Below are 72,089 nucleotides of genomic sequence, written 5' to 3'. Positions count from 1 at the left end.
TAAAGGGCTAGCAAATATCTTCAACAAAATTATAGAAGAAAACTTCCCAAACCTAAAGAATGACATGCCAATGAACATACAAGAAGCCTACAGAACTCCAAATAGACTGGACCAGAAAAGAAATTTCTCTCGACACATCATAATCAGAACAACAAATGCACTAAATAAAGATAGAGCATTAAAAGTAGTAAGGGAAAAAAGTCAAGTAACATATAAAGGCAGGCCTATCAGAATTACACCAGACTTTTCAGCAGAGACTATGAAAGCCAGAAGATCCTGGACAGATGTTATACAGACACTAAGAGATCACAAATGCCAGTCCAGGCTACTATACCCAGCCAAACTCTCAATTACCATAGATGGAGAAACCAAAGTATTCCACGACAAAACCAAATTCACACATTATCTTAACACGAATCCAGCCCTTCAAAGGATAATAACAGAAAAAACAATACACGGACGGAAACCATGCGCTAGAAAAAGCAAGAAATCAATCCTTCAACAAACCAAAAAGAAGACAGCCACAAGAACAGAATGCCAACTCTAACAACAAAAATAATAGGAAGCAACAATTACCCTTCCTTAATATCTTGTAATATCAATGGACTCAATTCCCCAATAAAAAGACATAGACTAACAGAATGGCTATGTAAACAGGACCCAACATTTTGTTGCTTACAGGAAACCCATCTCAGGGAAAAAGACAGACACTACCTTAGAGGGAAAGGCCGGAAAACAATTTTCCAAGAAAATGGTCTGAAGAAACAAGCTGGAGTATTCATTCTAATATCGAATAAAATCAACTTCCAACCCAAAGTTATTATAAAAGACAAGGAGGGACACTTCATACTCATCAAAATTAAAACCTTCCAAGAGGAACTCTCAATTCTGAATATCTATGCTCCAAATGCAAGGGCAGCCACATTCATTAAAGACACTTTAGTAAAGCTCAAAGGACACATTGCACCTCACACAATAATAGTGGGAGACTACACCATACCACTTTCATCAATGGACAGATCGTGGAAACAGAAACTAAACAGGGACACAATGAAACTAACAGAAGTTATGATTCAAATGGACTTAACAGATACCTACAGAACATTTTATCCTAAAACAAAAGGATATACATTCTTCACAGCACCTCATGGTACCTTCTCCAAAATTGACCATATAATTTGTCACAAAAGAGGCCTCAACAGATGCAAAAATATTGAAATTGTCCCAGGCATCCTATCAGATCACCATGGACTAAGGCTGATCTTCGATAACAACATATGTAATGGAAAGCCAACATTCAAGAGGAAACTGAACAACACTCTTCTCAATGATACCTTGGTTAAGGAAGGAATAAAGAAAGAAATTAAAGACTTTCAGAGATTAATGAAAATGAAGCCACAGCATATCCAAACTTATGGGACACAATAAAAGGATTTCTAAGAGGGAAACTCATAGCTCTGAGTACCTCCAAAAAGAAAGTAGACATAGCACACTTTAGCAGCTTGACAACACACCTAAAGGCTCAAAAAAAAAAGGAAGCAAATTCACCCAAGAGGAGTAGATGGCAGGAAATAATCAAACTCAGGTGCGAAATCAACCAAGTGGAAACAAGAAGAACTATTCAAAGAATCAACCAAACGAGGAGCTGGTTCTTTGAGAAAATAAACAAGATAGATAAACCCTTTGCAAGACTCACTAGAGGGCACAGGGACAGTATCCTAATTAACAAAATCAGAAATGAAAAGGGAGACATAACAACAAATCCTGAAAAAATCTAAAACACCATAGGATCCTTCTACAAAAGCTATACTCAACAAAACTGGAGAACCTGGATGAAATGGACAAATTTCTAGATAGATACCAGGTACCAAAGTTAAATCAGGATCAAGTTAACGATCTAAAAAGTCCAATATCCCCTAAAGAAATAGAAGCAGTCATTAATAGTCTCCCAACCAAAAAATCCCAGGACCAGATGGGTTTAGTGCAGAGTTCTATCAGACCTTCAAAGAAGATCTAATTCCAGTTCTGCACAAGCTATTCCACAAAATAGAAGTAGAAGGTACTCTACCCAACTCATCCTATGAAGCCACAATTACTCTAATACCTAAACCACAGAAAGATCCAATAATGACAGAGAACTTCAGACCAATTTCCCTTTTGAATATCGATGCAAAAATACTCAATAAAATTCTCGCTAACTGAATTCAAGAACACATTAAAACAATCATTCATCCTGACCAAGTAGGTTTCATTCTAGGATGCAGGAATGGTTTAATATACAAAAATCCATCAACGTAATCCATTATATAAACAAACTCAAAGACAAAAACCACATGATCATCTCCTTAGACCCAGAGAAAGCATTTGACAAAATCCAACACCCATTCATGTTAAAAGTCTTGGAAAGATCAGGAATTCAAGGCCCATACCCAAACATGATAAAAGCAATCTACAGCAAACCAGTAGCCAAAATCAAAGTAAATGGTGATAAGCTGGAAGCAATCCCACTAAAATCAGGGACTAGACAAGGCTATGAAAGTCACTTACTTTCTCCCTACCTATTCAACATTGTACTTGAAGTCCTCGCCAGAGCAATTCGACAACAAAGCAAGATCAAGGGGATACAAATTGGAAAAGAAGAAGTCAAAATATCACATTTTGCAGGTGATATGATAGTACATATAAGTGACCTTAAAAATTCCACCAGAGAACTCCTAAATCTGATAAACAGCTTCAGTGAATTAGCTGGATATAAAATTAACTCAAACAAGTCAATGGCCTTTCTCTACACAAAGAATAAACAGGCTGAGAAAGAAATTAGGGAAACAACACCCTTCCCAATAGTCACAAATAATATAAAATATCTTGATGTGACTCTAACTAAGGAAGTGAAAGATCTGTATGATAAGAACTTCAAGTCTCTGAAGAAAGAAATTAAAGAAGATCTCAGAAGATGGAAAGATCTCCCATCTCATGGATTGGCAAGATCAATATAATAAAAATGGCTATCTTACCAAAAGCAATCTATAGATTCAATGCAATCCCCATCAAAAATTCAAACTCAATTCTTCAACGAATTAGAAAGAGCGATCTGCAAATTCATCTGGAATGCCAAAAACCTAGCATAGCAAAAACTCTTCTCAAGGATAAAAGAACCTCTGGTGGAATCACCATGCCTGACCTAAAGCTGTACTACAGAGCAATTGTGATAAAAACTGCATGGTACTGGCTTAGTGACAGACAAGTAGACCAATGGAATAGAATTGAAGACCCAGAAATGAACCCACATATCTATGTTCAGTATGATCTTTGACAAGGGAGCAAAAACCATACAGTGGAAAAAAGACAGCATTTTCAACAAATGGTGCTGGCACAACTGGTGGTTATCATGTAGAAGAATGCAAATTGATCCATTCCTATCTCCTTGTACTAAGGTCAAATTTAAGTGGATTAAGGAACTCCACATAAAACCAGAGATACTGAAAATTATAGAGGAGAAAGTGGGGAAAAGCCTTGAAGATAAGGGCACAGGGGAAAAATTCCTGAATAGAACAGCAATGGCTTGTGCTTTAAGATGGAGAATTGACAAATGGGATCTCATAAAATTGCAAAGCTTTTGCAAGGCAAAAGACACCATCAATAAGACAAAAAGGCCACCAGCAGATTGGGAAAGTATCTTTACCTATCCTAAATTAGATAGGGACTAATATCCAATATATATAAAGAACTCAAGAACGTGGACTCCAGAAAATCAAATAACCTTATTAAAAAATGGGACTCAGCCAATACAGGGGAACGCCAGGGCCAAAGAGTGGGAGTGGGTGGGTAGGGGAGTGGGGGGGAGTTTATGGGGGACTTTTGGGATAGCATTGGAAATGTAATTGAGGAAAGTATGAAATAAAAAAATATTTAAATATAAAAAAATGGGGCTCAGAACTAAACAAAGAATTCTCAACTGAGGAATACCGAATGGCTGAGAAGCATCTGAAAAAATGGTCAGCATCCTTAATCATCAGGGAAATGCAAATCTAAACAACTCTGAGATTCCATCTCACACCAGTCAGAATGGCCAAGATCAAAAATTGAGGTGACAACAGATGCTGGCGAGGATGTGGGGAAAGAGGAACACTCCTCCATTGTTGGTGGGATTGCAAGCTTGTACAACCACTCTGGAAATCAGTCTGGTGGTTCCTCAGAAAATTGGACATAGTACTACCGGAGGATTCTGCAATACCTCTTTTGGGCATATATCCAGAAGATATTCCAACTGGTAAGAAGGACACATGCTCCACTATGCTCATAGCAGCCTTTTTTATAATAGCCAGAAGCTGGAGAAAACCCAGATGCCCCTCAACAGAGGAATGGATACAAAAATTTTGGTACATTTACACAATGGAGTACTACTCAGCTATTAAAAACAATGAATTTATGAAATTCCTAGCCAAATGGATGGACCTGGAGGGCATCATTCTGAGTGAGGTAACCCAATCACAAAAGAACTCAAATGGTATGTACTCACTGATAAGTGTACATTAGCCCAGAAACTTAGAATACCCAAGATACAAGATACAATTTGCAAATCACATGAAACTCAAGAAGAACGAAGACCAAAGTGTAGACACTTTGCCCCTTCTTAGAATTGGGAACAAAACACCCATGGAAGGAGTTACAGAGACAAAGTTTGGAGCTGAGACAAAAGGATGGACCATGTAGAGACTGCCATATTCAGGGATCCATCCCATAATCAGCCTCCAAATGCTGACACCATTGCATACACTAACACGATTTTGCTTAAAGGACCCTGATATACTTGTCTATTGTGAGACTATGCTGGGGCCTAGCAAACACATAAGTGGATGCTCACAATCAGCGATTGGATAGAACACAGTGCCCCAAATGGATTAGCTAGAGAAGTACCCAAGGAGCTAAAGAGGTCTGCAACTCTATAGGTGGAAGAACAATATGAACTAACCAGTACCCACGGAGCTCGTGTCTCTAGGTGCATATATATCAAAAGATGTCCTAGGCAGTCATCAGTGGAAAGAGAGGCCCATTGATCATGCAAACTTTATATGCCTCAGTACAGGGGAACACCAGGGCTAAGAAGTGGGAGTGTGCGGGAGTGTATGGGGGAACTTTTGGGATAGCATTGGAAATGTAAATGAGAAAAATACCTAATAAAAAAATAAAAAATACATATAAATAAAGATATATCTCACGCAAGGGAAAAAGACTATTTTAAAGAGACACATATTGCTTGTGGTTCTGGTTCTCAGACTAATCCAAACAGTGTATTCTTAGTACCTGTAATCCCCCCTCCCCCCCCCAAAATCTCACGCTGGGGAAATGAAAGGCTAGTGGTAGCCAGAGAGTGTAGTTTGTCTTGCAGAAGAAAATTCTATATAGTTCTTGTTTCTTTTCTATTTATTTCATAGGATAGTCTACAGTGTAGATAGCACTGACTGGTAGGGCTATGTCTTGGCCAGGACTCATTAGTTATACATAGTTATTGTTCTCTGTTTAGTGCTAAACTTCAGGGGAAGGTCCTAAGGTTGTCTGGAGGAGTCATTTGATTTCTTTGCTCCTCTTGTCCATGTAGCTCTGTTCTCTGCTTTCTACTATTTAATGGGTCTACTGAGGGTGCATGTGTGAGCCTGGTTTGTTAGGTTTGTCAAGGTTCTGATTCTAACAGCTCTGGCAACTGTTAAGTATAAAGTGGCACCAGAGCAGTTGCTCTGGAGAGGAAGCTATCACACCTTTCCCTGCAGGAAGGAGCTTTGCTGGAGTTACTATCTTAAGGCCCTGATTGGGGGAGATGAGATTGGGTCGAAGCAGTACAGTGTAGATATAAGAATGTGGGGGCCTTAAGTGGCAAGAGGAGCACAACCTTTAAAATCTTAAGAGGCACCTCATTAAGAGTCAAATGAGAAATATAGATAGCTACATGATAGACAGATTATAGGCAGATGATAGATTAGATAGGTAATAGGTGACAGATTATAGATAGAAAGATTTTGATAAATTATAGATAATTGCTAGATGATAGAGGATAGGTAGATGATAAAGTGTAGATAACTAAATTATAGGTAGATGATAGATAGATAGATAGATAGATAGATAGATAGATAGATAGATTTTTTTTATCTATCTAGGAAAGGGACAGATGAGTCTCTTTCCAGAGAAACCTTCAAAACACTTGCCCAAGCAATTCACCCCTCCCCCTGCATCCCAGTCTAGATCAAGTTTTAGATTGAAGGAAAAATCTGCCTTATATAGTATTTTAGGGATGGTGGGAAATTTCATGGCACGAGATTTAGTTCAATCTAGCTTACATGACAAAAAACTCTGTGGAGCCAGGTACCATACACCAAGAGATGTCAACTCACATTGCAGAGAGCCCCCTAACTCTCTGTCCTAGACAGAGATGCAGGGAGACTAGACCTCAGGTAAGTTGTGAGTTGTGGTCTACAGGTATGTGTTCATGTTCTAACAGTAAGAAGTTACTTAGGCTTGGTAGACCTATTTGCTTAAACTTATTTCCCATCATTGCATAGACTGTACACAGTCCAATAAAATCTTTGACATTACATTCTCATCCCATATCTCCTTGCTTCCCTGTTTACAACATTCACTCTTCTGTTTTAATTTCTATAGGGAGATCTGATGGGGGAGTCTCTTGTGTAAGAGAGGTTAAGCCTCAGTGGAGACATGGAGGAGTGATACTCTTGAGCTTCTTCCCTTGATCTCTGTCACCAAGAATCCAAGGTCAAGGCTGTTTAGCTTTCACAAAATAGAGAAATAGGTACACACAGTGATTTCAAGTTTTGCTCAGAGAGACCACTGCAGCACATGAGTGTCTGTAATTTTCCAAATCAGTTCCCTAAATCATATTTGTGAATAGGTGGCTTTGGGGCATGGACTTTAATGAGGCAGAATGACTAGGTAAGAAAGTGTAGGCTTTGCTTGTGTTATGTGTTTGTCCTTAGTTTTTTTTTTTTCTTTAAATTTCTCCTCACTGACCTCCTGCAGGGAATCTGCTGGAGACATTCTACAAGGAGCACCTCAGTGCTCAAGGATCATGATGCACAGCCAAATCATTTGCTTCTTTAGGTTTGTGTCTGATAATTTCATTTGTTTTTTGTGGGAAGCCGCCCTCACATTTGCCATTATAAGATGGCGCTGACAGCTGTGTTCTAAGTGGTAAACATAATCTGCACACGTGCAGGGGCAGTTTTCCCGCCATGTGTTCTGCCTTTCTCATGATGACAACTCGGCCGATGGGCTGCAGCCAATCAGGGAGTAATACGTCCTAGGCGGAGGATAATTCTCCTTAAAAGGGACGGGGTTTTGCCATTCTTTCTCTCTCTCTTGTTCTTGTTTTTTCTCTCTCTTGCTCTTGCTCTTGCTCTGGCTCTTGCACTCTTGCAATCTTGCTCTCTCTTGCTCTTGTTCTTTTTCTTGCTCTTGCTCTCTGGCTCTCTGGCTCCTGAAGATGTAAGCAATAAAGCTTTTGCCGCAGAAGATTCTGGTTTGTTGTGTTCTTCCTGGCCGGTCGCGAGAACGCGTGTAAGAGTTGGTGCCGAAACCCGGGACGAGAAGACCTGGGACGAGAAGACCTGGGACGAGAAATCCTGGGACGAGAAAACCCAGGACGGTTACCATCACCGGCACAAGGAAGATCCCTCATTCCGGAACCAGAACTGCGGGTCACGGTCATAAAGGTTCCCGTAAAACAGACTGTTGAGAAGGATTCAACTGCGTGAATTCAGAACTCTTCAGCTGGGGAATGGTGGTAATGAAGTGTTCCCGTAAAACAGACTGTTGAGAAGGATCCAGCCTGGATTCAGAACTCCTCAGCTGGGGAACGGTGGTAATGAAGTGTTCCCGTAAAACAGACTGTTGAGAAGGATTCAACTGCGTGAATTCAGAACTCTTCAGCTGGGGAACAGGGTACCCGTAAGTATAGCTTTACAAGGTAAGTCTGGTCTTGAACTTTCTAACGAAATTCAAGACAGTCTATCAGAAGTAAAGTGGGAAATAGCTTTACAAGGTACGTCTGGCCTTGAACTTTCTAACGAAATTCAAGACAGTCTATCAGAAGTAAAGTGGGAAATAGCTTTACAAGGTACGTCTGGCCTTGAACTTTCTAATGAAATTCAAGACAGTCTATCAGAAGTAAAGTGGGAAATAGCTTTACAAGGTATGTTTGGCCTTGAACTTTCTCTAGTGTTAGGAGCCTTTTTGTTCCTTTTCACATGTTATCAAGCGGTTAAGGCAGGGCTGAAAATTCTGGATGAAATTCAGGGCAATCTATCAGAAGTAAAGCGGGGAGAGAGAGTAGGAGCAAAGAGGAAATATGGTACACAAAATAAGTATACAGGCCTTTCCACGGGTCTTGAACCTGAGGAAAAGTTTAGGTCAGGTAAGAATACCTGGGGAGAGATTAGAAGGAAGGAGAAGGAAAAAGAAAAGAAAAAAGATCAATCAGCGGAGGTTTCTAGGAGAAGAAGCCTATACTCATCACTAGGTGAGCTCAAGGAGCCAGTTCTTAATAGTTCTGAATCAGATGAAAAGGCTATTAGGGCCTGGAAGGCGCTCTCCCAAGCAGGTGAAGCCACTGGACAACTAACAAAGATCGTCCAGGGACCTCAGGAGTCCTTCTCAGATTTTGTGGCCAGAATGACAGAGGCAGCAGAGCGTATTTTTGGAGATTCAGAGCAAGCCGCACCTCTGGTAGAATAGCTTATTTATGAGCAAGCCACGCAGGAATGCAGAGCGGCCATAGTCCCAAGAAAGAACAAAGGTTTACAAGACTGGCTCAGGGTTTGTCGGGAGCTTGGGGGACCTCTCATTATGCGTTACTTCCATTCAGTATGAGAAATTTACTAGGGCAGCTAATTTGTCAAAAAGTCTTTCTCAGTATATGTTACAGAATTGGACGGCTGAATTTGAACAGACCCTTCGGGAATTGAGAATTGCCATCATTCAGGTCAACTCCACGTGCTTGGACCTGTCCCTGACCAAAGGATTACCCAATTGGATCTCCTCAGCATTTTCCTTCTTTAAAGAATGGGTGGGATTGATATTATTTGGAGATACACTTTGCTGTGGATTAGTGTTGCTTCTTTGGTTGGTCTGTAAGCTTAAGGCCCAAACTAGGAGAGACAAGGTGGTTATTGCCCAGGCACTTGCAGCTCTAGAACATGGTGCTTCCCCTGATATATGGTTATCTATGCTTAAGCAATAGGTCGCTGGCCATTCAGCTCTTGCACCCCACGAGGCTAGTCTCATTGCACGGGATAGAGTGAGTGTGCTTCAGCAGCCCAAGAGAGTTGCACGGCTAAGCACTGCAGTAGAAGGGCTCTGCGGCATATATGAGCCTATTCTAGGGAGACATGTCATCTTTCATGAAGGTTCAGTGTCCTAGTTCCCTTCCCCCAGGAAAAACGACACGGGAGCAGGTCAGGGTTGCTCTGGGTAAAAGCCTGTGAGCCTAAGAGCTAATCCTGTACATGGCTCCTTTACCTGCACACTGGGGATTTGACCTCTATCTCCACTCTCATTAATATGGGTGGCCTATTGCTCTTATTAAAAGAAAAGGGGGATCTGTGGGAAGCCGCCCTCACATTTGCCATTATAAGATGGCGCTGACAGCTGTGTTCTAAGTGGTAAACATAATCTGCACACGTGCAGGGGCAGTTTTCCCGCCATGTGTTCTGCCTTTCTCATGATGACAACTCGGCCGATGGGCTGCAGCCAATCAGGGAGTAATACGTCCTAGGCGGAGGATAATTCTCCTTAAAAGGGACGGGGTTTTGCCATTCTTTCTCTCTCTCTTGTTCTTGTTTTTTCTCTCTCTTGCTCTTGCTCTGGCTCTTGCACTCTTGCAATCTTGCTCTCTCTTGCTCTTGTTCTTTTTCTTGCTCTTGCTCTCTGGCTCTCTGGCTCCTGAAGATGTAAGCAATAAAGCTTTTGCCGCAGAAGATTCTGGTTTGTTGTGTTCTTCCTGGCCGGTCGCGAGAACGCGGGTAAGAGTTTTTATTCAGAGAGAAGAACAAACACAATTTCAAGGATCAATAGTTTGCTGCACTTACCACAGTCTACAATTTCTTACTAAAATACTTGGGTACTGAGGCCAGTGCTCACTGTTCTCAGCTGGAGGCTGAAGGCTAATGAATGAAATACCCACCATGGCACTGTTTGTCTGAGTTGTCTAAGACAGTAGCATCGTTAGTTTTTGATAGAACAATTGCTCAATTGTCCTTTATAACTTATGGTAGTATGGTTTTTATTTTTGTTTGTTTTAAATATATATATATATGTATATATCTGAGTGCATATTCTTTCTCTATGTATATTCATACAGAAATTGCATATATTTATGAACTATAGTAGTACATTTCAATTTATTTTTAGAGTATACAATGGTCAGATCAAAACAATGACCATTTCTATTACTTGAGGTGTTCATTTCTTTATGCTCGGATATTCTAAACTCCTACTAGGTTGAAATGATCTCTAGGTTGTTGTGAGCCTTAGTGCTTCTATTGTGTTAGGAATACTGTGCCAATATGTTGTATGGACCAAGGACTCTTGTAGGCATTGTGCATATATTCAAGAAATAAATAAAAACTTTCTTTTTCATAGCTATGTTCTTAAAGATGTTTACATTTTTGTATACGGAAATACATTTTGTAATAAGAAAAGAAATGGTGAAAGTCATATTTATAGTTCTGAAGTATGCTACAGCAGCATGTGTTAAGGAGTCATGCCATCTCATGTAGCAGGCTAAGTTTTTAAAAGTCTTGGACTCAAATGTGTTTGAAACAGTACAGAGCCTAGAAAATGGGTTGCTAGTGATAATTTGATGAGTAAATAATGATTTCATAATGATTTGGAATAGGAATGGAGTGGAGAAAGTGAAGAGAGAGAACAGAGAGGAAAGAGTAGAAACTCAATTCACAGCCCTGTGATGGCCCTCATGTGGCTTTTTCTTAAGCCATCATGGTCACAGGAATGAGCACTGATGTTTACCCCTCAAAGTGTCATGTCAGGGTAAATTCTAATAGAAGTGGCTAGTTCTAATCTGGGAAGAATTTAGCAAGATTTCAGCAATTCACACAAATTGTAGGTATCACTCACCACAACCACATGTAAAATACAACCTCCTCTGTGTGTTCATAAACAAAGTAACTACTTTTAATAGCTATATTGCATTGTGCTTGTCCTACACAATGAGTAGTAAAAAATGTACCTAATATAGATATAAGTAACGTCATACAATTTGAGGTTGCATTTTTGAAACACACACACATACAAAATCTATCAATGAAAAGAGAAGCCATTAAGTAGTAAAATTTTATCTAAAATTTCACTTTTAAACTCATTACTGAATTTTTATATTTTTATGAAAAATTTTGAGTTAGGTCCATAAATATTTACCTATGTACTTTATTTTTATGATTATAGTTTTTATGTTTATCTAATATTACATAATTCAGGTGATGGCTCAAGATAGTATAGAGTTAGAATACCGTTAGAAAACATTTTTATTAACTTTAAAGCTGTGTCTAAATTTCAAACCACACAATACACAACTAGTGACAGAAAATGGACTGCATTTTATGTGTTAGGTCAGATTTCTTAGCAAGAAGTCCCCATTCCTCCACTTCTATTTCAAGGGCTCATTAATGCAAGTGGTTAGGCATCCTTCAAGTTGCTAATTGTGATGTTGCTCTCCTCCTTTTATGCTCTGTGCTGTGATCAATGCAGGCTAGAGCTATTTGACTGGAAGTTCATTTGTTGTACACTATGTCCCTGAGAAAATAAGGGACTTGCCTCCTGCAGTGATGGGACAGAATGACAGCTCTGTGGTTGAGTTCATCCTGTTGGGATTTTCTCACTTCCCTGAACTCCAAGTACACATGTTTGGAGCTTTCTTAGTTATTTATCTGGTGACTCTGACAGGAAATGCCACCATTGTTACTGTCATCTTTCTGGACCACAGCCTACATATCCCCATGTACCTGTTCTTGCAGAACTTGTCTGTGGTGGAAGCAAGCTTCAGCACAACTGTTATGCCTGAGATGCTGGTGGTCCTGACTAGTGAGAAAGCAACCATTTCCTTTGGGGGTTGTTTTGCGCAGACATATTTCATTCTTCTCTTTGGTGGGACTGAGTGTTTTCTCCTGGGGGCAATGGCTTATGATCGATTTGCTGCAATCTGCTACCCTCTAACCTACCCAATGATTATGAGCAAAAGGATCTTTGTGAAATTGGTGGTGTGCTCATGGGTCTTGGGTATCATGACAGCTACTGTGTCGGTCACATGGGTGTTTAGCTTCCCCTTCTGTGGTCCTAGTAAAATTAATCATATATCATGTGAAGTCCCAGCAGTGCTGGAGCTTGCCTGTGCAGACACCTTCCTGTTTGAAGTCTATTCCTTCACAGGCACCATTTTGCTTGTCCTGGTCCCCTTCCTGTTGATACTTTTGTCTTATACTCAAATTCTCTTCACCGTCCTGAGGATGCCATCCACTACTGGGAGACAGAAGGCTTTTTCCACATGTGCCTCTCATCTCACCTCTGTCACCCTCTTCTACAGCACAGCATGCATGACTTATCTACAGCCCAAATCCAAGTACTCACCAGACACCAAGAAACTGATGTCATTGGCTTACTCTCTGCTCACCCCTCTGCTGAATCCACTTATCTACAGCCTGAGAAACAAGGAGATGAAAAGGGCTGTGGTAAAATTATGCCAAATAAAAGTGGTTTTCTGACTTACTGGGAACCATTTGGGATTTGGAACCACTTGTAGAAACTTTACCTTTCTTTAGTAAATCATGACAAAAGGGTTTCCTCTCTCAAAACTTTAGTCATTTGTTTGGTATGTAATGTTTTTACAGTATGCTGTGACAGTCTTCATATATTTGTGAATTGTGGATATCCAGTTTATTACTACAGCATTGTTATTAAGATGATGTTTCAATAAATCTAATTTCACATATTCATATGTTGATGCTAGGTTTTCTGTGCCTCTGATGGAGTAAATGGTGTCTTTCTATGTATCACCTCTTTTTCTCTCTGTTCTGCCACTTACCATTCTGTTCAGTTTTATATTGTGTGTGTGCTTGCTTCTCTGTCCATTTCTGAGAGTTCAAGTCACTGCTATTCTCTAATTAAGCAGCTGCTCAGTCCCTATGCTTCTACCTAAGCCCATTGTTCAAAAATTTGAATAACCATTAAAGAAATAAATTTTGAAACATGATTACAAAAGCCTATTTTGATTCACTAACCTCTAGAATGTCAAGACAACAATAGATGTTTTGGTAACATTTGTTGTTTCTGGAGCAAAAATATTTGAGTTTAAAGAAATGCCCACAAATTTGTTCAGAAGTCTAAACTATTCCTTATTTTAATGATGATCTCCATCTGCTTAAACCCTCTTTGATGAGGGTTGTTGACTAAACTTTTCTGTAGGTACAAGCATAAAATTTTGAATGTAGTAAGGAATTAATGCTGGCCTAGCAAAGTGTCGGAAATTGCTTCTTTTCTAAGGTCCATGATCTCACTAGTCCCAGAGAGTTGGCTCAGTTTCCAGTTCCAGATATGATTTCTGTGCTGATGAGTGGGCCTTAAGTCCTGCTAGAGAGCTGTTGTTTGGCACCAACTCATGAGTTCCATAAAAGATTATTTTAAGAGCCCATCTAAATAGTAATTGTTGACAACTTGGTATATATTATAAAATAAGTATTATTTAAGATTTTTGGATACTCCAACCTCAAATAATAAGGCAAGGTAACAAGAATGCTAATTGTCCCATTAATAGTCATTAAAGTTTTATATATGATAAGACATATCAAACTGTACCTCATAATTAAAGGCAACTAATACATGTCAATTAAATATATTATATATAACACAATGTTACAGTAACAATAAAATGTATGCAATAAGATATATCTCAGGAGAGTATCTAAGGAGAGTTGTCTGTGGAGAGATGCCTTAGGAGTTAAGAGAAATATTTATTTTCTTAGCATACCTGGCTTTAATTCCAAGCACCCGTATGGCAGCTAACAACTTCCACGAACCGGGCTCAGTTGGCCCCCCTCAATCTATGGGAATCAGGGTTTCTGGCAGGTGGACATGGAGTTGGCGAGAATGGGGTGACAAACAGACATGACAAGGCAAGATACAATGAGGTTACCGAATGCTTAATGACTCTTTTTTTTTTTTAATTTTTTATTAGGTATTTAGCTCATTTACATTTCCAATGCTATACCAAAAGTCCCCCATACCCACCCACCCCCACTCCCCTACCCACCCACTCCCCCTTTTTGGCCCTGGCGTTCCCCTGTACTGGGGCATATAAAGTTTGCGTGTCCAATGGGCCTCTCTTTCCAGTGATGGCCGACTAGGCCATCTTTTGATACATATGCAGCTAGAGTCAAGAGCTCCGGGGTACTGGTTAGTTCATAATGTTGTTCCACCTATAGGGTTGCAGATCCCTTTAGCTCCTTGGGTACTTTCTCTAGCTCCTCCATTGAGAGCCCTGTGATCCATCCATTAGCTGACTGTGAGCATCCACTTCTGTGTTTGCTAGGCCCTGGCATACTCTCACAAGAGACAGCTACATCTGGGTCCTTTCGATAAAATCTTGCTAGTGTATGCAATGGTGTCAGCGTTTGGATGCTGATTATGGGGTGGATCCCTGGATATGGCAGTCTCTACATGGTCCATCCTTTCATCTCAGCTCCAAACTTTGTCTCTGTAACTCCTTCCAAGGGTGTTTTGTTTCCACTTCTAAGGAGGGGCATAGTGTCCACACTTCAGTCTTCATTTTTCTTGAGTTTCATGTGTTTAGGAAATTGTATCTTATATCTTGGGTATACTAGGTTTTGGGCTAATATCCACTTATCAGTGAGTACATATTGTGTGAGTTCCTTTGTGAATGTGTTACCTCACTCAGGATGATGCCCTCCAGGTCCATCCATTTGGCTAGGAATTTCATAAATTCATTCTTCTTAATAGCTGAGTAGTACTCCATTGTGTAGATGTACCACATTTTCTGTATCCATTCCTCTGTTGAGGGGCATCTGGGTTCTTTCCAGCTTCTGGCTATTATAAATAGGGCTGCTATGAACATAGTGGAGCATGTGTCCTTCTTACCAGTTGGGGCATCTTCTGGATATATGCCCAGGAGAGGTATTGCTGGATTCTCCGGTAGTACTATGCCTAATTTCCTGAGGAACCGCCAGACTGATTTCCAGAGTGGTTGTACAAGCCTGCAATCCCACCAACAATGGAGGAGTGTTCCTCTTTCTCCACATCCATGCCAGCATCTGCTGTCACCTGAATTTTTGATCTTAGCCATTCTGACTGGTGTGAGGTGGAATCTCAGGGTTGTTTTGATTTGCATTTCCCTGATGATTAAGGATGTTGAACATTTTTTCAGGTGCTTCTCTGCCATTCGGTATTCCTCAGGTGAGAATTCTTTGTTCAGTTCTGAGCCCCATTTTTTAATGGGGTTATTTGATTTTCTGAAGTCCACCTTCTTGAGTTCTTTATATATGTTGGATATTAGTCCCCTATCTGATTTAGGATAGGTAAAGATCCTTTCCCAATCTGTTGGTGGTCTTTTTGTCTTATTGACGGTGTCTTTTGCCTTGCAGAAACTTTGGAGTTTCATTAGGTCCCATTTGTCAATTCTCGATCTTACAGCACAAGCCATTGCTGTTCTGTTCAGGAATTTTTCCCCTGTGCCCATATCTTCAAGGCTTTTCCCCACTTTCTCCTCTATAAGTGTCAGTGTCTCTGGTTTTAAGTGAAGTTCCTTGATCCACTTAGATTTGACCTTAGTACAAGGAGATAAGTATGGATCGATTTGCATTCTTCTACATGATAACAACCAGTTGTGCCAGCACTAATTGTTGAAGATGCTGTCTTTCTTCCACTGGATGGTTTTAGCTCCCTTGTCGAAGATCAAGTGACCATAGGTGTGTGGGTTCATTTCTGGGTCTTCAATTCTATTCCATTGGTCTACTTGTCTGTCTCTATACCAGTACCATGCAGTTTTTATCACAATTGCTCTGTAGTAAAGCTTTAGGTCAGGCATGGTGATTCCACCAGAGGTTCTTTTATCCTTGAGAAGAGTTTTTGCTATCCTAGGTTTTTTGTTATTCCAGATGAATTTGCAAATTGCTCCTTCTAATTCGTTGAAGAATTGAGTTGGAAGCTTAATGACTCTTACACAAAACAGAGGAATGCAAACACAAAGACTGGCAGGAACTGGCCAATAAAACAACTGAGACAAAGTCAGCTCAATCTAAGGTCAGCTATATTCTTAGAAGCCAGGAGTGAGGTCTTTACACTCCTGGGGCAAGGGCTTTCATGTCCAAATCATGGTTCTAATTAGGGTGCTCTGCTCTAGCTAACCTTCTCATGAATAATGCAATACTCTAAAACCACAGCCCGATCTACTTCCTAAACCATTGTAAATTCCTGTATATGGGAGCAACTTGGCTTTTATTCTAAGTGATAGTGTGGGGGGACTTTTCTACTAGTAAGTAATGTAGTCTGCCATACATAACTATAATAAGAATTCTAAATTTACATTGCTAAGCTTGCCCTGAGATTTCTAACTCTGTGTAGTAGATAGTAATGCCTGATTTCTTTCACTATCTCTCTTACAATACTAGAGGCAATTCTGAATGTCACTGAATAGGCAACATTCTTACTGAATTCTAAGCCCAGATTCGGACTTAAGGACTACCTAGGGCATTGGTGAAAGCAAGGAAGCAAAGTTCGATTTTGTTTAGGTATTTGGCAAGTCTTTGCTTGGAGGCACCTATGACAAAACAATACTGAAAGAATGCACACAGATCCATTCGCAAGAGCAAAATTGGAGCATATGTGCTATGGGATGCCACAGTTCAAGAAGACTAAGTTTCCGTGAAACTCTTTGCCTCAGGACTGCTTCCAGGTTTCTAAACCTGTCAATCAAGTCACTACTGGAATGGATGTAGCACACAACCATCTGGAACTCCAGTTCTAGGGCATCTGGCACCCTCTTTTGGCCTCTGTGGCCACTACACATATGTGTTGCACAGACAGTGATACAGGCAAAACACCTATACACATTCTATCTGGCCACATTCATATATTTAAAAAGGAGTACATATTATTTCTTTTTCTTCTCATTAGAAGATAATTTAAATATTTGGTCCATTAGAGGGTGTGTGTATTTTTTCAACATATTTTGGGATTATTTGTCATTTAAAAAATATGTATGTAGGAGAATAGACATAGGCAAAAGGCTTGTACACATGACCATGGTCCATAGGTACAGTTCAACTTACTCTCTATTGTTTGTTAATGTTCTAAAGATGTGCGCCATGGATAATACAAAGCTACAGCTTGCTGTGTCTGTGTTTGCTTGGCTCCCTCATCTTGTCTTGCCAATCTCTCTTGCTTCTCACAACATCACACAAAGACTAGTAGGCTATATTTTAGACCTGTGACGTCAAGTGACCTACCGACTTGAGCGTGTCTATTTTCCTCCTATAACCTTTAGTGATGAAAGAGATGTTGTAGAAGAGAACACTTGAAACTTCAATGAAAATCAGTAAACTATTTGGCTTCATGCTTTTCAACTTCATGTGACAACAGAGATTTTAGAAAAAGCCCAATTCTGGAGCCATTGTTGTCACCTATAATTGTCACATATAACCTCATTCATTTTGAATGTAATTGATATTTTGAATGAAGGCATCTAAAGGTCTCAAAGCTGCATTGTAGCAGTACCCAATTAATTCATTAAAATGATTGTGGCAGTGTTAGTGATTCTATGTTCCTCACTACCCAATATTCTGAATTCCCGAATGAAAGACACACAGAGAGCCTTTATATTTTGATAAGCCTTAAACAGCTCAATGTCTAGGCCTCTTCCTAACCTCCATGTGGCCAATTCACTTCCCTCTGTCATTCCCGAGTTCCCAGTTGGGCAGCCATCCTGAGGTCGCTATTCCAAGACTTCTTTCTTTCTTTCTTTCTTTCTTTCTTTCTTTCTTTCTTTCTTTCTTTCTTTCTTTCTTTCTTTCTTTCTTTCTTTCCTTCCTTCCTTCCTTCCTTCCTTCCTTCCTTCCTTCCTTCCTTCCTTCCTTCTTTCTTCCTTTCTTTTTTTTTTTTACATCAGGATTTATTTTTTATGTTTTTTTTAAAATTGGGTATTTATTTCATTTACATTTCCAAGTCCTCCACACGCTCCCCCACCCACTCCCCCTCCCACCCACTCCCACTTCTTGGCCACGGTGTTTCCCTGTACTGAGGCATATAAAGTTTGCACGACCAATGGGCCTCTCTTTCCACCGATGGCCAACTAGGCCATCTTCTGATTCATATGCAGCTAGAGACACGAGCTCGGGGGGGGGGGGTCGGGGGGAATGGCTAGTTCATATTGTTGTTCCACCTATAGGATTGCAGATCCCTTTAGCTCCTTGGGTACTTTCTCTAGCTCCTCCATTGGGGGCTCTGTGATCTATCCAATAGCTGACTGTGAGAATCCACTTCTGTGTTTGCTAGACCCCAGCATAGTCTCACAAGAGACAGCTCTATCTGGGTCCTTTCAGCAAAATCTTGCTAGTGTCTGCAATGGTGTCAGCGTTTGGAGGCTGATTATGGGATGGATCCCCAGATATGGCAGTCTCTAGATGGTCCATCCTTTCATCTCAACTCCAAACTTTGTCTCTGTAACTCCTTCCATGGGTGTTTTGTTCCCAATTCTAAGAGGGGGCAAAGTGTCCACACTTTGGTCTTCGTTCTTCTTGAGTTTCATGCGTTTAGCAAATTCTATAAAACCACACGATCATCTCGTTAGATGCGGAGAAAGCATTTGACAAAATCCAACACCCATTCATGATAAAAGTCTTGGAAAGATCAGGAATTCAAGGCCCATACCTAAACATGATAAAAGCAATCTACAGCAAATCAGTAGCCAACATCAAAGTGAATGGTGAGAAGCTGGAAGCAATCCCACTAAAATCAGGGACTAAACAAGGCTTCGCACTCTCTCCCTACCTATTAAACATTGTACTTAAAGTCCTAGCCAGAGCAATCCGACAACAAAAGGAGATCAAGGGGATACAAATTGGAAAGGAAGATATCAAAATATCACATTTTGCAGATGATATGATAGTATATATAAGTGACCCTAAAAATTCTACCAGAGAACTCCTAAGCCTGATAAACAGCTTCAATGAAGTAGCTGGATATAAAATTAACTCAAACAAGTAAATGGCCTTTCTGTACACAAAGGAGAAACAGCCTAAGAAAGAAATTAAGGAAACAATACCCTTCTCAATAGTCACAAATAATATAAAATACCTTGGCGTGACTCTAACTAAGGAAGTGAAAGATCTGTATGATAAGAACTTCAAGTCTCTGAAGAAAGAATTTAAAGAAGATCTCAGAAGATGGAAAGATCTCCCATGCTCATGGATTGGCAGGATCAATATAGTAAAAATGGCTATCTTGCCAAAAGCAATCTAAAGATTCAATGCAATCCCCATCAAAATTCCAACTCAATTCTTCAACGAATTAGAAAGGGCAATCTGGATTCATCTGGGATAACAGAAAACCTAGGATAGCAAAAACTCTTCTCAAGGATAAAAGAACCTCTGGTGGAATCACCACGCCTGACCTAAAGCTGTACTACAGAGCAATTGTGATAAAAACTGCATGGTACTGCTATAGTGACAGACAAGTAGACCAATGGAATAGAATTGAAGACCCAGAAATGAACCCACACACCTATTCCCAGACTCTTACATTACAGCTATGTTCTTTGTCCTGCACCTTCTCAGGGGTGGTGTCTCCTCACCTTCTCCTGCCTCTTTCTGCCCTGCCCAGCCATTGGCTGTTGGCATCTTTATTTACCAATCAGAACCAACTATGTGCACACACCCTAAGTGTCTTGTGTGCAGACAATTGTGTGAGTAGTTTTGGTGACCCAAATTAACATAATAAACCCACTCTACTGCATTATCAGGCTGTTTATGTTATGGATTTGGCTTCTGTTCTGTGAGGACACAAACTCTAACAAAGTGTCTGATCTTCTGACTTGATTTTGGAATCCGTTGGAATTTCTTTTATAGAGAAAATATGTCTCTCTGCTACTTAAAGAATGGGTAGGTCCCTATCATCCACCCTAGGATACAAATGTGATTATTTAATTATTTTAATTTCCTTTATTCTTGAATCATTTTTTTGTGTTCAATCTTTTTAAGAATGAATGGACATTTTTCAACAATGTTTCAATTTCCAGGATTTAGAGATATAAATAAAAATTCTTTTGTTTAAGCCATCCACTCTGCAATGTGTCACATTATACTATCCCATGGAAACCAGTGTATCCATATTTTTAAAAGTATTTAATATCATTACTCTTCATACATAATATTTATTAAGGAAGCCCTTTTGTAAACCTATGACTTAAAGCCAACTGAACAATTACTATTTTTAATCTGTAAATGTATTTATTGACCGTATGTTTTGTCTAGGTTTTGATCCCTACTGTGTTTGCTGACAACACAAGCTCTTATAATTTGAAATTTTGATCTTTTTTATTTCTTTGAATGTATCTGTCATTATTGTTTCCGTTCTGATTATTCTGACAGAATGGAATGGCAAAATGTGGCTTCCTTGCTGCTCCAGAATGGTGACCAGGCTCCCATCTCACTAGTGACATTGTCGGGGAGGATCCCTCACACAACCATGAACTGGTTTTGTCACTTGTCTCTTTAACTTCATCCATGCCCTTACAGCCTATTAAAGTAGAGGCCCAACGCAATTACATTTTTGTTGTTGTCCCACGAATAAACACCTGTAAAGTCATTCTGCTAATGTTCCATCCTAGGTTGTGTTCTGTTCACTATTATCCCACAAGCTTAACAAATTGAGCACAATGGGTTTGTCCTGTGAAGAGACAATTTTAATGATCGTAAAATGACTTGTATGGATAGACACTGTTCTAGGCCCTAGGAAAGCAAGATAAGAAAGATAGTCTAATGAGAGGAACTTATTTAAAACAAATGAAAGATTTGTTTACATGTATTAACAATTATTATAATTGTTACGAAGGAAACAGAGGATGCTGTGATGTAGTAACAATAAGGCCTTATCTCCTTGACTCCTGGGAGAAAATGAGCTTTTAAACCTTTTGAATGAGGCTTCAAGACTGATAGAAAAGCCAGAATGGGGCACTAAACAGAGGACCTATACAGCAGGAAGAAAGGCACAGGGCTTAAGGGTCTTGATGTGAAATTTTACAGGAAAGGAAAATCTGTAGATGTCATGGAGAGGTGGAATGGAGAGGTGAGCAGAAGAGATTCTATAAAAACTCATGGACAGTGAGAATGCCAAGTTTCGCCTAGTAGCCACTGTTGAATAACAGAAGGCTTTCAGACAAGGAGAGACAGGACCATATTTCAACTTTTGGTATATTCTGTGTGCTGAGTAATTGATAGGATGAAGGAATGGAAATAAGCAAGGAAGAGTCAATGCTACCCAGGCAGGACTGATGGTGGCTCAAGCTAGGAGAGATGAGAGTGTTTCCATGCTTAAGTAAGAATTCCAACTGACTTAACCTGATTGGGGATTGTATGCAGAAGCAGATAGGAGAAAAAGAAGTGTCAGGAATAAGTCTACACTTCAGGTTGGAGGTTCTCATTACTGAGATATGAAATGGATGGGAAAGAATCCTTGTGAGGAGTTGAAATCCAGTTTGGAGTAAACAACACTTAAAATGCTTGCTTACAATCAATGAGATTTATTAGCCAGGCTAAGAATTGTGACCAGGAGCGGTACAGGGAGACAGCGTTATAGGGCAAAAACAGGGGAGGGATGCAGGCTCTAGGAAGGTGATTTTAAATATACCACAGATACTGTTTATTATGTGAATTTTACAATAAAAGGAAAAGATGGGTAGAACTAAATGCAGAATGGTGAGTGTTTTTTTTTCTCTTCAAGAAGTTATTATTCCCACTTCTAGTAAAAGAGAGAAAATGGGTACCAGTAGAAACAGGTTGACTATTAGCTTCATAATTTGCCCAGAAATGATCCACAAACACATGTTATCTCTGCTATTTACCATGAAGTGTAAAATTGGAGGTAGAAGGAAAGTTTCCTCATTAGTTCCTATCATTTGAAAGATTTTGTGTTCTACTTCAGGAAGCTGTGCATGCACATGTACACACACACACACACACACACACACACACACACACACACACACACACGAGATTATTATAAAAAGGATTTAGGTATGCTACAAATATATAGTTATTTTGTGTATAATTTTAAATAATGGAAGTGTAAAAATAGGGTCCACTATGTAAGACTGAATTAAATTACTGCATAGGTTGCAGTCTTTCCGAAAAATCTAATAAAGAAGAAAGAGTGAATGCATTTAACACAGGGCTTGTGCCGATGTTTTCTGGGTAAAAGGTGAATATGAGTGGATAGATTTGTATACAAATAATGGGGAGAAAAGAGTCCTGTGAAACTACAGTTTCTAAACATTGATCTGCTTAGATTAGAAGACCAGAGGACACAGTATTAAAACAAAGAAAATGAGTTTAGGAAAACTGTCAGAAGGGAGCTTCTAGGTTCTATGTTAGAGGCCAGACTGGTCTATATAGGGAGTTCCAGGAGAGCCAAGAGTAAAAGTGAGACTTTGTTTAATAAGACAAGCAATCCCCAAGAACAACAATATCAACAAACAAAACCAAAACAGTTCTGATCAAGTCTGGTATGGCAGTAGATGGATCGAATTCACACTGCCACCTGGTGGTTCAAGAATGTAATTGATGTACGCTGTTCTGAAAGTCCATAAAATTAAACTTGGTCATGCCTTCAACATTTATTTATTTATTTATTTATTTATTTATTTATTTATTTATTTATTCATGCATTCATTCATTCATCTATTATTAGCTATTATCTTTATTTACATTTCAAATACTATCCCAAAAGTTCCCTATACCCTCCTCCCACCCTGCTCCCCTACCCACCCACTCCCACTTCCTGGCCCTGGCATTCCCCTGTACTGGGATTTATAAAGTTTGCAAGACCAAGGGGCCTCTCTTCCCAATGATGGCCGACTAGGCCATCTTCTGCTACATATGCAGCTAGAGACACGAGCTCTGGGGTTACTGGTTTGAAATAATTGGATCAACTACACCGGTTCCAGACATAAAAAAAATTTGGCAGGTGAAAAATTCAGAGGCAAATCTTACGTTCTTAGTAGGTGTTAGGCTTAAGACCAGAATGGCTGGCACAATCTTCACTTTGCCATCTCCTTTCCAAGTCTCTTGTCTTTCATCACCATTATCTCCATCACCACCACCATTAGCATTACTAACATCATCAGCATCATCAGCATCACCATACCTATTATTACCACAGCCATCACCATCATCATAATATTATCACAAGTGCTGAATACTCCATCAATGGGTGATGACACTAATTTTGAAGATTATGGGAACCTTGGAAAGAAGGACCTAACTGGAATAAACAGGTGTGCGTGTGTTTGTGTGTGTGAAGGACATATTTTTCTCTCCTCTGTGCGTTCAGGCCTCTTTATCATGCCTTCCTTTTCATGGATTAAAATACCTGACACTGAGATGAAAGACATCCTCGAGTTGTTTCCTCAAGCAGTTCTATTGTATTTTGTCACAACAAAATAAGGTCTAAAAAAACATAGGGAATTTGGTACTGAGAGATGTAGTTAGATGTGTGACTTTCTGATCATGTGGTTCACAAGCCATTGGAACTGGTTTGTGCAAGGCATTTGGAAAAATCTGAAAGGATGGGCTAGAATTCTGTTGCTACAGAAGTGCTAGAATTCTGGGAGCATATCTTAGTGGGGGTCATACAGTATGAATATGAAATATCTCTCAGGGCAGTGTTTGGGCCCTGAGTCCTCAGTTATTATTTTGTGAAGGCATAGGTTCTAGCTGACCTAAGCCACTAGAGATGAGGTTTGAGCATATAGCCTGGCCCTGTTAGTGCAAGACTCTGATTTCTTTGTTGGTACCATATGAAAAGCCATGGACTAAGCTGCTTCAGCCTTCATGCCTTCTCTGCTGGGAAACAGTGGTACAAATAGACGACTTCTTAAAATGGCCTCTGTCAGGCATTTTATTACAGTGAGGATAGAAATAATTGAAACAGAAAATAGGTACTGGCAAGTGGGGTTGTTGCGCTGTGGTAAACCTGATCATGTTGTTAGCAAACCATTGCAGATGGTTTGTGTGAAGAATGTGGAACTATTTGGAGATGGGATCTATAGAAGCCCCAGCACATTGTAAGCCATTCTGCTGGGCATTCAGAAAGCCAGTATGCCAACAGAAGTGCCAGCAAAGGCCAGGCTCAGAATGGTTCAGAGGCAGAAACAATGCTTTTGGGAATAGCTAGAGGGCATACATATGACATTCTGGCAAAGAATCTGGCTGTATTCTGCTCATATTCTGTATATCTGAGTGAGGCTGGCCGATCACAAAAATAATGAACTAGTTTACTTAGTGGAGTAAATTTCAAGAGCAGCATAGTATTTACAGTGTGAAATGGTTATTATTTTTTGCCCTTGGCCAGATTTATAGTGAGCAAAATATAGTAGAATGATCTGACAAATATGCAGTTTGCTGAGGAAAGAAGTTTTCATCCCTTAACATTGGAGATAAAGCAGATGCAGACAAAAGTGTCACTGTGGTTAAAGAGATTAGAGCCAGTAATGAGAGACCATGCTCCTCACTTCATACTAAACAATAGGGGAGCTGTCTATTGTCTTGAGGACAAGAACCTCTAATAGAAAAGGATCCAGAATATGAAACTGAACACCTATTTGAAAGTTTACCCTTTAAAAGAGAGTGCCTAAGAAAATAAAGCCCACAAGGTGCCTGACTCTAGAAACATACTCACATTAAGTCTACTGCAGATGTGGTAAAAGAGGGCCAAGCAGAATTTTTCATGACTTATATAGTGATTGTACGTATGACATATATTATACACAAATATTTATATATAGTATATATTTAAATATATGATTTTATATGTTTACACATAACGTATAACAACATATAGCATATAATATAAAATATAAATATAAAGTATCAAATATATAAAATATAATACACAATGCATAATATATAGTATAATGCATAATGTATAAAATACTATATGATATATAGTATATAGTATATATAATATATAATAAATATGCATAACAAATATATAATTTATAATCTATAGCATAAAACATTTAACACATAATATATAGCAAAATAGATAACATATAATATATAGTACATAGTTTATAATATGTAACATGTGATATGTTATATATAGCATATAGTATATAATACATAGCATATAGTATATAATATATAACACAATGCATAACATATAACATATAGCAAACAACATATAATGTATAACTCATAATGCATAATGTATAGGTATAGCATATATAATATACAATAAATTTAAGTATTATATATTTATATATGATGATATATGATTTATATAGTGTTTTATATAGTCATGATTTATATAGCACTGTTGTACAAGAACAAAGAATGAAAGAGCGAGGAGCCATCGTGGTTCCCGGATCCCTCGGAGACTAGTCTGCTCAGGTGAGAGTGGACTGCAGAGGCTGACATCTTTTGGGACAGGCAGAGGCCACACAGCTTCTGGGGCTGACCCCATTTTGGGCTCCAGGCATCCGGACACCTTCCTTGCCAGAGGAGAGGTGTCTGCCCCGCCCAGGAGGGCTTTGCCAGAGCACCTGGGGGAGCTGTCTCTGGACAAGGATCTCTCAGAGACTAGACTGTGTAGGTGAGAGTGCCGACTACGGAAGCTGCACAGCTTCTGGGACAGGCAGAAGCCACATAGCTTCTGGGGCAGACCCCATTTCGGGCTCCAGACTTCCAGGAACCTCCCCTGCCAGAGGAGAGGTGTCCGCTCTGCCTGGGAGGGCTTTTCCAGAGCACCTGGGGGAGCCATCTTGGTTCCCAGGTCCCTCAGAGACAAGCTGGGATGGGTAGAAGTCACACAGCTTCTGGGGCAGACCCCTTTTCAGGCTTCAGACATCTGGGCACCTTTCCTGCCAGAGGAGAGGTGTCCGCCCCCTCGGGAGGGCTTTGCCAGAGCACCTGGGAGAGCAGACTCTGGTCCGCAATCTCTCAGAGACTAGACTGTGTAGGTGAGAGTGCCGACTACAGAAGCTGCACAGCTTCTGGGACAGGCAGAAGCGGCATGGCTTCTGGGACAGGCCCTGTTTTGGGTCTTCATCTTCTGCCAGGAGGCAGGTCCAAAGGCCAGATATCTGTGCACTTTCCCTGCAAGTAGAGAGCTTGCCTGCAGAGAGTACTCTGACCACTGAAACTCAGGAGAGAGCTAGTCTCCCAGGTCTGCTGATAGAGGCTAAGAGACTCACAGGAGGAACTAGCTCTAACCAGAGACAACTATAACAACTAACTCCAGAGATTAAGGGTGGCTAAGGCAAATGTAAGAATCTTACTAACAGAAACCATCATCAGAACCCAGTACTCACACCTCAGCCAGTCCTGGATACCCCAACACACCTGAAAAGCTAGACCCGGATTTAAAAGCATATCTCATGATGATGGTAGAGGACATCAAGTAGGACTTTAATAACTCACTTAAAGAAATACAGGAGAACACTGCTAAACAGGTAGAAGACCTTAAAGAGGAAGCACAAAAATCCCTTAAAGTATTGTAAAAAAAACATGACCAAACAGGTGATGGAATTGAATAAAACCATCTAAGACCTAAAAAGGGAAGTAGACACTATAAAGAAAGTCCAAAGTGAGGCAATGCTGGAGATAGAAAAACTAGGAAAGAAAACTGGAACTATAGATGCAAGCATCAGCAACAGAGATAGAAGAGAGAATCTCAGGTGCAGAAGAGTCCATAGAGAACATGGGCACAACAATCAAAGAAAATACAAAATGCAAAAAGATCCTAAGTCAAAACATCTAGGAAATCCAGGACACAATGAGAAGACCAAACCTATAGATCATAGGAGTAGATGAGAATGAAGATTTTCAACTTAAAGGACTAGCAAATATCTTCAACAAAATTATAGAAGAAAACTTCCCAAACCTAAAGAATGACATGCCCATGAACATACAAGAAGACTACAGAACTCCAAATAGACTGGACCAGGAAAGAAATTCCTCCCAACACATAATAATCAGAACAACAAATGCACTAAGTAAAGATAGAATATTAAAAGTAGTAAGGGAAAAAGGTCAAATAACATATACAGGCAGAGCAATTAGAATTACACAAGACTTTTCACTAGAGACTATGAAAGCCAGAAGATCCAGGACAGATGTTATACAGACACTAAGAGAACACAAATGCCAACCCAGGCTACTATACCCAGCCAAACTTTCAACTACAATAAATGGAGAAACCAAAGTATTACATGACAAAACCAAATTCATACAATATCTTTCCACAAATCCAGCCCTTCAAAGGATAATAACAGAAAAAAAAAAAACAAGGATGGAAACTACGCCCTAGAAAAAGCAAGAAAGTAATCCTTCAACAAACCTAAAAGAAGACAGCCACAAGAAGAGAATGCCAACTCTAACAACAAAAATAATAGGAAGCAACAATTACTTTACCTTAATATGTCTTAATATCAATGGACTCAATTCCCCACTAAAAAGACATAGACTAACAGACTGGCTACACAAACAGGACCCAACATTTTGCTACTTACAAGAAACCCATCTCAAGGAAAAAGACAGACACTACCTCAGAGTGAAAGGCTGGAAAACAGTTTTCCAAGCAAATGGTCTGAAGAAACAAGCTGGAGTAGCCATTCTAATATCGAATAAAATCAATTTCCAACCCAAAGTTATTAAAAAAGACAAGGAGGGGCATGACATACTCATCAAAAGTAAAATCTTCCAAGAGGAACTCTCAATTCTGAATATCTATGCTCCAAATGCAAGGGCAGCCACATTCATTAAAGAAACTTTAGTAAAGCTCAAAGCACACATTGTACCTCACACAATAATAGTGGGAGACTTCAACACACTACTTTCATCAATGGACAGATCTTGGAAACACAACCTAAACAGGTAAACAGTGAAACTAACAAAAGTTAGGAAACAAATGTATCTAACAGATATCTACAGAACATTTTATCCTAAAACAAAAGGATATATATTCTTCTCAGCACCTCATGGTAACTTCTCCAAAACTGACCATATAATTGGTCATAAAACAGGCCTCAACAGATACAAAAATATTGAAATTGTCCCATGCATCCTATCAGATCACCACGGACTAAAGCTGGTCTTCAATAACAACATAAAGAATAGAAAGCCAATATTCACATGGAAACTGAACAACACTCTTCTCAATGATACCTTGGTCAAGGAAGGAATAAAGAAAGAAATTAAGGACTTTTTGGAGTTTAATGAAAATGAAGCCACAGCATACTCAAACTTATGGGACACAATGAAAGCATTTCTAAGAGGAAAACTCATAGCTCTGAGTGCCTCCAAAAAGAAACTAGAGAGAGCACACACTTGCAGCTTGACAACACACCTTAAAGCTCTAGAAAAAAGGGAAGCAAATTCACCCAAGAGGAGTAGAAGGCAGGAAGTAATCAAACTCAGGGGCGAAATTAACCAAGTGGAAACAAGAAGAACTATTCAAAGAATCAACCAAACGAGGAGCTGGTTCTTTGAGAAAATCAACAAGATAGATAAACCCTTTGCCAGACTCACTAGAGGGCACAGGGACAGCATCCTAATTAACAAAATCAGAAATGAAAAAGGAGCCATAACAACAGATCCTGAAGAAATCCAAAACACCATCAAGTCCTTCTACAAAAGGCTATACTCAACAAAACTGGAGAACCTGGATGAAATGGACAAATTTCTAGACAGATACCAGGTACCAAAGTTAAATCACGATCAGGTTAATAATCTAAACAGTCCTATATCCCCTAAAGAAATAGAAGCAGTCATTAATAGTCTCCCAACCAAAAAAAGCACAGGACCAGATGGGTTTAGTGCATAGTTCTATCAGACCTTCATAGAAGATCTAATTTCAGTTCTGCACAATCTATTCCACAAAATAGAAGCAGAAGGTACTCTACCCAATTCATTCTATGAAGCCGCAATTACTCTGATACCTAAACCACAGAAAGACCCAATAAAGATAGAGAACTTAAGACCAATTTCCCTTATGAATATTAAAGCAAAAATACTCAATAAAATTCTCGGTAACCGAATCCAAGAACACATCAAAAGAGTCATCCATCCTGACCAAGTAGGTTTCATTTCAGGGATGCAGGGATAGTTTAATATACAGAAATCCATCAATGTAATCCATGATATAAACAACTGAAAGTCAAAAACCCCATGATCATCTCATTAGATTCGGAGAAAGCATTTGAGAAAATCCAATAACCATTTATGATAAAAGGCTTGGAAAGATCAGGAATTCAAGGTCCATACCTAAACATGATAAAAGCAATCTGCAGCAAACCAGTAGCCAACACCAAAGGAAATGGTGAGAAGCTGGAAGCAATCCCACTAAAATCAGGGACTAGACAAGGCTGTCCACTCTCTCCCTACCTATTCAACATTGTACTTGAAGTCCTAGCCAGAGCAATTCGACAACAAAAGAAGATCAAGGGGATACAAATTGGAAAGGAAGAAGTCAAAATATCACTTTTTGTAGATTATATGATAGTATATACAAGTGACCCCCAAAATTCTACCAGAGAACTACTAAACCTGATAAACAGCTTAGTGTAGTAGCTGGATATAAAATTAATTCAAATAAGTCAATGGCCTTTCTCTACACAAAGGATAAACATTCTGAGAAAGAAATTAGGGAAACAACACCCTTCACAATAGTCACAAATAATATAAAATATCTTGATGTGACTCTAACTAAGGAAGTGAAAGATCTGTATGATAAGAACTTCAAGTCCCTGAAGAAAGAAATTAAAGAAGATCTCAGAAGATGGAAAGATCTCCCGTGCTCATGGATTGGCAGGATGAACATTGTAAAAATGACTATCTTGCCAAAAGGAATCTACAGATTCAATGTGATCCCCATCAAAATTCCAACTCAATTCTTCAATGAATTAGAAAGAGAAATCTGCAAATTCATCTGGAATAACAACAACAAACCTAGGATAGCAAAAACTCTTTTCAAGGATAAAAAAACTTCTGGTGGAATCACCATGCCTGACCTAAAGCTTTACTATAGAGCAATTGTGATTAAAACTGCATGGTACTGGTATAGCAACAGAAAAGTAGACCAATGGAATAGAATTGAAGACCCAGAAATGAACCCACACACCTATGGCCACTTGATCTTTGACGAGGGAGCTAAAACCATCCAGTGGAAAAAAGACAGCATTTTCAACAAATGGTGCTGGCACAACTGGCAGTTATCATGTAGAAGAATGCAAATTGATCCGTTCCTATCTCCTTCTACTAAGGTCAAGTCTAAGTGGATCAAGGAACTCCACATAAAACCAGAGATAGTGAAACTTATAGAGGAGAAAGTGGGGAAAAGTCTCCAAGATATGGGCACAGGGCAAAAATACCTGAATAGAACAGCTATGGCTTGTGCTGTAAGATTAAGAATTGACAAATGGGACCTCATAAAATTGCAAAGCTTCTGTAAGGCAAAAGACACCATCAATAAGATAAAAAGGCCACCAACAGAGTGGGAAAGGATCTTTACTTATCCTAAATCAGATAGGGGACTAATATCCAATATATATAAACTCAAGAAGGTTGTGGAGAGCTGTGCCTCGAGCAATCGCATGCGTGCAGTGAGCAATCGCCATTATAAGATGGTGCTGGCTTCCACTATGCCTAACTAGTAAATAAGCCTTATGCGCAAGTGCAAGAGTGAACTCACACCTAGTCACTGCCCATCTCGCGGCGTAGTAATGGGGTGATGGGCGAGCAACGAATCAGGAGCTGTCACGCCACATCAGGTGCTGAAACGTCATGCTGCGGGCTATATAAGCAGCACCATTTTCCCGGTTCGGGGTCTTCCCTCCTGATAAGTAAGCAATAAATGCTTTGTGGCAGAAGATTCCGATTGTCCTGAGTGTGTTCTTGCTGGCGGGGACAAAAGCTTGGGATAGAAGGTGGACTCCAGAAAATCAAATATCCCCATTAAAAAAGGGGCTCAGAGCTAAATAAAGAATTCTTACCTGAGGAATACCAAATGGCTGAGAAGCACCTGAAATAATGTTCAGCATCCTTAATCATCAGGGAAATGCAAATCAAAACAACCCTGAGATTCCATCTCACACTTGGTCAGAATGACTAAGATCAAAAAATTCAGATGACAGCAGATGCTGGTGAGGATGTGGAGAAAGAGGAACACTCTTCCATTGTTGGTGGGATTTCAAGCTCGTACAACCCCTCTGGAAATCCACTGATAAGTGGATATTAGACCAGAAATTTAGAATACCGAAGACACAAGATATAATTTGCAAAACACATGAAACTCAATAAGAACGAAGACCAAATTGTGGACACTTTGCCCCTTCTTAGTATTGGGAACAAAACATCCATGGAAGTAGGTAAAGAGATAAAGTTTGGAGCTGAGACAAAAGGATGGACTGTCTAGAGACTGCTATACCCGGGGATCCATCCCATAATCAGCCTCCAAAAGCTGATACCATTGCATACACCAGCCAAATTTTGGTGAAAGGACCCTGATATAGCTGTCTCTTGTGAGGCTATGCAGGGGCCTGGCAAACACAGAAGTGGATGCTCACAGTTAGCTATTCGATGGAACATAGGGTTCCCAATGGAGGAGCTAGAGAACGTAGCCAAGGACCTAAAGGGGTCTGCATTCCTATAGGTGGAACAACAATATGAACTAACCAGTACCCCCAGAACTTGTTGTCTCTATCTGCATATGTATCTGAATATGGCCTAGTCGGCCATCATTGGGAAGAGAAGCCCCTTGGTTTTGCAAAGTTTATATGCCTCAGTACAGGGGAATGCCAGGGCCAAGAAGTGGGAGTGGGTGGGTAGGGGAGTGGTGGGGGGAGGGCTCTGGGGGACTTTTGGGATAGCATCTGAAATGTAAATGAAGAAAATACCTAATTAAAAAAAAGTCAAACAAACAAACAAACAAAAAAAGAATGAAAGAGGGTTTGAGACTTGAACCAACATTCCAACAACAACAACAACAACACCCCAGAATAGAACAAAAACACCTAATGAGGCCAGCTAATACACAGCCCAGGATCTCAGGATGTTGAAGATATGAATACTGTGGGACATCTGCATAGGGATGTTGTAGACAACATATGGACCTTACTTAATAGAGAAGCAATGCTACTGTAAGTGGTAGGGCCACAGGGGTGGAGCCACTTAAGCTCACAAGAACCCAAGCCTGGCAGTGGTGGCGAACACCTTTAATCCCAGCACTTGGGAAGCAGAGGCAGGCAGATTTCTGAGTTCTGAGGCCAGCCTGGTCTACAGAGTGAGTTCCAGGACAGCCAGGGCTATACAGAGAAACTCTGTCTCGAAAAACCAACCAACCAACCAACCAACCAACCAACCAACCAACCAAACAAACAAACAAACAAACAAACAAGAATCCAGATGATGCTAACATGAGCTCAGCTTCTGGACACAGATCTGCAGGGTTTGATTACTTTTAGATTACGTTCTTGCTTTGGTCTGGCATTTCCTTGCCATTCTCCTGTGCTTCCTTTTTGGAAAGTCATGTTTACTCTGTGTCACTGCATACTATGTCTATGTAACTTTAAAACGTTTATTTTAGTGGTATTTACAGTTAAGAGTTCACTTTTAAATCTTGGAAGAGTCTTTGGATTTTTTTTTTTCCCCGAGACAGGGTTTCTCTGTATAGCCCTGGCTGTCCTGGAACTCACTTTGTAGACCAGGCTGGCCTCGAACTCAGAAATCTGCCTGTTTCTACCTCCCAAATACTGGGATTAAAGGTGTGTGCCACCACTCCCAGCTGAGTCTTTGGATTTCTAAACAATATTGGGGATATTTAGGTTATGGGGATTTTGAAGTCTGAATGAACGAATTTGGCAGAATAAGATGGCCACGAGACTATGGGCAGCACAGACTGAATGATATGACTTGAATGCAGAATATACCACATGGGTGTAGGATGTAAAACCAATCATGAAGCTTAGGTAGAGCAGGTTGAGACCTGGAGACTCGGTGGGCACACACCTGAAGTTTAGGCAACTCCCCACACCCTGCCAGACTCCTGGACCGGAACACATGCTCCTCACATAAAAGAGATGTGGCCTGTGGTCACGTATGCTCAAAACAGAGTTCTCCATGCTAATGAGGTATTTAAAGGCCCTGAGGGCTTATCTAATAAGCATCCTTTGCAGACATTCCTCTCTGCAAAAGGCATTTAATCTTGGGTCAGACTCTGAGAAAGAGGTTATGTAGTCATTTTCTGCCATGAATAGCTAACATGGACTGTCGCTTTCATCAAGACCCACAGTGAAAACCTGGGCCTTTGTTTACAGACTTGCAGCACAACTCTCCCATGGAAGTCCCATCTGTGCCAAGCTAAGGACAGATATCACTGAGCTAAGTTGGCGCTCCCCACCCTCTACACCAATCTCCAGTTTGCTGGCTCTGACTCCATTCTCTGCTCTTCTGTAATTCCCAGTGGTGTCTGTATGTCCAAGAGTCAGAGAATCCCATGGCTCCAGCCTCATCGCAGGCCCAGGGATCCTGGAACCAGCTCCAGCTTCTCTACAACCTCAGACTGTGTTTCTCACCCCTAAGAGCAGTGTCTCAGCACTCCCCTGAAGCCCAGCACCAACCCAGCAGCTATATGGGGAAACACAGCCAAGCACTTCCTATGTCTCACCTTCCCTGTGGCCATGCCTTGCAGCAGGGGCAGACACAGACTGGCAAAGGGCACCTAATGTGGGGCTTCAGGATAATGCCATTCTGGCTGGGTGCCATGGCTGCCTCCTATACTGGAGAATGGCTGGGTTGTAGGAATGTTTGATTGTGGTTCCCCATGCCACTGCTGGGTGGGTGCTGGACTTTAGGGAAGCATTGAGACAATGCTCTGAGAAGTGGGAAACATAGTCTTGTTGTGTTAGGGAAATGTTAGTGATCACCCCAAAACACACATAGGAGCTGATCTGATGCAACTCACAGCAGGGTCTTTATTCTATTTGAGCTATCTTGGTACCCCCCACCCCCCAACCCCTGCCACTACCCAACGCACCGTCGTCATGCAGGATGGTTTTGGTGGTGGAAGAGCCACAAATGTCTATCTGGGCAAGGCTTTATAGTAAGCAACAAGAAGGGAGCACATGTGCAAGCATTTAATTTGAAAGCTACTGTGGTCTCTTACATAATTGGCTGGTGCTGGGAGTCATATCATAAACTTAACTTCTGCTCCCCTCTGCATTTGGTGGTCATTAGGCAAGGGGTGGGCTTGTAACCTGGGGTGCAGGTTTGTTTTGGGAATAACCTGGAGACACTGGTCTTGTTGAGGGTGTAACCTGGAGACACTGGTCTTGTGTATTAGCCTAGCTAGACTTGGGTTTTGTTGATGGGCAACTTGGAAACTAATGCTATGTGCCGGCCTGTTAGTTTACCTGAATTCAAACTTAGGTCAGGTTCTCTAAAATGAGGTCTGAATTTAAAAGATTTGGCATCTCAGTCTGAATTGGTGGAGAAGCTGGAGCTGACTCAGGGGTCCCTGGGCCTGAGATGAGGCTGGGGCCATGGGATTCTCTGACTCCTGGACATACAGACACCCTCTGGGAGTCTCAGATGAGCAGAGAACAGAGTCAGGGCCAGCAGGCTGGAGACTGGCATAGGGGATGGAGAACTCCAGCTTGGCTCATGCAGGTTAGTAGACAAAGGCCTTCCTCAGGTTTCTCACTGTGGGTCTTGATGAAAGCGACAGTCCATGTTTAACCATATCCCTTATTAACTGTTCATGGCAGAAAATGAAAGTATAACCTCTTTCTCAGGGTCTGACCCTGAGATTAAATACCTTTTGCAGGAAAGGATGCCTGGAAAGGAAGCTTATTGGCTAAGCCCTCAGGGCCTCTAGATATCTCATTAGCATGGAGAACTCTTTTTTGGGCCTATATGACCATAGGACACATTTCTTTTATGTGAGGAGCATGGCATGTGTTCTAGGCTGGGAGTCTGGCAGGGAGTGGGTAGTCACCTAAGCCTCAAGGGTGTGCCCACTGAGTCTCCTTGTCTCAATCTGCTCTACCTTATCAAACTTCCTGGCATGGTTTTATGTCCCACACATGGGTTCTTGTGTTTTAGCACCTGGTCTCTAGCTGGTAGCACTGTTTTCAAGGCTGTGGTAGATTTGGAACATGTGACCTTCTTGGGTAAATAACCTAAGGGTTATATCCCAGCACTACTTCTTGGCTGGAGGCACCATGTTAGAATCCATGGCAGAAAGCTCCCACAGCCATGGGACCAAGTACTGTAACCACCACATCTTCTCTCCTATAAAATTATTAGCTAAACAAACCTTTCTCTATTCCCTTGAGTTGCTTCTGTGTTTTGGCAAAGTAATAATAAAGGTAGCTAATATGTTGGGAAGTTCTTATGGGAGCTCCAAAAAGGAGACAGTAATAGAAATGTGGGCAGTGGGAAGGTTCAGATAGGAATAAGTACATTATTTGTGTTTTATTACAGCCAAGAACCTGCATACATTTTATCTATGTCCTAAGACTTTGTGGGAGGCTGATCTTAGGAATGTGGGGCTAGTTAATCTGGCATAGGAATTTAAATGTTTCTCAGTTTTCAAGATGTGGCATGGTTATTGATAGTTACTTTAAGATAGATTTATACTGAGAATAATGATCAAAAAGAAGAGAAAAGGGACTTCAAATGTATAACATATAGAAAACATACAACAAAAGTCGAGGAAAAGAAAGATGAATAAGATTAATAAAAATAAACCAAGTATTTTCCACTAAGACAATAGCAAAGTTTAAAAATTTTTTTTGATAATTTAATTAATGGTCACTACATCTACATCATAGATTATTCCTGACTCTGTCTCCTCCTGTAACTCATTTTTCTATTTCACCCCTCTCAAATTTATGATCTTGTATTTAAGTATTTTTATAGGTGTATACATATGCTTATATATGTATACTATGTGCATTTGTATACATATATTTGCATGTGAAGATTATATTAATATATGCATATAAATGCCTACTTGAGTATGTAACCTATTGAGCCTTTTTAGCTTTGTTTATATGTGCATGTGTCTAGGGCTGACCACTTGGGATTGGACAGCCTATGTGGGTATTTCTTCTTGGTGACAATCAATTATCTCTCAACAGTCATTAGCCACCACTAGCTCTTTATCTAGGGGTGGAACCGTGAAGAATTTCCTCTGCCTGCATTGAGTGTCAACTGGTGTTAGCATTTATTCCAGCTTTGATCAAACAACTAAGAGATGGAGACTGTTTCAGAGATACACAATTAGTCAAAATGCAGAAAATAATTGACTGTGGGGTACCCAACCTCAACTGATGCAGTTGCAATGCAGCTCCTACATCTAAGGGTCAGGGAAAATCATGGAAGAGTGTGTAGAAAGATTATAAGAGCCAGATACTGTGAACATCTGTTGATTTATCATGTCTGCTGGGCAAAACAGGGAAAATGCACCCATGAACATTCAACAATAAGGAAAAGTTTTCTGAATAAATCTTAGATACTGGTAGACTTCATCCATCACAGGATCAAGAATGTAAAGCCTTTAATTAATTTAAAATGCTTTGAGAAGAGATCTGTTTATACAAGGCCCTCTGGGTAGATGTTTTGCTGCAGTGACCATCTAGGCACTCAGGTTGCTATAGCTAGGGGATCAGGATATGTCTTAAGTTACTGGCAGGTCTTGATATTGTCTATATAATACTATTGAGCATGGTATTCATACAGACTTCCTTTAAGACTTAAAGGAAGGATGATGGGGAGGGGACTAGAAATGTGCCAGAACCAGGATCATTAGTTGTCATCTCTTAAAAAAAAGTGCACTAATCTATGAGGATGAAGTTTAATTTTTAATAGAGACCCCAACATGTTGGAGATGCCAGACATATGAAAGGTCTGCTAAGAACAGCTACATGCATGTTTAATGGAACTAGCTCAAAGAGAAGCCATGTTAGATCAGATGGAAAGGCCATATATATATGTTGGGCTTCGGAAGTCCTTTGGGGACTCAAGATTACATTATCATTTACCCCAATGCTGTACATGAAACTAAAGGATACAGTGTTTCCCATGCTGGGTTTTGATTTTATTTTGACTTCATGCTCTCCTTTTATGTCCCTGTCTTTCCATTTTTGAATAGGAATGCTTACTCTGTGCTATTGTTTCTTTTTAATCCTTTAAAAATGTATTTATGTTTATTTTATATGTATAGGTGTTTTTGCTGCATGTATGTCTGTGCCTGTGGAGGCCAGAAGAGGGGATTAGATCTATGAGGATTGGTCCAAGCAAGCATAGAATGAACCCCATGGAGCTGTGAGCAAGATCTTTTATTTCCTAAGTTTTTCTGTCAGCACCTGGTGACTGTGAAAAGACAAATTAGCCAACACAATCATTATTAATCACCCCACCCCTCACTACCCCCACCATCACTACCACCATCATTATCATTATTATCGCCACACTCACTGTAGTACACTTATTATCACCATCATTATCACCATCATTATCACCATCAGCATAACTACCCTCACTAACATCACTATTGCCACTATGACTATTAACATATTTGTAACCAGTGTCACCACCATCACCACCATGTCATCATCATCCCCATGGTCATCATTCATAGCTCCATAGCATGAATTTAAAATAGGAGATTACATGTGCTATCCCATTTGAATATACAACTCATAAATTCAGGACAACTTGTTTGGTACTCGTCATGTGCCATGAAGGTCAGGCATACTCATTTATTTCTATGTCTTAAAAATTGAAAAATTGAAAAAAAATAGTGTATTGGATATTATAATTATTATTAACACTTGTAAAAATTTGACTAGATCCCAGAAAGTATCATTAATGGAGGTCATTATAGTCACAGTGTGAAAGACCAATCAGAGTTCACTGTAGAAAAAGGAGAACAGTTTTACATCTAGGTAAAGTAAATGTTGGAAAATTTGAGCAATTTTTTGAGAACAATGTCATACTTGCATCCAGTACTTAAATAGCAAGAACTAAGACCAGAGCATGAAAAATACTATTATCTAAGCAGAGGAACTTACACTCTTATTCAAGGCATAGAGTCACTGAATTTTATGACAGAGGGGAGAAACAAAGCAGAACTTTTTCATTAATGAATGAATGAATGAATTACATCCTGATCGTTACCCCCTTTCAGGTTCCCCTCACACAATTCCTTCTCCTATTCCCCCCTCCCCTTCTTCTGTGAGAGTGTGAGCCCCCACTCTGTATATCCCTTGACCCTGGCACATCAAGTCTCCAAAACAGAACTTTTATGTTAACAACAGTTTCTAAGTTTTGAACCTTATATACTTTGCAAAGCTCCTTACATTGATGAAGTAATATTAATTTTCACACTAACTTACAGAGGCTCAGTTTATTCCTGTGAGTACGTCGTGTCCTTTTGCACCTCTCCTGACATCATGAGTATGTGCTGATGTGTGCAGTTTGAGCATAAGGCAGCATTGCTTCTGGAAAACCAAAAGCATAATTCTTCTAATAAAGGAAAGAGAAAACAGATGCTTAACACAAGTGAAATTCATGTGTATTTGGTATTATTGTTGTCAAGTTTGATTTGCTTTTGTTCTAATATTAAATTCTTTGCCAATAAATTCCATGGACTTTAATATTTGGCAATTTACAGAGTTCTAAATCACTGTTTAAAAATAAAACTGTAGTGAATCTTGTCTTAAGTCCTATAGTTGTGTTATTTTTGATTTTCTATTATTATTATTATTTACCCTGGCTGGCCTTGAACTTACTATATAGCTCAAGATGGCCTTGAACTGACAGAGAACCGGCTGCCTCTACCTCCTAAGCTCTGGGATTAAAGATGTGTGACACTATACTTGGCTCCTTTTTAAAACTGGTACTAGGGCAGACCATTCCTGATGTCATTAAAAGATGTTTCAGCAGAAGACAGGAGCTTTTTGTCAATTAGGATGTCTTAATGCACTTGATATTTGAAGTTCACAGGACAAAACCTCTCATTTTAATATTTGAAAGCCATTCTCTTTGTCTGTTTCTTAATTTATTCAGATTAAGTTATTTGTTATTTAATGGTTCCTCATTGTTGTGTTTTGAGTAGTTGTTCTCAAAGTTGGTTTGGGGGGTCCCATTGGAGACCCTGAGTTTCTTTTGGGGTTCCATAATATCAGTATTCCTTTCATATTATTTGCTTTATGTATTACATTCTTTCAGGAATGTATAGTAGATTTTTCCAGAAACTACATGATCCCTTATGTCAGAAGTGGAGATGAGAATTTAGTTATGTACTAAACCAGATATTAAAGAAATCTACAGAAATATAAGACAATCACACTCTTCTAAGCTTTAAAAAATATAACAAAATTTCACTAAAATGTTTATTACTTTTAACAAATAATCATGTTACAATATTAGGTACTGATTTAAATTCTTAATGTAGAAACTTAATAAATTAATAAATGTAACATTTATTAATTATTATAACCTGCATAAAAAGTTTCTCTGGGTTCCTTAGAAATGATAAGAATGTAACAGAGTTTTGAGGCTAGCATGCTTGAGAATTGTGGTTTAAGGAATTCACTGTAGACAATTTCTCAGTGAATTTAACAGGAGGGATATATGTCTTGATATGCCTGTTTTCCTGGCCATATTTTCAGAAAGAAAAAAGGGAAAAGAAAACAGGTACACTAGAAATCATGTGTGTGGGGTCCTTGGTCTCCTGTTGTTGAGTACTGCTATTGCACATCTGTTTCCATGGTAACTAAACTTAGCTGACACCTGTGGCCTATTAACAACCTTCCTTAGCTCTAGCAATTCCACAGGGCAATGAGCATCTGGGAATAATTAGGGAAGTTGGCAAGGAAGTTTTCTTGAGCAGGAAATTAGTTCCTCTGGAACTTGTTAAACATTAACTCTACAGCCAAGATCATGAAAACACTTACTGGAATTAACAATAGTTTTCAAGTCTTCTGGGGACATTTACCAAGAGCAAACAGTGTCAGGAATTAGGGACTCAGAGTTTATTCTTAAAGGTTTAGACATCATCTTTAAGTTATGGTGAGGGAGCAATTAGTTTAAAACGATGCCTGACTTTTTAACAAAGACACACTCTCAAGTTTCTCCCTGGGGCTAACATGGGTCTAGAGTAAGGGTGAGAGATGTAATTAAAGTCCATGTTAAATCCATATGTTCATGGAGTTTCTTTGGCCACAGTAATATTTACAAAGGCTTGCAAAGCCTTAGTCTCAGCCAGTTGGGAATGTCTAACACCTTGATCAGTCTCAACTCAATAAAGGCAATAGATTTTTGCTCTAAGCCTTGAGCAATATTAATATGTGAATCTAAAGTAAAACAAAACAAATCTATAAGTAAGCACAGAATATACTGTATTTTTTTTCTGAAAATAAAAGCACTGAGAACTTAGAAAGAGAGAGAGGAAAGAGTATTCAAGTCAGAAGTCTCCACCACATTGATGTACCACACAGGCCACAGGGGAACTCTCTATCCATCATGACAGTCTGGATCCCAGCTCCACAGTAGGCTAAGCCTAGCCTTGCAAACTGGTCAATCTGTCAGACAGGGTGTTGATGCTCTAATCCCCTATGCCTTTCAAATGGCAAACAGCTTCAGTTTTATCCGAAGGGTAAACAGCTTACATCCAGAAGAGCAAAGGCAGGTGCAGGAAATGCTCACATGTGAAAATTCTGTAAGATAAAGAGAAAATGCAAAGACACAAATTAAATAACAGGACAACTGAGCACCTGCTATGTGGGAGCACTTGGCTGAGCCCCTTTTGTCCCAACTCAGTGCTTGTCTTAGTGTTGTAGTCTGGACACTGTTCATACCCATGAGGAAACATGAGATGAAGTGATAAAAATTGATATAGGGCCATTTTCCTTTTAATTCCAAGCCTTCCCCCTGTTACAGCTGGTGCTCTATCTATGTATCTATGTACTACCTATTATCTCTATGCCTCTATCTATCTATCTATCTATCTATCCATCCATCTGCCTAATTTATCCAAAAATCTATTTTGGCCTTAAGCTTTGATGGGTTGAGAAAAGATTCACTAGGAAAGTGATATTTATATTAACCCTTGTAACTTGAAATAGAAGGTTCATAGAAAGTGGGTGGCAGAGTCCTGGCTAAGAGCAAAAGGTTTCATGATGAAAAGAAAGAAATCCCCCAGAGCTATGTCTCTAGTTGCATATGTAGCAGAGGATGGCCTAGTTGGCCATCAATGGGAGGAGAGGTCTTTGGTCTTGCGAAGATCATATGCCCCAGTACAGGGGAATGCCAGGGCCAGGAAGTGGGAGTGGGTGGGTTGGGAAGCAGGGTGGTGGAAGGGTATAGGGGGCTTTGGGGATAGCATTTGAAATGTAAATGCAGAAAATATCTAATAAAATTTAAAAAAAAAAGAAATCCCAGACAGAGAACTTGGTAAGAATATGGCACCAGAGAGGCATCAGATCTTAATAAGTCATTAAGGGAACCACAGAAAAAGCTTCAAGGAGAGACTAGAGAGATGGCTGAGTGAGTAAGAGTGCATTCATACTGCAGATGAATGGGGTTTAATTCTCAGCGCCCATGTCATATTGCTCAGAACCACTTCTAACTCAAGCTCCAGGGGATCCAAGGTCTAATGCCTACTTTGTTGCCCACTTACAAAAAAAATTACAAAAGGCTGTATTCTTTTGTAATTTATTTAATCATAATTTGCTATGTGTTTTGATTAAATGTTTAGTTACACAAAACATTCTCAAACATAAACAACAAGGCTACAAATTTTCAATTTATCTTCTCAAATAGGAAAAAGGACATGCTTTTATCTGATGACAGTGACTTATTTCTAATTATGCCACAAAAGGAGGTTATATTAAAAAGTCAAGATATTGGAGTTGAGAGATGGCTCAGTGGTTAAGAGCATTGACTGCTCTTCCAGAGGTCCTGAGTTCAATTCCCAGCAACCACATGGTAGTCACAACTATCTGTAATGGGATCCGAAGCCCTCTTCTGGTGTGTCTGACGACAGCTACAGTATACAGTATAAAATAAATAAATAAATCTTAAAAACATTAAAAGTAAAGATCTTTGTAAGAGACGTATTGATTTTGTATTTTTTTTAGAAATATTGATTTTCTAGTAATGTTTCTTTATAATTTTTATTATTTTAATTTATGGTTTTGTTTACTTTGGTGAAATACTACTCTATGTGATTTCTATTTTTTCATATTTATTGTGGGTAAGGGTGTATACACTGTTACCTCTTCATTTAAAAGTTTGAAAACAAGGTGTTTTTCTTTCTTTTCAAGGTCGACTATTTATTTGTTACTCTTAAAGACAGTTTTGACTGGACAAAATTTAGAAGTAGAAGTTCTCAGTGAGGACAGCCAATATCTTTAGGCAATTTGTTCCTGGTATTTTTCTTTGGCTTCCTTCATTCTCTTGGACCAAAGTTTAGCATATTCTGCAGCCTCTGCCTCATTTCCCTTAGTGTGTCATTTTCTCAGCAACAATTTCTGTGGCCATGACTTCTCATAGAAAGTAGGAAACTCATGTTCATCATCCACTTTGATGAGGTTCTGACAGTCAGTAGCTGGGAAGGAGATATTCTGCTTCATCTTGATATGGCTAACCACCTAGAGTAGTGGCTCTCTACCTGTGAGTCATGACGTGAAATAATTTTATGGTGTCAAGAGGGTCACTAAATATATATTATATATATTGAGTAGTTCTCAACCTTCCTAATGCTGTGACCCTTTAATACAGTATATATGTAGCATATATAATATACTATATTATATGTAATATAGGATATAATATATAAATCATATATACTAGTATATATGTTATATACACTATTTTATGTAATATTATAATATATATTATATATGTAACCATATTATATATAGCATATATAATATGTGATATTTAATTACTATGTACTTAATATGTACTTAATAATAGATGATATTATATAGTGTGATATATATTCTATATACATTTTAATACAGTGTGTATGCATATATATGGAAATATGTATTTTATGTATTTCTGAACTTTCCTAATGCTGCAGCCCTTTAATATAGTATATATAAACAGTATACAATATATACATATATATGTGCATATACAGTATATATATATATATGTATATATGTATATCTATCTATCTATCTATCTATCTATCTATCTATCTATCTATACACTAATGTTGTAGCATTAGGAAGATTGAGAATGCATACATGTATATATAATACACATATATATTATATATATACTATACTAATAGGTCACAGTATCAGGAATGTTGAGAACCACTCACCTAGAAGGCGCCATTTCTTTTGCTTACTCTCTATCTGGGATGATTTCTGTATTTGGTTCCTAACTGATTTCCTTTCTCAGCAAGTAAATGTTCAGTTTAGTGGGGTTTGCTCCTGTAGCTGGTAACATTTCACAGAAATACAGGATGCTTCATGAATTTTCATGTCAACCTTGTACTGTAGAGGCCAGATTGACCTCTGGTATCTCAGCAAACACTGCTTGCTGTCAATTGAAATTTAGTGTGTTCTCCTATGTGATTATTTCTGAATATGGTACCTCAAGCTGAGCACATGTGCACACAGAGGCATTCATACACTCATCTATCTTCTATTTTTTATCACAGGGTCCATCTATCAATCAATGCACTTGATTATCTGGTCAGGCAGTAACTCAGCTTCTCTTGGCTACAGACCTCTAGTCTATCTGCTCCTCTTGGCTGATTCCAGGATGTCATTCCTTGGCTGCTTCCATCACAGAAAGGTCTGGTTGTTGCTGAAACCTGGATAGTTTGGGTGATTCAAAACAAACAAATAAACAAACAAATGCCACACAGAGACATTCAAGCAATGTTAAAATAGGTAAACTTAATACTTAATAGGCCATGGAACTTTCAGAAGTGGGAGTAAAACTAATAAATGATTTACTACTATTATGAATCCTGACAGCTCTTGAAAATATTTCTTCTAAAAGTCCCTTTAAAGTTGATTTTCATGGGCATTGTTGCACCATCATTTTGTTCCTTTTCTATACTTATAGCCTCTTAAGTGGCTATAATCCCAGTAACTTTTCTCAAGGATTTAGGAATGTTCAACTGAGACCCAGGTTACAAAAACAAGCCCTACTGTGTCCCAGAGTTTCCTATGCATTGGGCCTATGAAGAAATACAATAGTTCATTATCATACAAATATGGCTGGTGCACTGCGACCACTTCTAAAGGAGGTGCAAATGGGAAGACAGACAGGATTTCTCCAAAAGATCACTTGATAGGTGGTATTTCTTATCAAGCTTCCTGAGAGGGTACAGCCTCTCCTGTTTCTTTACTCTCTTCTCAGTCAGGAAATGCAGGACATAGAAAGCACAGTTGCAAAGATTGTAGTAGCCAAAGGAATCAAGGATAATAGGAGAACACGGGCCACAGAATCAACTGAGCAGGGCTCAGGGGCTCACAAGGATTGAAGTGGCAGTCGAGGGAATCTGCATGGGTCTGATCTATGACCTCTCTATACATGCTGTGGTTGTTTAGCATGATGGTTTTTTTGGGATTCCTAACAGTGGGGGTGGGTGCTGTCTCTGACTCTTTTGCCTGCTCTTGGGAACTTTCTCTTCCTACTGAGTTGCCTAATCTATCTTCAATATGAGGATTCATGGCTAGTCTTATTGCATCTGGTTATGCCATGTTTAGTTGATATCCTTGGGAGGCATGCTCTTTTCTGAAGGAGGAGGAGTGGTTCTAGTGGGGAGGAGAGATGAGGAGAACTGGGAGGAGTGGAGGGCGGGAAGATTGTGGTTAGGATTTATTGTATGAAAGAAGGATAAATAAAGAGATTATTAAAAATGAAGGCACACTCGCAAGAATTTTGGAGGTAATATTTACAAATCCTTTTCACCAGGGCACAATTATCTCCAACATCTGTGGGGGATCCAGAGGGGAAATTGAGGCACTCAGAAGCTAGAAACAGCATTAACCAAAAGTGAATGTTAACTCATTTGATCTGAAATGGGAAAGAAAAATGAATGATACCACAGACAAAGGGTCACAGCAGAGGGCTGCCATAGAGGAGTCAGCCCCTGCAGAACTTTGGTTACAAGGACAGGGAGGGAGCCAGTGAACACTTACCTTGACCTAGTGTTTCCCTCTAATCTCCTGGTAGGTGTAGTAAGTGTGGTGGATACAACCAGCGGGGAGAGGCTGGCACTCTTTGTATACATACAAAACCTATGCATGTATGAGTGTACGTGTTTTCATTTCCCCATAAGCCACTGTGACACAGAGTAGAACTGATCAGAAGAAGGCAAAGAAGGGCAAGGAAAACTTTATTTGAGTTCAGGAGAATAAGGAGAATATGCCTAAGATCTGTTCTAAACAACTGAAGCCAGGTGTCAGGTGAGTTTTAAAATCATAGCAGAAGAATCAACCAGGAGCAGCTGGCCTGTGGGGATTGCTGGTATGACCAACACTGGCTACTGGAGACATAATCATAGTTGTACTTATATTCTGAGAGGACTCTATAGGGGCATTTACACTTTTTATTATGTAGCATACAGAATGATTTTAATTGTGCTATTAAATCTGTAATATGTATAGTTTGCTGATTCTGTCTTTGAAGCCATGATAAAAAATTTTCATGCCCTTAATGATTTCAATTTTCATGAATGATTTGGTATTACATGGCTTTCCTGAAGATAATATTTACTGTATAGAAATACCCATATATTTCTGTGTGGGTATATACACAATAAGCATTCCATTGAAATGGAAGCTCAGATTCCCCCTGGCTTCCTGATGCCCTTAAACCATCTAGCTAAGAAAAAAAATGCTAGGAAGTGTGTATGATCCAAATTATGTAGGGGAAGTTGGACTGCCTCTCCACAATGGCAGTAAGGAAGATTATATGTGGAATAGGAGATCCTTTAGGGCATCTTGTGGTACTTTCATGTCCTGTAATTAAAGTCAATAGGAAACTACAACAAGTGGATGGGTCACTTCTCCAGGAAAAGAATCAAGATCTGAGGTGCTTGCTGAGGGTAGAGGAAAAACACAATGAGTAGTAGAAGAAGGTAGTTATAAATATCAGCCAAGGCGCCATAATAAGGTGTTGGAATGGGGATTATAAATGATGTGAGTGTTTCTGTCATATTTTATTAGTATTGTGTTTGCGCAGATTTTTGTGGTTTTCTTTTCTCAATTTCTTTATCTTAAAATGTAATGTCAATATCTTGAAATGTAATGTAGGAGAATATCATTGGTTATCATATTTAAATTTGAGACACTAAAACAGAATGTCTCTTAAGAAACATTGCCACCTATTTTAAAATTTGTTTGTGGTAGTGCATGGGATAGTCATACCACGTTAGGGGTAATTGTGACCTTGTTATTGACATGGAAATTAAGCGTGACATAAGGATATACGATTGTGTGTCAAGCTGACAAGGGGTGGACTTTTGATGGCTATTCTTGGTTATCAACTTGACTATTAAAATCCAAATCCAAATGAAGGAATTTTCTTAATTAAATCATTTTAAGTGGGAAGATCCACCTTTAATACAGATATTCAGAGGTGGGGCGATCCTCCAGTAGTCTGGGCCATACCTTCTAAATAAAGGATATGGATGAAGGAAGCTTTTGCCTTTTTACTTGCTTGTCCTTACTCTCACTGAAAAATTCATTCCTTCACTGGTATTAAATCCTACTTCTCAGGAATTCTGGCATATACTGAAGACCATCTCAAATATCCAGTTTTACGGACTGAACAACTACTGGATTTTTGGGCTTTCTATTGGTAGACAGCCATTGTTGAATTAGCTGGTCTGTAACCTGAAAATCCTTTTTTACACAATCCATTTTCTACATAATACATACATACATACATACATACATACATACATACATACATATATATATAAATACATATATACAGGTGTATGTATTTACACCCCCACCTACACATATTCATTCTATTAGTTCTGTTCCTATAGATAACTCTAATACAACCAAATTTGTATATATATGTACATATGTATACATACACATAATACATATAACATATGTTTATAGTTTTTCATTTATGTAGTATCAGTGCAATATGTTATTTTAACTACTACATTGTTATTATGGTGTATCCTCAATCTAATAATGGAAATTATTCCACTGTCCATTTTTACTGCTTAAAATTGTATCTTATAAAGTTAACAGAGAACTATGTGTAAACTATTTTTAAAAGCTATGGTGTGTAAACTAGTAATAAATACATCAGGAATACTCATATTTCCTTCAACTTAGACAAGTGGCAACTATGCCCATTTTGTTTATATATTAAACCTTATGCACACAATTTTGTTTGCATAAGTTCTTTCATGTGCACTGCTAAGAATCCTTTCTTTATATTTTATTTAAAACATGGAAATCTTTTCATGTAAAAACAGAAAACATTTCAATATATGATGGCCTTGCATTTATTTACATGCCTTTCTCTTGACCAATTAGTGGTTTTTAGTTGTTTCCACTGTTTAATAAAATCATGAGATGAATATCCTTTAAGTTATATAATTCATTTCCTCAGGAAATAAAGTGCAATTTTATTTATAAGAAATAATATTTGAGACTCGAGCCCCGGGCTACCTTGCCAGCAGAGTCTTGCCCAACACCCGCCTGCAAGGGCCCACACGGGACTCCCCACGGGACCCTAAGACCTCTGGTGAGTGGAACACAGCGCCTGCCCCAATCCAATCGCGCAGAACTTGAGACTGCTGTACATAGGGAAGCAGGCTACCCGGGCCTGATCTGGGGCACAAGTCCCTTCCGCTCGACTCGAGACTCGAGCCCCGGGCTTCCTTGCCAGCAGAGTCTTGCCCAACACCCGCAAGGGCCCACACGGGACTCCCCACGGGACCCTAAGACCTCTGGTGAGTGGAACACAGCGCCTGCCCCAATCCAATCGCGCAGAACTTGAGACTGCTGTACATAGGGAAGCAGGCTACCCGGGCCTGATCTGGGGCACAAGTCCCTTCCGCTCGACTCGAGACTCGAGCCCCGGGCTACCTTGCCAGCAGAGTCTTGCCCAACACCCGCAAGGGCCCACACGGGACTCCCCACGGGACCCTAAGACCTCTGGTGAGTGGAACACAGCGCCTGCCCCAATCCAATCGCGCAGAACTTGAGACTGCTGTACATAGGGAAGCAGGCTACCCGGGCCTGATCTGGGGCACAAGTCCCTTCCGCTCGACTCGAGACTCGAGCCCCGGGCTTCCTTGCCAGCAGAGTCTTGCCCAACACCCGCAAGGGCCCACACGGGACTCCCCACGGGACCCTAAGACCTCTGGTGAGTGGAACACAGCGCCTGCCCCAATCCAATCGCGCAGAACTTGAGACTGCTGTACATAGGGAAGCAGGCTACCCGGGCCTGATCTGGGGCACAAGTCCCTTCCGCTCGACTCGAGCCCCGGGCTTCCTTGCCAGCAGAGTCTTGCCCAACACCCGCAAGGGCCCACACGGGACTCCCCACGGGATCCTAAGACCTCTGGTGAGTGGAACACAGCGCCTGCCCCAATCCAATCGCGCAGAACTTGAGACTGCTGTACATAGGGAAGCAGGCTACCCGGGCCTGATCTGGGGCACAAGTCCCTTCCGCTCGACTCGAGACTCGAGCCCCGGGCTACCTTGCCAGCAGAGTCTTGCCCAACACCCGCAAGGGCCCACATGGGACTCCCCACGGGACCCTAAGACCTCTGGTGAGTGGAACACAGCGCCTGCCCCAATCCAATCGCGCGGAACTTGAGACTGCTGTACATAGGGAAGCAGGCTACCCGGGCTTGATCTGGGGCACAAACCCCTTCCACTCCACTCGAGCCCCGGGCTACCTTGCCAGCTGAGTCGCCTGACACCGGCAAGGGCCCACACAGGATTCCACACGTGATCCTAAGACCTCTAGTGAGTGGAACACAACTTCTGCCAGGAGTCTGGTTCGAACACCAGATATCTGGGTACCTGCCTTGCAAGAAGAGAGCTTGCCTGCAGAGAATACTCTGCCCACTGAAACTAAGGAGAGTGCTACCCTCCAGGTCTGCTTATAGAGGCTAACAGAGTCACCTGAAGAACAAGCTCTTAACAGTGACAACTAAAACAGCTAGCTTCAGAGATTACCAGATGGCGAAAGGCAAACGTAAGAATCCTACTAACAGAAATCAAGACCACTCACCATCATCAGAACGCAGCACTCCCACCCCACCTAGTCCTGGGCACCCCAACACAACCGAAAATCTAGACCCAGATTTAAAAACATTTCTCATGATGATGATAGAGGACATCAAGAAGGACTTTCATAAGTCACTTAAAGAATTACAGGAGAGCACTGCTAAAGAGTTACAGGCCCTTAAAGAAAAGCAGGAAAACACAGCCAAACAGGTAGAAATCATTAAAGAAAAACAGGAAAACACATCCAAACAGGTGATGGAAATGAACAAAACCATACTAGAACTAAAAGGGGAAGTAGACACAATAAAGAAAACCCAAAGCGAGGCAACGCTGGAGATAGAAACCCTAGGAAAGAGATCTGGAACCATAGATGCGAGCATCAGCAACAGAATACAAGAAATGGAAGAGAGAATCTCAGGTGCAGAAGATTCCATAGAGAACATCGACACAACAGTCAAAGAAAATACAAAATGCAAAAGGATCCTAACTCAAAACATCCAGGTAATCCAGGACACAATGAGAAGACCAAACCTACGGATAATAGGAATTGATGAGAATGAAGATTTTCAACTTAAAGGGCCAGCTAATATCTTCAACAAAATAATAGAAGAAAACTTCCCAAACATAAAAAAAGAGATGCCCATGATCATACAAGAAGCCTACAGAACTCCAAATAGACTGGACCAGAAAAGAAATTCCTCCCGACACATAATAATCAGAACAACAAATGCACTAAATAAAGATAGAATATTAAAAGCAATAAGGGAGAAAGGTCAAGTAACATATAAAGGAAGGCCTATCAGAATTACACCAGACTTTTCACCAGAGACTATGAAAGCCAGAAGAGCCTGGACAGATGTTATACAGACACTAAGAGAACACAAATGCCAGCCCAGGCTACTATACCCGGCCAAACTCTCAATTACCATAGATGGAGAAACCAAAGTATTCCACGACAAAAACAAATTCACACAATATCTTTCCACGAATCCAGCCCTTCAAAGGATAATAACAGAAAAGAAGCAATACAAGGACGGAAATCACGCCCTAGAACAACCAAGAAATTAATCATTCAACAAACCAAAAAGAAGACAGCCACAAGAACAGAATGCCAACTCTAACAACAAAAATAAAAGGGAGCAACAATTACTTCTCCTTAATATCTCTTAATATCAATGGACTCAATTCCCCAATAAAAAGACATAGACTAACAGACTGGCTACACAAACAGGACCCAACATTCTGCTGCTTACAGGAAACCCATCTCAGGGAAAAAGACAGACACTACCTCAGAGTGAAAGGCTGGAAAACAATTTTCCAAGCAAATGGACTGAAGAAACAAGCTGGAGTAGCCATTTTAATATCAGATAAAATCGACTTCCAACCCAAAGTTATCAAAAAAGACAAGGAGGGACACTTCATACTCATCAAAGGTAAAATCCTCCAAGAGGAACTCTCAATTCTGAATATCTACGCACCAAATGCAAGGGCAGCCACATTCATTAGAGACACTTTAGTAAAGCTCAAAGCATACATTGCACCTCACACAATAATAGTGGGAGACTTCAACACACCACTTTCTTCAAAGGACAGATCGTGGAAACAGAAACTAAACAGGGACACAGTGAAACTAACAGAAGTTATGAAACAAATGGACCTGACAGATATCTACAGAACATTTTATCCTAAAACAAAAGGATATACCTTCTTCTCAGCACCTCACGGGACCTTCTCCAAAATTGACCATATAATTGGTCACGAAACAGGCCTCAACAGATACAAAAATATTGAAATTGTCCCATGTATCCTATCAGACCACCATGGCCTAAGACTGATCTTCAATAACAACATAAATAATGGAAAGCCAACATTCACGTGGAAACTGAACAACACTCTTCTCAATGATACCTTGGTCAAGGAAGGAATAAAGAAAGAAATTAAAGACTTTTTAGAGTTTAATGAAAATGAAGCCACTACGTACCCAAACCTATGGGACACAATGAAAGCATTTCTAAGAGGGAAACTCATAGCTCTGAGTGCCTCCAAGAAGAAACGGGAGACAGCACATACTAGCAGCTTGACAACACATCTAAAAGCCCTAGAAAAAAAGGAAGCAAATACACCCAAGAGGAGTAGACGGCAGGAAATAATCAAACTCAGGGGTGAAATCAACCAAGTGGAAACAAGAAGAACTATTCAAAGAATTAACCAAACGAGGAGTTGGTTCTTTGAGAAAATCAACAAGATAGATAAACCCTTAGCTAGACTCACTAAAGGGCACAGGGACAAAATCCTAATTAACAAAATCAGAACTGAAAAGGGAGACATAACAACAGATCCTGAAGAAATCCAAAACACCATCAGATCCTTCTACAAAAGGCTATACTCAACAAAACTGGAAAACCTGGACGAAATGGACAAATTTCTGGACAGATACCAGGTACCAAAGTTGAATCAGGATCAAGTTGACCATCTAAACAGTCCCATATCACCAAAAGAAATAGAAGCAGTTATTAATAGTCTCCCAACCAAAAAAAGCCCAGGACCAGATGGGTTTAGTGCAGAGTTCTATCAGACCTTCAAAGAAGATCTAATTCCAATTCTGCACAAACTATTTCACAAAATAGAAGTAGAAGGTACTCTACCCAACTCATTTTATGAAGCCACTATTACTCTGATACCTAAACCACAGAAAGATCTAACAAAGATAGAGAACTTCAGACCAATTTCTCTTATGAATATCGATGCAAAAATCCTCAATAAAATTCTCGCTAACCGAATCCAAGAACACATTAAAGCAATCATCCATCCTGACCAAGTAGGTTTTATTCCAGGGATGCAGGGATGGTTTAATATACGAAAATCCATCAATGTAATCCATTATATAAACAAACTCAAAGACAAAAACCACATGATCATCTCGTTAGATGCAGAAAAAGCATTTGACAAGATCCAACACCCATTCATGATAAAAGTTTTGGAAAGATCAGGAATTCAAGGCCCATACCTAACCATGACAAAAGCAATCTACAGCAAACCAGTAGCCAACATCAAAGTAAATGGAGAGAAGCTGGAAGCAATCCCACTAAAATCAGGGACTAGACAAGGCTGCCCACTTTCTTCCTACCTTTTCAACATAGTACTTGAAGTATTAGCCAGAGCAATTCGACAACAAAAGGAGATCAAGGGGATACAAATTGGAAAAGAGGAAGTCAAAATATCACTTTTTGCAGATGATATGATAGTATATATAAGTGACCCTAAAAATTCTACCAGAGAACTCCTAAACCTGATAAACAGCTTCGGTGAAGTAGCTGGATATAAAATAAACTCAAACAAGTCAATGGCCTTTCTCTATACAAAGAATAAACAGGCTGAGAAAGAAATTAGGGAAACAACACCCTTCTCAATAGTCACAAATAATATAAAATATCTTGGCGTGACTCTAACTAAGGAAGTGAAAGATCTGTATGATAAAAACTTCAAATCTCTGAAGAAAGAAATTAAGGAAGATCTCAGAAGATGGAAAGATCTCCCATGCTCATGGATTGGCAGGATCAACATTGTAAAAATGGCTATCTTGCCAAAAGCAATCTACAGATTCAATGCAATCCCCATCAAAATTCCAACTCAATTCTTCAACGAATTGGAAGGAGCAATTTGCAAATTTGTCTGGAATAACAAAAAACCTAGGATAGCAAAAAGTCTTCTCAAGGATAAAAGAACTTCTGGCGGAATCACCATGCCTGACCTAAAGCTTTACTGCAGAGCAATTGTGATAAAAACTGCATGGTACTGGTATAGAGACAGACAAGTAGACCAATGGAATAGAATTGAAGACCCAGAAATGAACCCACACACCTATGGTCACTTGATCTTCGACAAGGGAGCTAAAACCATCCAGTGGAAGAAAGACAGCATTTTCAACAATTGGTGCTGGCACAACTGGTTGTTATCGTATAGAAGAATGCGAATCGATCCATACTTATCTCCTTGTACTAAGGTCAAATCTAAGTGGATCAAGGAACTTCACATAAAACCAGAGACACTGAAACTTATAGAGGAGAAAGTGGGGAAAAGCCTTGAAGATATGGGCACAGGGGAAAAATTCCTGAACAGAACAGCAATGGCTTGTGCTGTAAGATCGAGAATTGACAAATGGGACCTAATGAAACTCCAAAGTTTCTGCAAGGCAAAAGACACCGTCAATAAGACAAAAAGACCACCAATAGATTGGGAAAGGATCTTTACCTATCCTAAATCAGATAGGGGACTAATATCCAACATATATAAAGAACTCAAGAAGGTGGACTTCAGAAAATCAAATAACCCCATTAAAAAATGGGGCTCAGAACTGAACAAAGAATTCTCACCTGAGGAATACCGAATGGCAGAGAAGCACTTGAAAAAATGTTCAACATCCTTAATCATCAGGGAAATGCAAATCAAAACAACCCTGAGATTCCACCTCACACCAGTCAGAATGGCGAAGATCAAAAATTCAGGTGATGCTGGCGTGGATGTGGAGAAAGAGGAACACTCCTCCATTGTTGGTGGGAATGCAGGCTTGTACAACCACTCTGGAAATCAGTCTGGCGGTTCCTCAGAAAACTGGACATAGCACTACCGGAGGATCCAGCAATACCTCTCCTGGGCATATATCCAGAAGATGCCCCAACAGGTAAGAAGGACACATGCTCCACTATGTTCATAGCAGCCTTATTTATAATAGCCAGAAGCTGGAAAGAACCTAGATGCCCCTCAACAGAGGAATGGATACAGAAAATGTGGTACATCTACACAATGGAGTACTACTCAGCTATTAAAAAGAATGAATTTATGAAATTCCTAGCCAAATGGATGGACCTGGAGGGCATCATCCTGAGTGAGGTAACACATTCACAAAGAAACTCACACAATATGTATTCACTGATAAGTGGATATTAGCCCCAAACCTAGGATACCCAAGATATAAGATATAATTTGCTAAACACATGAAACTCAAGAAGAATGAAGACTGAAGTGTGGACACTATGCCCCTCCTTAGATTTGGGAACAAAACACCCATGGAAGGAGTTACAGAGACAAAGTTTGGAGCTGAGATGAAAGGATGGACCATGTAGAGACTGCCATATCCAGGGATCCACCCCATAACCAGCATCCAAACGCTGACACCATTGCATACACTAGCAAGATTTTATTGAAAGGACCCAGATGTAGCTGTCTCTTGTGAGACTATGCCGGGGCCTAGCAAACACAGAAGTGGATGCTCACAGTCAGCTAATGGATGGATCATAGGGCTCCCAATGGAGGAGCTAGAGAAAGTAGCCAAGGAGCTAAAGGGATCTGCAACCCTATAGGTGGAACAACATTATGAACTAACCAGTACCCCGGAGCTCTTGACTCTAGCTGCATATATATCAAAAGATGGCCTAGTTGGCCATCACTGGGAAGAGAGGCCCATTGGACTTGCAAACTTTATATGCCCCAGTACAGGGGAACACCAGGGCCAAAAAGGGGGAGTGGGTGGGCAGGGGACTGGGGGTGGGTGGATATGGGGGACTTTTGGTATAGCATTGGAAATGTAAATGAGTTAAATACCTAATAAAAAATGGAAAAAAAAAAAAGAAATAATATTTGAACTTTGATAAAGGTTGCCAGATAACTCTTCAGAAAAGTCTTTTTCCTTTCTGTCTGATATTGTTCTCCCCTTCATCATCTTCAGCTCCTGTGGATTTCTATTATTAAATTAAACATTAGCTAGCTTGAAGGGTGAAAATAATACTTCACTATGATTTTGTTTGTGTTGTTTTGGTCATGAGTAAAGTTAAGCCCCTTATCAAATATGCATTGTGTTCTTATGCTTATACATATTTAGTACACACATGAAGTATGTTTACAATCTTCATTCTATGATGTATACACACACACTTAGGTTTTTTTTGTTTAAATTTAGTACAGTGTTTTCAAAGGTTCCCCATGTTGTGGCAGTATTTCATAATGTTTTACATCTGAATAACTCACTATATAGACTATTAAACATTATATATATACATATATATACACACATACATACATATATTACATATATGTGTAATGATTGGAAGCTAAATTTTTATTTGTGGGTACTTTAATGAAGAATGAATACAGATTTACACAGATTTAAAGTATTTTATTTACTTGCTTTTAGTGTTTTTTTTTCAACATCACATGTAAGTATTTGAACCATTTATATTATAATTCCATGTGAATGTTAGTTTCGACATAATTTTAAGAGAAATTTTCATAACATACACCTTCTAGAACACAGTTTTTAAAAATATTTTTATTAGGCATTTTCCTCATTTACATTTTCAATGATATCCTAAAAGTCCCCCATACCCTCCCCCCCAATCCCCTACCCACCCACTACCACTTTTTGGCCCTGGCATTTCCCTGTACTGGGGCATATAAAGTTTGCAAGTCCAGTGGGCCTCTCTTTCCAGTGATGGCCGACTAGGCCATCTTTTGATACATATGCAGCTAGAGTCAAGAGCTCTGGGATACTGGTTAGTTCATAATGTTGTTCCACCTATAGGGTTGCAGATCCCTTCAGCTCCTTGGGTAATTTCTCTAGCTCCTCCATTGGGGGCCCTGTGATCCATCCAATAGGTGACTGTGAGCATCCACTTCTGTGTTTGCTAGGCCCTGGCATAGTCTCACAAGAGACAGCTATATCTGGGTCCTTTCAGCAAAATCTTGCTAATGTGTGCAATGGTGTCAGCGTTTGGAAGCTGATTATGGGGTGGATCCCCAGATATGGCAGTCTCTAGATGGTCCATCCTTTCATCACAGCTCCAAACTTTGTCTCTGTAACTCCTTCCATGGGTGTTTTGTTCCCAATTCTAAGAAGGGGCAAAGTGTCCACACTTTGGTCTTCGTTCTTCTTGAGTTTCATGTGTTTTGCAAATTGTATCTTGTATCTTGAGTATTCTAAGTTTCTGGGCTAATAGCCACTTATCAGTGAGTACATATCATTTGAGTTCTTTTGTGATTGGGTTACCTCACTCAGGATGATGCCCTCCAGGTCCATCCATTTGGCTAGGAATTTCATAAATTCATTCTTTTTAATAGCTGAGTAGTACTCCATTGTGTAAATATACCACATTTTCTGTATCCATTCCTCTGTTGAAGGACATCTGGGTTCTTTCCAGCTTCTGGCTATTATAAATAGGGCTGCTATGAACATAGTGGAGCATGTGACCTTCTTACTGGTTGGAACATCTTCTGGATATATGCCCAGGAGAGGTATTGCAGGATCCTCCGGTAGTACCATGTCCAATTTTCTGAGGAACCGCCAGACTGATTTCCAGATTGGTTGTACAAGCTTGCAATCCCACCAACAGTGGAGGAGTGTTCCTCTTTCTCCACATCCACGCCAGCATCTGCTGTCACCTGAATTTTTGATCTTAGCCATTCTGACTGGTGTGAGGTGGAATCTCAGGGTTGTTTTGATTTGCATTTCTCTGATGATTAAGGATGCTGAACATTTTTTCAAGTGCTTCTCTGCCATTCGGTATTCCTCAGGTGAGAATTCTTTGTTCAGCTCTGAGCCCCATTTTTTAATGGGGTTATTTGATTTTCTGGAGTCTACCTTCTTGAGTTCTTTATATATATTGGATATTAGTCCCCTGTCTGATTTAGGATACGTAAAGATCATTTCCCAATCTGTTGATGGTCTTTTTTGTCTTGTTGACAGTGTCTTTTGCCTTGCAGAAGCTTTGCAACTTTATGAGGTCTCATTTATCAATTCTCGATCTTACAGCACAAGTCATTGCTGTTCTATTCAGGAACTTTTCCCCTGTACCCATATCTTCGAGGCTTTTCCCTACTTTCTCCTCTATTTTTTTCAGTGTCTCGATTCAAAAATCCTCAATAAAGTTCTCGCTAACCGAATCCAAGAACACAGCAAAACAATCATCCATCCTGACCAAGTAGGTTTCATCCCAGGGATGCAGGGATGGTTCAATATATGGAAATCCATCAACGTAATCCAGTATATAAACAAACTCAGACAAAAACCACATGATCATCTCATTAGATGCTGAGAAAGCATTTGACAAAATCCAACACCCATTCATGATAAAAGTCTTGGAAAGATAAGGAATTCAAGGCCCATACCTAACCATGATAAAAGCAATCTACAGCAAACCAGTAGCCAACATCAAAGTGAATGGTGAGAAGCTGGAAGCAATCCTACTAAAACCAGGGACTAGACAAGGCTGTCCACTCTCTCCCTACCTATTTAACATTGTACTTGAAGTCCTAGCCAGAGCAATTAGACAACAAAAGGAGATCAAGGGGATACAAATTGGAAAGGAAGAAGTCAAAATATCACTTTTTTGCAGATGATATGATAGTATATATAAGTGACCCTAAAAATTCCACCAGAGAACTCCTAAGCCTGATAAACAGCTTCAGTGAAGTAGCTGGATATAAAATTAACTCAAACAAGTCAATGGCCTTTCTGTACACAAAGGATAAACAGGCTAAGAAAGAAATTAGGGAAACAACACCCTTCTCAATAGTCACAAATAATATAAAATACCTTGGCGTGACTCTAACTAAGGAAGTGAAAGATCTGTATGATAAGAACTTCAAGTCTCTGAAGAAAGAAATTAAAGAAGATCTCAGAAGATGGAAAGATCTCCCATGCTCATGGATTGGCAGGATCAATATAGTAAAAATGGCTATCTTGCCAAAAGCAATCTACAGATTCAATGCAATCCCTATCAAAATTCCAACTCAATTCTTCAACGAATTAGAAAGAGAAATCTGCAAATTCATTTGGAATAACAAAAAACCTAGGAGAGCAGAAACTCTTCTTAGGGATAAAAGAACCTCTGGTGGAATCACCATGCCTGACCTAAAGCTGTACTACAGAGCAATTGTGATAAAAACTGCATGGTACTGGTATAGCGACAGACAAGTAGACCAATGGAACAGAATTGAAAACCTAGAAACGAACTCACACACCTATGGTCACTTGATCTTTGACAAGGGAGCTAAAACCATCCAGTGGAAAAAAGACAGCATTTTCAACAAATGGTGCTGGCACAACTGGCGGTTATCATGTAGAAGAATGCGAATTGTTCCATTCCTTTCTCCTTGTACTAAGGTCAAATCTAAGTGGATTAAGGAACTCCACATAAAACTAGAACACAGTTTTTAATTTGTCTATAGACTCATTCACATTTAGCTATTGTAAAAGACAGAGATCTCTTTTTCCCCATAATGAGCAATAGTAGTCTTGTGCTACTTCCGAATAACATTTATTTCTGCAATAGTGTCAAGTATGTCCTTTACTTACATCAATTCCCCAAATATGCTTTGTTTTGCAGACTGGTTCTATTTTATTTTATCCATTTGTTTTTCTGTGTCTGGGATAATACCATATATTTGATAATGCTCGTTAATTATATGCTTACTTATAAACCATATAAGGTATTATTAGTTGAAATTTAAATATGTAATTGTCTGCTACATATGTACTATTTTAAAAAATATTAAAAACTATTTCATTAGGATTTTTTTCAGTTGGAATATAATTTACATACTTCAACATTATCCTTTTACCGTTTTTTCCTTTTTACAATTTTAAGTTTAGTATATCCACAAGGTAACAGCCATTACTCTCATTAAATTCTGTAATAATCTTTTTTACTCTACAAAAGCCCAGCTCCTCATTTGTTTCTCGCCCCAACCCCAGATAAACACAAGTCTACTTTCTGTTTCTATGGACTTTTATGCTCTGCATATTTCATTTAAATGGAACCAAACAATAAATTTTTGTTGATTTATTTGTTCTTGTTGTTTAGTCCATGCTGTTTTCAAACTTGTGATCTTCCTGTCTCACCTTTCTGAGTAGTAAATTTGGAGACAGATACCATCACATTTGGATACTATATGGGTGGCTTTTCCTTTTTCTCATTTAGTTTAGTGTTTTCAAAGGTCCCCATACTGTGACAATATTTATATTGTTTTATATCTGAATTACCCAATATATGTACACACTGCATTTTGCTTATGTATTAATCAACTGATACACATTTAGATTTTAAAATATATGTCATACTATACTTTACCTAGTGTAATATATTTGAACTATCAGACTGTTATATAAGTGCCTGGATAATACTCTGAAGAGAAAACTGACCTTCATCCTAGTGAAATACTTCTTAACTATTGCAGTCTAGGGTAGGTTCGACACTTAAGAACTTTTGCTGTTTTTGTAGAACCCAAGTTCTGCTCCCAATATACAAGACAGGTGAATCACCACAACTATAACTTCAATTCCATGGCATCTTCTTGCTTCCACAGGCACCTGCACTCAGACACGCAAATTCACACACATGCACTAGCACACAAACATTTTAAAATGAAGTAAATCTTTAAAAATATTACAGTCTACATAAATGTGATGTGAACAGAATTGTAAATAAACTAAATTTAAATTTTATGATGAAATAAAGCTTCAGTTTCAGTAGGAATGGTCAGTTGTACTGATGGAAACTCAATTTTCCAGTTGATAATTTCCTGCAAAGCAAGCTGCATATCATAGTGACAAAGTGTCCTGTGCTGGAGGATGGAATGACCTTGCAAACCCTAGAATGTGATGTTGCAGAGCAGTAAGAGGAATGGGCAGCTGGGCGTGGTGGTGCACACCTTTAATCCCAGCACTCGGGAGGCAGATTTCTGAGTTCAAGGCCAGCCTGGTCTACAAAAGTGAGTTTTAGGACAGCCAGGGCTATACAGAGAAACCCTGTCTTGAAAAAACAAAACAAAACAAACAAACAAACAAACAACCCAAAAACCAAAAAAAACAAAACAAAACAACAACAACAACAACAACAAAACAAAAACAAAAGAAATGGTCAGAAAGAGATGCAGATGGGAAACTGTCTGTAGTTTAAAAGCATTTGATATCGGTATCTTAAAGGATTATGCTGTTTTATAACAAAACCCTCACATGAATCTCAAGATTTTGGGACCTCTTTGACTTTTTATGAATGTGACTGAACAAACATCTACTTCACCCAGACATGCCATTCATGGCAGACCTGGTGTGAGACTAGCCTCATGAATGAATGAGGTTTTTGTTTTTTTGGTTACTTACTGGAGAATGGGTGAGGGGTTACTTGTAGGAGCATACATGACTCAAAGGCAGCTATAACACTGACGAACCCAACCCAGCATGAGTGACAACTCACAAAAGATGCATCTCTGGAGTTGTCTGTCCATTTGTCACCTTGCATGAAGCTCCACCATGGGGCTCCAATGTTTTTCAGAGTCAGAGCAGGAGGTCTGGAGCAGTCTCACTCTCCTATTCAGAACTCTGTTCTACACCGCCTTGGAGACTCTTTGCTTTGGGCTCCAGGCAATGTGCATTGAAGCTGTCTGTGGAACAAACATGGCTTCCTCTGACATGTATTTATTTATTTATTTATTTATTTATTTATTTATTTATTTAAGGTTTTATTATGGGATTTCCCAACATACCTTATTCTTATTTGTTTCCCTTCCCTACTCTGTTTCCCATGTCTTTCTTCCTTCTGGCCCCTTGCCTCCCATAAAACAATGTATTTTCTCTCCCTCCCATACCATAAGAGCCCCTCTATCCCTCTCACAGTCTCCTTTCTAGTTTCATGACCTACACCTGTACCATACGCATGTGAACACACACACACACACACACACACACACACACACACACTAAAATCTAAGATTAACATATGAGAGAGAAAATGCAATATTTAACAAACATTTTATTTATTTATTTATTTATTTATTTATTTATTTATGTGCTGGCTAGTTTTATGCAAACTTGACACAAGCTAGAATTTTCTGAAAGGAGAGAGCCTTAATTGAGAAAATGCTTTTATAAGATCTCTTTTGAGGCATTTTCTTAATTAGTGGTTGATAAGGGAGAGCCCAGCCTATTGTGGGTGGTGCAATCCCTGGGCTGGTGGTACTGGTTTCTGTAAGGATGCAGGCTGAGCAAGCCAAGGGGAGTAAGCCACAATCTTCGAATCTGAAGCCAGTTTTGGAGATTAAAGGAAACCCCAAGGGCTGATACAGAGCTCAGGAACAGAACACTTAGGGCTCTAGGTTCAATCCTTAGCAAAAAAAAAAAAAATTCAACAAACAGCTAATGACATCAACAAAAAACAAGAAAGAAAAATCTATAAACTGAAAAAAAATATGATTGTGCAGGATAGACTTTTTCTTTCATTTCAGGCCAAGATCATAGGAAGAGGTACACATGGAGATACAATATCACAAGAGATAAAAATCAAGTGGTTTCAAGAAGTTTAGAGAATTTTCTAGGAAATGTTCAAGAGACAATAAAGAGAAGTTACGTTCTCACACGTGTTTTCAACTATGCAAAGTAGGGCCAGTGAGATTGCTTAATGGGAAAAGATTCTTGCAGTTAAGTCTCATGATTCAAGTTGGATCCCTATAACTCACGTGATGGAAGGAGAAAACCCACTACTTCCAGTCTTTTCTAACCCATATTCTTCTGTGAGATGCATGGCCTCCCAGTAAATAAAAATAAAAATTATCCAAAGAGTATTTCTTTTGACCAAGAACTGAATCTGATATTAGAAAATTAATCATGTAGGTTAATCAGGGTTGGAAAAACTGGATTTGAGCTCTGGTATTTAAGAGTCTCATGTTCTAATGATCATATGCACCATGGACTCTAGTATTTGAATATACTCTGGTCACCTACGGAGTAAATATCTGCATGGTTGCATTCTAGTTCATAGAATTTGAAAATCACACATGCCTATTTTCCCACAATTCTTACTTTTCACACGTACAAAAGAAACTAAAGAAATAATAACAAAGAAACAAAACTTTGATGTAGCCCAGATTGACTGGCAACTCATGGTCCTTCTGCCTTAGCTCTCTGAATGTGGGATTACAGGCCTGCATCACTACATTCTCCAAAGACAAATCCTTAACCTTAAGCCCTCACCACACCTCATTGGATTCACAGCCCCCTGATTAGCATAGTCAAAGCCTGATACTTCCATTCAGGTAATTCGGAAATTTCATGCATGTCTTTTTGATTGGTCAGGAGGTCCTCTGACTTAATGAAGCTTTGGATAAGAGTCTGTATTCTATCAATCCTCTTACCTAAGCAGCTTTATGTTTACAGAAAATAAGAATGAAATGAGAAACACACACTCATAAACACACACACACACACACACACACACACACACACACACACACACATGTATACACACAGTGCATTTGATCATATTCACTCTCATTACTTTTCCCTGTCCCTCTCCCATTCCTGTTGATTCCCTTCTTTTTCCCTATTAGTCCATCTTCTACCTTGTAAAGACCACCTAGTTTAATTAGAATTACATATGGGAATATGAATAACAGTCTGTTTACAAGAGTATAGGTACCTTATTAGTAGGTACACCACTAAAGAAAATGTCTTTCCCTCTTCCATTAATTGTTGACTGTTTGTAAATCTTCAGAAAGCTGTGGGGCCTCATTTGCCGTCTACCTACTCCATGACAAGACGTTGATGGTCTCAACCTTGTAGATGTTGTGCAAACAATCACATTGCTGAGTTCAAGAGTGTAGTAGCTCTGTCATGCCTTGAAGACAGTAGTGCACATTACACATCTCTTTCCTCTATCTTATCTGCTTTCAACTTCTTCCCATAATATACCCTTCAGTGGTTTGAATGGAAACAGACCACAGAGCCTCATATGTTTGAATATTTGGTTCCTAGTTAGTGGAACCGTTAGAAAGGATTAGGAGATGTGGAAGAAATATGTTACTGGGTGAGGGCTTTGAGGTTTTGAAAGCCTGTGCAAGGTCAATTCTCTCTCTCTCTGCCTGTCTCCGTCTCTTTGTCTGTCTCTGTCTTAGTCTCTGTCTCTCTTTCTTTCTTGCTGCCTGCAACTTATGGATCAGATATGAACCCTCCAGCATTCTCCAGTGCCATACGTGCCTGCTTGCTGTCATATTTTCCATGACTAACCCTCTGAACTATAAGCAAGACCTAGATAAAATGCTTTATTTTAAATGTTGCCTTCATTATGGTGTTTAATCACAATAGAATAATAACTAAGATATTCTCTTAGTCTTAGCGATGTATGTGTGTGTGTGTGTGTGTGTGTGTGTGTGTGTGTGAGAGAGAGAGAGAGAGAGAGAGGATGATGTATATTGGGGGGGCATGTGGAGATCATAAGACAACTTTGTAGAGTTGGTTCTCTCCTTCCAACTTTATATGGGTTCTGGGGGTTAAAATTAGTTCATCTGGCTTGCATCACTAGGGAGCTGAGCCACTTTGCCACCTTGCCACCCTTATTTATTATTTACTTATTGCATGTATTTGTAATTTGATCACTAGTGCAAAATAAGGGAAAAGAAAATCAAAAGGGTGTGAAATTATGGAAATGAAAACATACTGCCAGAAAAACATGATTTTGACCAAATCTTATAGTTATTGAAACAGACATGGATGTTTTGCATAATTTGAAGCTAAATATTCTGTAATTTCACCAAAAGCAAAATGTAAACATAAGCTGTTTACTAATGGACCCAAGTCAAACAAATGTTAGAAATGAACTGATGGTGAGGGCATGGTTGGTAAATCCTGAACAATAAAAGAACTTCTGAAAGAATCGCCATCCCTGACCTTAAGCTGTACTACAGAGTAATAGAGATAGATAAATAGATAAATAAACAAATAAACAAACTAATAAATAATTGCTGCATGGCATTGGTGCAGAGACAAGCAGGTTGGTGAATGGAATAGCATCAAAGACCCAGAAATAAGCCCACATACCTATGGGATGCTTGATCTTTGACAAACAATCCAAAATCATAAAATGGAAAATAAAAAAGTATTTCAACAAATGGTGCTGGTCTAATTGGTGGTCTGTATGTAGAAGAATGCAAACTGATTTATATTTATCACCCTGCACAAAGCTCAAGTCCAAGTGCATCAAGAATGTCCACATAAAACCAGATACACTAAATTGAATAGAAGAGAAAGTTGGAAATAGCCTCGAATGAATTGGGATGGGGAAAAATTTCTTGAACAGAACACCAGTGGCTTAAGTTCTAAGATCGCTAATGGATAAATGGGACCTCCTGAAACTGAAGAACTTCTGTAAGGCAAAGGATACTGTCAGTAGAACAAAATGGCAGCTTACAGGTTGGAAAAAGATCTTCATGAACCCTACACCCAACAGAGGGCTAATACATAATCCAAAATACATAAAGAACTCTAGAAGTTGACTCCAAAAACCCAAAAAAAGTACCCAAGGAGCTAAAGGGATCTGCAACCCTATAGGTGGAACAACATTACGAACTAACCAGTACCCCGGAGCTCTTGACTCTAGCTGCATATGTATCAAAAGATGGCCTAGTCGGCCATCACTGGAAAGAGAGGCCTATTGGACTTGCAAACTTTATATGCCCCAGTACAGGGGAATGCCAGGGCCAAAAAGTGGTAGTGGGTGAGTAGGGAAGTGGTGGGGGGGGAGGGTATGGGGGACTTTTGGGATAGCATTGGAAATGTAAATGAGGAAAATACCTAATAAAAATATATAAAAAACCCCAAATAACCCAATTAAAAATGGGGTACAGAGCTAAACAGAGAATTCTCAACAGAGGAATCTCAAATGGCCGAGAAGTACCTAAAGAAATGTCCAGCATCCTTATTCATCAGGGAAATGCAAATCAAAATGACCCTGAGATTACACCATACTGTCAGGGTCTAGCCTCCACATAGGATTGGAGTTCTCAACTGGAAGCAGGGATATCTGGAAGGCACATAATAAATATACACAGACTACTTTTTTGGGTACAAGCTGACAGGTATGTTTTTCAAGGCTTAAAGTTTCTCTCCTCTCTCATTCTCTGCTTTCTGCTCATTTGCTCACAGCTTGAGGCCGCACACTCTGCATTCTCCTTTGTATTCTGCTTTTCTCCTGTGCTCTTTTCTTTTCTTGAACTCTCACACTCATACACACCTCTGTGCATTCCCCTTTCACTGTCACACACATTCTTCACACAAATCTCACATACACACCACATGCACTCTTCTTTTACTCACACACACACGTTCCATTCACACCTCACATTCTCTCTTCATTCACTCTTCACATTCTCTCTTCACTAACTCTTTACATGCTCTTCTCATGTTTGCTTGCCTTTCTCTTGCCACAGTCTTTTATTGATACTCCAAAAGCAGGTAAAAAAAATTGTATAATCATTGCCAAATCAAATTCAAAAGAATAACCATGTCCCACAAAGAATCAAGAATTACAATTGTTCCCCAAAGTTTCCCAGGCCTATAGCCAAAATAATAATAATTGGTAACCTATTATTATTTAAACTTTAAGTTGTTATACTTCAGAGCTCAGCGCTCCGAGGCCAGCTCCTTGCATTTTCTTGTGAAGCTCTAATGATAAATGACATGGGCAAAACTGCCAGGCAATGTCTAGAAAGACTCAAGGTAACCCTTAACTCAATAGTTCTGTTAGCTTTTTGCTTCTGCACATTGCACTCAATGACTCTCCTAAGAGTTTCAGTGTTTTGACTTAGAGAGAGGCCCATTGGACACGCAAACTTTATATGCCCCAGTATAGGGGAACACCAAGGCCAAAAAGGGGGAGTGGGTGGGTAGGGGAGTGGGGGTGGGTGGCTACGGGGGACTTTTGGTATAGCATTGGGAATGTAAATGAGCTAAATACCTAATAAAAAATGGAAAAGAAAAAAAAAGATTTTACATAATCTATACTTGCTTATCTAGGAACCACTCTCAAATATTATACAAAACCTATTTCCTAACTTTAATAATTTTTCCTTTCTTGGGGTCCCAATGTTGGATCAATTTCATTTTATAATAATTTCTTCAAACTCTCTTTGCAAGTCAAGCATTAATCTGGAATGACCATTGTGCGGTTATTACATTGTTTCCAAGATGAGAACACACAGCATGCACCTGGGCCATTAGTACTCTACTTTGCTGTGTCCCATGCCTCAATTTTTAATTGTTTAAGAATCATTACATCAAGGAACATCTAGATTCACAGAATTCACCAGAGCAGAAGAAGAAAGAAGTAAGAAAGTCAGATATAATAAAATAATTATGCACACCAAAGCCAACTGAAAAGCAGTCATACACAAATGAAATCTGTACAGCTGTTGTACAGGGCTAAGGTTAGGAGAAATGGGAACAACTGTTTTTTACAAAGAGCTGCCATGGGCTACTGAGATGTCTCCATCCCGGCCTACTGCAGGCAGTCCCTTATTTCAGATGGCGGGTCCCCCTGGAGGAATGTGTCTCCTGCTTCTCAGGGTTCCAGACGCTATCCTTTTCTACAAGGAGCTGCCACGGGCTTGTCTCCATCCTGGCCTACTGCAGGCAGTCCCTGTCATTATATGCTGTCCCCAGCACCTTACGCCAATCAAAATGGCTAAGATAAAAAACTCAAGTGACAGCACATGCTGTAGAGGATGTGGAGAAAGAAGAACCTCCTTAATAGCTGGTGGGGTGGCAAACTTGTACAACCACTTTCAAAATCAATCTGGTGGTTCCTTAAAAAACATTGAAAATTGTTCTATGTACTGCTTCTGAGAATATACCCAAAAGATGCTCCACAATATCACAAGGACACATGCTCTACTATGCTCATAGCAACCTTATTCATAATAGCCAGAAATTGGAAGCAAGCCAGATGCTCTTCAACCAAAGAATGGATACAGAAAATGGGGTTCATTTACACAAAATAATACTATTCAGGTATTTAAAACAAGGACACCATTAATTTTTCAGGCAAATGAATAGAACTAGAAAATATCCTAAGTGAGGCAACCCAGACCCAAAAGATCATGCATGGTATGTAGTCACTGATAAGTGGATATTAGCCAAAAAGTACAGAATACCCATGATACACCCCACACACCCTAAGGAAGGCCCAAACGAAGATGCTTCACTCCCCTTAGAAGGGACAACAAAATAATCAAGAGTGGTAGAGGGAGCAACTCGGGTGGGAGAGTGGAAGGGGAGGGGGAAAAGAGGGTAGGACCAGGTATGGGAGCAGATAGCTGAGAAGCCCAGAGGTCCCTGAGAATGAATGGAAATGTGCAGCTGTCAGGGGTGGGGGATGGAGAGTACCTCTAGAAAGTCCCAGAGACCTGAGATAGGGAAGGTTCCCAGGACTCAGTGTGAGTGGCCTTAGCCAAAATGCCCAATAGTGGGAATATGGAGCCTGAAGAGGCCACCTCCAGTAGTTAGGGACCCCAGTGGAGGGATGGGGACACCAGCCCACCTTCAAAAATTTTGACCCAAAATTGTTCCTGTCTAAAAGAAATGCAGGGACAAAAATTGAGCAGAGACTGGGATCTATCCCCGGTACCAAACCCCGAGACCATTATGATGCTATGCTGTGCTTGCAGACAGGAGCTTAGTATGACTGTCCTCTGAGAGTCTCTACCAGTAACTGACTGAGACAGATGCAGATACTCACAGCCAAACATTTGACTGAGGTTGTGGATCCATATAGAAGAATCAGGGGAAGTATTGACTGTATAGACAGGGAAAAAAATCATCTCTTAAAAGACCACACATGCTGCCCTGTCCTCTCTTCACTCCATCTTCTGGTCCACACCTCTAACCCAATCCCAGAAGCCTGAAGTCATCAGGGATGATCAGGTAAGATCCCTACTCCAATTCCCTGTCTTCCAGACCTTCTGGGCAAACCCTGCAGCTGAGACCTCTGCTGTGTATCCTCTGCACTCCATTTCTGGGGCCATAGCTCTGTTTTTATCCTTGGAGGACTGCTGCCACTTGGGACAATAAGATTTAACTGCAATCCCAGAGGCCTACTGAATTCAGGGACTACTAGGACTGCTATTCCTACTAGGGTCAACCAGATGGTTGAAGGCTAGCATAAAAACACAATCAACAAAAGCCAGGGCAATATGGCATTATCATAACACAGAGATCCTACTACAGTAAGCACTGGATATCCTAACACACATGAGTCACAAGAAAATGATCTTAAATCTAATCTTATGAAAATGATGAAGGCTTTTAAAGAAGAAATTAATAAATCCCTTAAAGGAACACAAGAATACAATCAAGCAGGTAGAGGCCCTTAAAGAAGAAATGAATAAATATAAAGAAATATGGGAAAATATGATCAAAAAGGTGAATGAAATGAATAAAACTGTTCAAGACCTGAAAATGAAAATATAAGAAATAAAGAAAACATAAACTAAGGCAATCCTTGAGATGGGAAACCTAGGAAAGAGAAAAGCAACAACAGACACAAGCATCACTAGCTGAATATAAAAGATGGAAGAGAAAATCTGTAGAAGATACCATAGAAGAAATTATTACATCAGTCAGAGAAAATGCTAAAGCTAAAAAGGAGAAGACTTATAAGTGGATATTAGCCATAAAGTACAGGATAACCATACTACAATCTATAGACCCAAAGAAGTCAAATAACAAGGAGAGCCCAAGGAAGGATGCTTGAATTTTACTCAGAAGGGGAAACAAAATAGACACTGGAGGAAACTGAGTGGAAGAGGGTATGGTAAGGAGAACAGGGCAGGAAGATCAGGTGTAGGGAGAGTATGGGAGAGAGAAATAAAATCGGTGGTGGGCAGGGGAGAGGGCATTTTTAGGATGTTCTAGAGATCTGATATAGGGGATGCCCCAAGAATTTCTATGGAGGTGACTCTAGCTAAGACTCTTAGAAGTGATGGATATGGAGCTTGACGTGGCCACCTCCTGTAGTCAGGCAGAACTCCCATTGGTGTGATAAGGATACCAACCCATAAAACCTTTGACCCAAAATGTGTTTTGCCTACAAGATATTCATGGACAAAGATGGAACCGAGACTGAAGGAATAGCCAACCAATGACTCTCCCAACTTGAGACCCATCCTATGGGCAAGAAACAATCTCTGACACTATTAATGATACTCTGTTATGCTAACAGACAGGAGTCTGGCATAACTGTCCTCTGAGAGCCTCCATCAAGCAGTTTAATGCAGAGACCAACAGTCAAACATTAGACAGAGTTTGGGGAGTCTTGTGGAAGAGTTGGAGGAAGGAGGAAGGATCCTGGAGGGGCTAAAGACTCCATAAGAAGACCAACAGAGTCAATTAACATGGACCTTTGGGGGATCCAAGAGTCTGACTCACCAACCAAAGAGCAAGGATGACCTGGACCTAGGAGGCCCACCACACCTATGTAGCAAATGTGCAGGTTGGTCTTCATGTTGATCCCCCAACAACTGGAGCAGTGGCTGTTCCTGAATCTGTTGCCTGCCTGTGGGCCTTGCTTGTTTAACTGGGCTACCTTATTTTGCCTAAGTGGAAGAGGAGGATGGATCCAGTCCTACAGTGACGATGTGCCGCCAGTGTGGGCTTATACCCAGGGAGTTCTCCCCCTTCTCAGAGAATAAAGGGAGGGTGGAAGAGGAGTGGAACTGTTTGAGGAAAGGACTGGGAGGAGAGAAGGTGCTGAGGTTGAGATATACAGTGAATAAATAAATAAATTAATGGAAAACAGAAAAGAACATATATTACCTGGTGTAGTAAGTACTTCATGCCTGTAATCTTAGCATTTAGGAAGCTGAAGCAGAATAGCCATGAGATTGAGGTCATCATGGGCTACGGGTGAGCCCAGTTTCAAAAGCAAATAAACAGTGCTAGAGATGGTTCAGTGGTTTAGATCGCCATGACTCTTGTAGAGGACCTCAAGTCACTTCACTACACCTATGATGAGTGACTCACAACCAGTTGTAATTCCAGCTCCAGCTGATCCAACATCCTCTTCTGGCCTCTGCAGGCACTGCACTCATGGACACAGACCTACATACAGACACATACATAGCTAAAAACAAAGCTAAAAACATAATAAAAACAAAAAACAAACAAACCAAGCAATGGGTTAGTGGTCTCTGGAACATCATAGAATAATGCTTTCACATTTAGGAGGGAAGATAATTTCTCATCTATAACTGATTTTCTCAATAAATTGTTAATAAAAAACATTATAATGTTATAATATGAATAAGAATACAGCCAGGCAGTGGTGGTACATGCCTTTAATTCCAGCACTCAGGAAGTAGAGGCAGGTGGATCTCTGTGTGTTTAAGGCATCCTGGTCTACAGAGTGAATTCTATGGCAGCCAGGGCTACACAGAGAAACTCCGTCTTAAAACAAAACAAAACAAAACAAAACAAAACAAAACAAAACAAAACAAAACAAAATGATGTATAAGAATTCATAAGAAGGGAGGTTTCACTTTATTAAAGGAAACTGAAGAAATGATAGAGCAAAATGGTGGAAAACTTGAAGACCAGGAGGAAATTAGACTTTCAAGTGAGCATATTAATCATCTCTCATAGAACAAAGGATTTGCTTTATTCTCCTTTGAGATTCTTGAAGTTGGAAATCTAATTCAACTATATTGATTTATCCTTTAATCGGGGGCTACAAAATGGGCAAAAGGGAACACTGTGAGTAATAAAGATATCAGTTCAAGAAACCAGCCTTTGAGTTCATCATTGTTCAACAATCTGATTTTCAGTCTTTTTTGTTATGACTTTGATTATTTAATATCTTTAGCAATAAGATCCTATTGTGAAGTTGTACAGAGCAAACAAGAGCATTGGTTATAGCCTATAGGGTTTAGAAGTCCATTGAACAACACCAAAATAGGCATCTATCCCCGGCAATGAGCTTTTTTTTTCTCATTTTTTTTATTAGATTTTTTAATTTGCATTTCAAATTTTATCCCATTTTCTCATTTCCCGTCTGAAAACCCTGTATCCCACCCCTCTTCCCCCTGCTTACTAACCCACCCACTCCTGCTTCCCTGTCCTGGCATTCCCCTACACTAGAACATCAAGCCTTCACAAGACCAAGGGCCTCTCCTCTCATTGATGTTTCATAAGGCCATCCTTTGCTACATATGCCTGCTGGAGCCTTGAGTCCCTCCATGTGTTTTCTTTGGTTGGTGGTTTATTCCCTGGGAGTGATCTTCAGTCTTTTCTGCAGAAACAGTTTTAGTCTTGGCCTCAGAGCTATTGATTCAATTATTCCATGTGCCCTGAAAAAGCTCCCAACTGACTAATGATTAAGGCCAGATATCTCTTAGTCAATTATGATATGAAATATTAAAAGTTTAAGTTCAACTGACCTTGAAACTTCTACCTACTCAGTTGGTGAGGCTGGAATTAACAGTGATGTAATGCTGAAAGGCACTGGGTCGTGCATCTTGGTATATCCCTTCTCCGTGTCAATTGGTGGTGCTGGAGTATGTTTGTGTTGGACCCATAGGCTCCTTTTCCCATGCAGAATTGTAATTGCTACTGAGAACTTCCTTTGCGAACCTTCCTACAGCTTCTGCTGATATGTTCCTAGTCTGAGAGATGCTTTGATTCTGAAGCACATACCAGAGATATAGCACATGATCAGAG

At 39.7% G+C, this 72,089-nt stretch overlaps 1 protein-coding gene across 1 annotated transcript, besides 2 other annotated features; it reads left to right on the top strand.

Annotated features, from left to right (window-relative positions):
- Positions 1-11,849: 11,849 nt before the first annotated feature.
- On the top strand, positions 11,850-12,782 carry Olfr514 (olfactory receptor 514). Its single transcript, NM_146726.1, has one exon. It carries the CDS (start codon positions 11,850-11,852, stop codon positions 12,780-12,782), a length of 933 nt encoding a protein of 310 aa, NP_666937.1.
- Positions 38,734-41,240: an enhancer, noted in NCBI's record as "VISTA enhancer mm686". NCBI's record gives its function as "enhancer in: forebrain[12/13] | limb[13/13] | branchial arch[10/13] | facial mesenchyme[12/13]" and the evidence as "EXISTENCE:transgenic organism evidence [ECO:0001131][PMID:17130149]".
- Positions 39,572-40,455: an enhancer, noted in NCBI's record as "Ios enhancer fragment used in the GFP reporter construct". NCBI's record gives its function as "activates a minimal E1b promoter by reporter assays in transgenic zebrafish olfactory sensory neurons" and the evidence as "EXISTENCE:transgenic organism evidence [ECO:0001131][PMID:25417106]".

This window comes from Mus musculus, chromosome 7 (assembly GCF_000001635.26).
Source record: "Mus musculus strain C57BL/6J chromosome 7, GRCm38.p6 C57BL/6J".
NCBI classification, from domain to species: domain Eukaryota; kingdom Metazoa; phylum Chordata; class Mammalia; order Rodentia; family Muridae; genus Mus; species Mus musculus.
This window is presented reverse-complemented; position numbering and strand designations above follow the sequence as displayed.

Coding starts and splice junctions, on each gene's coding strand:
- Olfr514 (NM_146726.1), top strand. CDS start 11,850: ATGGGACAGAATGACAGCTCTGTGGTTGAGTTCATCCTGTTGGGATTT.